General features: G+C 34.4%; 1 protein-coding gene and 1 long non-coding RNA gene across 2 annotated transcripts; both read right to left on the bottom strand.

Moving 5' to 3' along the window:
- Positions 1-24,021: 24,021 nt before the first annotated feature.
- LOC127253059 (uncharacterized) lies at positions 24,022-35,869 on the bottom strand. Its single transcript, XR_007839195.1, has 3 exons — positions 35,490-35,869; positions 35,266-35,366; positions 24,022-24,236 (listed from the first exon to the last, which is right to left on the bottom strand). It is a non-coding gene; the product is annotated as an uncharacterized LOC127253059 (long non-coding RNA).
- Positions 35,870-65,696: 29,827 nt separating this feature from the next.
- Positions 65,697-67,278, bottom strand: LOC127252785 (peroxygenase-like). The gene is made up of 6 exons (XM_051277100.1): positions 67,092-67,278; positions 66,847-66,996; positions 66,690-66,775; positions 66,455-66,549; positions 66,238-66,363; positions 65,697-66,087 (listed from the first exon to the last, which is right to left on the bottom strand). The coding sequence occupies exons 1-6, from the start codon at positions 67,216-67,218 to the stop codon at positions 65,934-65,936; spliced, it is 738 nt and encodes a 245-aa protein (XP_051133057.1). The 5' UTR covers positions 67,219-67,278; the 3' UTR covers positions 65,697-65,933.
- Between the last annotated feature and the right edge of the window lie 4,811 nt (positions 67,279-72,089).

Raw genomic sequence — 72,089 nt, 5'->3', positions numbered from 1 at the left:
ATGCAAGATAGCCAACAAGGTTTGTAGCATGATCATAGATGGAGGAAGTTGTGCCAATCTGGTAAGTGATCTTGTGGTTTGGAAATTAGAGCTGAAAACTAAAGCCCATCGAAAGCCATATAAACTTCGATGACTTAATAATTGTGGTGAGGTCAAGGTTACGAAATAGGTATGTGTTGATTTCAACATCAAGTACTACAAGAACCAAGTATTTTGTGATGTGGTCCCTATGCAAGCATGCCATATCTTGCTTGGGAGACTGTGGCAATTTGACAAAAGGACAATGTATGATGGGCACCTAAATCGGTATACATTTTTTCATGAAAACAAGAAGATTACACTTAAACCATTGAGTCCCAATGAAGTAAATGCCGACCAAGAGTACTTGTACCAAAAATTTGTTGAGGAAGTGAAAGAGAGAAGAGTGCGAGAGAAAAGTGAAGAGAGAGTTGTTGAAAATAGTGAAAATACTTTGAGTTCTCAAAATTTGAGTGAGAAAGATAACCCTGCGATTCCGAGAGGAAAGAGAAAGAGCGAAAAAGAAAAATGAGAGCATACACCTCCAAAATTGTTCTTGAGCTTGAGAGAAGTTGAGCATTTGAACGACGGTGAGACTAACTTCTTTCTTTTAATATGCAAACTAAACTATTTATTTGTGCAGGGTATAAGCAACCTTTCCCAAGCTTTGCTACCCTCCTTAAAGAATACCAAGATGTGTTCCCCGAAGATGTTCTCGGTGGTTTACCTTCAATTCGAGGCATTGAGCATCAAATTGATATCATTCCCGAAGCTTCAATTCCAAACTGTCTAGGTTATCGTGCTAATCTGGATGAGGTCAAGGAGATTAGGAAGCAAGTTGAAGAGTTGTTGAGCAAGGGGTGGGTTCCCGAAGCTTCAATTCCAAACCGTCATGGAGGATGTGTGTCGACTCCCGAGCTATCAACGCCATTATGGTAAAGTATCGACACCTTATACCTCACTTGGATGATATGTTAGACAAATTAAATGGTTCTACTATTTTTAGCAAGATTGATTTAAAGAGTGGATAACATCAAATTCGCATGAAAGAAGGAGATGAATGGAAAATGTCATTCGATACCACTTTCGATCTCTATGAATGGCTCGTTATGCCTTTTGGTTTAACAAATGCCCCAAGGACATTTATGCGGCTAATGAACCATGTGCTTCAAAATTTTATTGGCAAATTTGTGGTAGTTTATTTTGATAATATTATAATTTACAATAAATTATTTGATGAACATACCAAGCATGTGCAGGTTGTTTTGAGCGTGTGTTGCGTGATGAGAAATTGTATGCTTATCTGAAAAAATGCGACATTTGTGTCGACAAGTGCAATTTTATTGGTTTCATTGTAGGCAAAAAAGGAGTGAGTGTCGATGAAGCAAAGATCAAAGACATCCAAGAATGCCCGACTACTACTTCCATTCGAGATGTACGAAGCTTCCACAAGCTTGAAAGTTTTTATAGGCATTTCGTACGAGACTTCAGTACCATTGCAACACCTCTCACAGCAACCACCAAGAAGAATGACAAGTTTTATTGGGGAGTAGAGCAGCAACAAGCTTTTGATTCACTGAAGCATAAAGTTACATATGCACCCGTACTTGCACTTCCTGATTTTTCAAAGGCTTTTGAGATTGATTTTGATGCGTCTGGTGTAGGGATTGGAGTTGTGCTGACCAAGAACGATGTTCGGTGGCCTATTTCAGCGAAAAGCTACATAGGGCTGCATTGAACTACTCAACGTACGACAAGGAGTTGTATTCCTTGGTTCGAGCCTTTCAAAATTGGCATCACTATCTTTTGCCTCGAGAATTTGTGGTGCATACTGACCACGAATCACTAAAGCACATCAAATCCCAAGCGAAGTTGAGTGCACGGTATGTACGCTGGATTGCCTTCATTGAAACCTTCCCATACATTGTCAAGTACAAACAAGGTAAGTAAAATGTGGTCGTCGATGCTCTATTTCGAAGGTACGCACTTGTTACATTACTTGAGTCCAAGTTGATGGCTTTTTCTCATGTGAAAGAGATTTACGAATTCTGATTCTGATTTTGGTGACATCTATACTGCATGTGCGTGAGCTTTTCAAATTTGATTCTGATTTACATGATGGTTATTTGTTGTATGAGAATCGTTTATGCATTCCTAAATGCTCACTTAGGAATCTTCTTGTGCATGAAACACATTCTAGAGGTTTGATGGGTCATTTTAGTAGGTCTAAGACTTTGAACATGTTGCAAGAACATTTTTACTAGCCACACATGAAGTCTGATGTTGAAAAACTTATAAATAAATGCATTGTGTGTAAAACAGCCAAGTCCACCATCCAAGGCCATGGGTTGTATACTTTTCTACCCATACGCAAATCACCTTGGATTGACATTTCTATGGACTTTGTTTTTGGATTGCCTAGGAGTCGGGGAAGAAAGATTCAATATTTTTTGTTGTTCATAGGTTTTCAAAACTGACGCCCTTCATTCCATGTACAAAAACCACTGATGCCACACATGTTGCTAATTTATTTTTTAGAGATGTTATGAAATTGCATGGTGTGCCGAGGACAATTGTTTATGATCGGGACACAAATTTTTAAGGTATTTTTGGAAAACTTTGTGGGCAAAATTGGACACTAAATTGTAATTCTCTACTTCACACCACCCTCAAATGGATAGTCAAAGTGAATATGTGAATAGGACTTTAGGGAGTTTACTGCGTACGTTAGCCTGTGAGAATATGAAATCTTGGGAAGAATGTTTGCCTCACGCAGAATTTGATTATAATCGAACTATTCATAGGGCTACTAATTGTTTCCCTTTTGAAATTGTTTATAGCTTTAGTCCATTGATTCATTTGGATCTTTTTCCATTGCCATGCAATGAGCACAAAAGTCTCGATGGCAGGAAAAGAGATGAATTTGTGCAGCAATTACACAGCCGAGTGAAGGAAAATTTACAACGGGCTGCTCACATTTATGCGAAACATGCAAACAAAGGCCGGAAGAAGGTTTTGGTTACATTTGCGTAAGGAGAGATTTTCGGAACAAAAAATGTCCAAGCTAACACTACGAGGAGATGGTCCATTTAGAGTACTTGAGTGTATCAATGATAATGCTTACCGCATTGAGTTACCTGGTGAGTATCAAGTTCATGGAACATTTAATGTTGCTGATCTATCTCTTTTTGATAAATGAGACGGACATCTCATCACAGAGGAATCGAATCTTAAAAAATGAGGGAATGACGAGGTTGTCTCAAGCAAGGTAATGCAAATACCTCAATTACCCCCGACACCAATAACTCAGAACAAAGTATGGAAATTTCAAGATCAAGTTTCAGCCTTGGCAACTCAATTGGACGAAGGAACCGGATAATAGTCAATGCTTCTTCTTCTTGTGTTTGATTGAGTGTTTTGATTTATGACATTGTAGATTAGGACATGTTAATCTAAATCCTATAAAAAGATTAGTAAATCTTGATTTAGTAAATATTAAAGAAGTGAACACTCAAAATGAATGTGAAGTTCGCGTGGAGGCAAAAATGGCTAAACTACCATTTCCTTTAATTTAAAGAAATACAAAGCCATTGGAATTAATTCACACGGATATATGTGATTTGAAATATGTGCAAACTTGGGGTGAAAAAAATATTTTATCACTCTTATAGAGGGTTGCACAAGATATTGCTATCTTTACCTGTTTACGGAAAAATAAGAAGCAATAGAAGCCTTCAAAAACTTAAAAATCGAGGTGAAGTATCAAATAGTCTATAAGATTAAGGTTGTTCGTTGTGATTGAGGTGACGAGTATGTAGCTCCATTTGAAGAATTATGCAACGAAAGTGGCATAATTTATTAGACTACAACTCCATATTCACCTCAATTGAATAGCGTCACATAACGCAAAAATTGAATCCTAAAGAAATGATTAATGCTTTGTTGATTAGTTCAAGATTACCCCGAAACTTGTGGGGGAAGAAATTCTAACTGCAAACTATATTTTGAACAAAATTCCACTTAAAGGTAAAGGTGTAACTCCTTAAGAATTCTAGAAATACAGAAAATCTTCATATAAATATTTAAAAGTGTGGGGGTGCCTGATAAAAGTAGAAGTACCGCCTCCGAAGCAAGTCTCTATCAGCCCGAAGGCGGTAGATTGTGTATTCATTGGATATGCGCTAAATAGTAGCGCTTATCGATTCATAGTTAATAAACCCGACTGAAATGACCGAGGGAACTATGATAAAATCGAGGAATGTAGATTCTTCAAGAACATCTACCCAAAAAAAGAAAATATCCAGCTCAGTCCTGAACCCGTAGACAAAGAACTACATGGTGTGAAAAGGAAAAAGACAATTACTCCTAATCAAGAGGTTATTGAACCTCGTTATAGCAAAAGGACCAGAGTTGAAAAACCATTCGGTCCAGATTTTGTTACATATATGTTGGACAATGAACCGACATTGATCAAGGAAACCTTGCACCAATGAGTTTCATCATCGCCTTTTGTCTCTCACTGCATCCACGAACAAACCTTATGCAGACAAAATATATAAGACATAGAAATAAGTCCTGACATACACCTAGATGAAACATAGAAACCTAGCACGTAGTATATACAAATACTACAAAACAAGCACACAAAGAGATTTAACACAATGAACCTACAGATTCTAAGCCATCACACAAGCTACTACAGAATCGAGCAACATACATGCATATACACAAAGGAAACCAATCACATGCCGAATACAAAACTTAAAATCACATAAAAGGAGCTCCACCTTATTTGACGTCAACTAGAGAACATTCAACACTAGACACAAAATATCTTAGACACTAAACCTCTCGGCTCCCTTCTCCCCCTCTCCCTCCCGGTATATCTCTCTTGAAAACTCATTCCAAACTTCCCCAACTCCTTCATATTTATAACTACCCACATAGGCTTAGAAATTGGGCTTGGGCTAAAGAATATTGGTTTAGGAAATGGGTTAAAGGGTTTGGGCCAAGTCCGATGGGTCGGGCTAAGGAGTGAGCCAACTATCAATTATTGAGGGACCAGTTGGGTTAGGCCTCAAATGGCCAAAATTATGAAGACACTCCATCTATTTTAGCCATGACCTAAACAAATCCTAAATACATATTTGGTATAACAATATTTATGAGGTATTATTCAAATAAAGTCCTTCCATCCAAGAATAAATTCACAACAGTGGTATCAGAGTCTGACAACCAATTTTGAAATTGTAAAAAAAATTTGTTCAAGTTTGGTAGGATTCGATCCATGGTAAAAAGGCTAAACCCTCATCTTTTTATTTTCGGTATATTATTTTCTTGGTGAAATTGTGGATAAATAAATATTGTATTTTTTAATTGGCTATGCATTTCTGACGAGGTCGTCAAAAGCGACGATGAACCTGCACTACCACCAGGTCCCGATTACTCAAAACCGTGCCAAAAAGTTTTAAACTAATATTATGGCATTAGTTCTATACTTGGAAGATGAAAACATGCATAAAGTTGAAGCATGAAGGCCAATGAGGAGAGCGTTGTCAACATTAGAGTGCATCCACCCTTGAAGACCACAATTTATTACACCCATGGGAGTTTCTACTCACATAATTGTCCATGTGGGATAAGAGGTGTTTTATTTTATTTAATAAGGTGAGCCCCTTCAATATAATTAATTGGACCTCTCTTATTTACTTAATTAGGGGGATATAAATAATGAATATTTTTTTCCCACATGGTTGTAGTGTCTTTTGTCAAGCTAGCCTCCCCTATAAATAAGATACTTTGGCTTCACTTATTAGACACCTTGAAAATTATATCAATTAAAGTTTTTCTCTTTATTCCATTATATTAGAATTAGTGTGTGAGCGACGGTTACCCTTACATACGCGTATCATTGTCAAATCGGGTCCTTGGGTTGATTCCTTGGGTTCGTGGCTTCCGAAACCGACCGGAGTTTCTAGCCATATTGTTCGAGTCTCCATTGGTATAGAGGTATTGGGTCTAGGCAACGCTTGGGTTTACATCCGATCGATTGACGAATCGGACACCGGTAGTATCTTTTTTTTTACTTAGTTTTTTTATTTGAATTTAGTTTTAAGTTTCGGTTAGTATAGTTTAGTTACTTGGGCTGCGTCATTAATTTGGTATCAGAGCCCGTTTTTATCGGAATTCTTATTCCGGTAGTATTAGTAGTCTTTATTTCATATTGTTAAATTATGTTAAGATCTTTTAAATTTTTGTAGTAGCATTATCATTGTTGGGCAAAATAAATAAATAAATAAATATTGTAAAAAAATAAATAAATACAAAATTATTGCAAAAAAATTAAAAAAAAAACCGCAGAAATTTTTTTTTAGAAAAAAATACTGCAGAAAAAAAATTACAAAAAAAAAGAAGAAAGAAAGGCCCTCTTTGAAATATATTGTGATTTTGAGTATTGTATCCACTTGTTTATTTGTGGATATCGGTTTTCTTGCGGTTGTGCTTTCATTGTTGGTTCGTTGCTATTGTTGAGTTTGGCTTCTTGGGGTACACTCGTCAATTTATATTGGCTATATTCCGTGATGTTTAGTTGGCTATAACTCAAGGGGCTTACCAAGGACCGTGAAATTTGAGCGTGTGTGTAAGACGGAGAGGTACATTACGTGGTTTACACGAGAGGGTGAGGAAATCATTTATCTAACCATATATATATATATATTTCCACTATATTTTTCTATGGCAGGTGAGAAAAGTGACGAGGAACATGATATGGCATCCGCATCAAGCTTTGACCCAAAAATATTCGTGAAGGATATGATGGTGGAAGTACAAAGGGTACTTCGACATGAGGTTGAGGGACTCCATGCCCGAATAAATAAATTGGAAACATCGAGGGTAGAAGGGAATGCAGTCCTTCCACGCCCGCACAATGGTATTCCACCTTTAGGGCGACGACATCCCGGGAATGCTCCAAGGCATGAACGAGTTCATGATCTTCTCGAAGATGATCGTGGCATGACTGACTATGATGGAGAAGTAGAGAGCAATGTTCCCCTTCGAGCACGACGAGGGGCACATACGAGAGATGACAATGATCCAATTCGTTCTATGAAATTCCAAATCCCAGCTTTCTACGGGAAATATGATTCAGAAGCATATCTTGATTGGGAGCGGAAGATTGAGTTGATTTTCGATTGTCAAGATTTGGATGGTCCACAAAAAGTCCGAGCTGCAGTCTCCGAGTTCAAAGATTATGCCATTCATTGGTGGGACAATATTTGCCTCAATCGAAGGCGAGGTGGAGCACCGATGATTCAAACATGGGAGGAGTTGACACGTGTTATGCGAGCTAAATTTGTGACGAGTTCGTATACGCAAGAATTGCATGTCCGACTGCAATCGATGAAGCAAGGAAATAGAACAGTCGATGAGTTCTACAAGGATTTGGAGGTGACTTTAATGCGGGCTGATGTTCGAGAGAGTCAACAAGCCACGGTAGCGAGGATCTTGACTGGGCTGAATCGAGACATTGCTGACAAAGTGGGATTGTATCGTTTTGATGATATTGATGAATTGGTGGAACGTGCTATTACTATTGAGAAGCAATTGAAACGTAAGGGCAAATAGAAAACATTTGGTACGAAGCCCTTCACACCAAATTATACCAAAAAGGATGACAAAATCCAAGTGGCCCAAGGGTTCGGTAAAGGAAAAGGTGTTGTGAAGGATGACACGCCACGGAACAAACATGTTGGAGCTGATCCGGAGAAGCCGAGAAATCGAGATATCATTTGCTTCAAGTGTCAAGGTCGAGGCCACATTGCAAGTCAATGCCCAAACAAGAAAATGATGATCCTCAATAAGTTTGGGGAATACGAAACCGAATCTGAAAATGAGGAGGGGGTTGATCAAAGAGTACATGAGGAAACTAACACGGATGATGACTCTGATTCTGGTGTTGGTTTGAGTTTGGTTACCTTACAAGCCTTAAGTACTATGTCAAGGACCTTTGATGAGAAACAACGAGAAAATCTCTTTTAAACTCATTATTGATAGTGGGAGTTGCACAAATATTGTAAGTGAACTTGTTGTTCGAAAATTGAATTTGCTAACAACACCCCACCCCAAACCATTCAAATTGCAGTGGGTTAGAAATTGCGGAGAGTTTAATGTGAACAAGCAGGTGACGGTTCCTATCAAGATCAAAAATTATGAGGATGAAGTCGTTTGTGATGTGCTACCGATGCAAGCTTGTCACGTATTACTTGGGAGGCCATGGCAGTTTGATAGAAAGGCTCATCATGATGGATATTAGAATAGATACTCATTTGAGTTTGGGAGTAGAAAGATATGTTTTAAGTCGTTGTCTCCAATGGATGTCCATGAAGACCAACTCTACATGCATCGTCAAATTTTGGAAGAAGCCAAAGAAAAAAGAGAAAGGAAAAAGAGTGAAAAAAATAAGAGTGAAAAAAGTGAGCATGGGAGTGAGAAAAGTGAGAGCGAAAAAAATAAGAGTGACAAAAGAGAGCAAGTAAGTGAACAACGCAAGAGTGAGCTTGAAAGAAAAACGCTTGTGAGCTTGAGAGAGGCAAAAAATTTGAAAGTTTACGAGAGAAGTTCTTATTTACTTTTGATTAAACCTGTCTATTTGTCTAAGCAAGAGCTAATGGAACTCCCTTCCAATGTTGCTTCTCTTTTGCAGGAATATCAAGATGTGTTTCCTGATAAAGTAACTGGAGGATTACCACCTATTCGGGGCATTGAGCACCAGATGGATCTCATTCCGGGTGCATCGATTCCAAATAGTCCAGCTTACAAGGCCAGTCCAGAGGAAGTCAAGGAAATACGTAAGCAAGTGGATGAGTTGCTTGACAAAGGCTGGATTCACGAAAGTCTAAGTCCTTGTGCTGTACCGGTTCTTCTTGTCCCAAAGAAGGATGGTGGATGGAGGATGTGCATCAATTGTCAAGCCGTAAATGCCATAACGGTAAAGTATCGACACTCTATCGCCCGTTTAGATGATATGCTAGATGAACTACACAGGTCAAAATACTTTTCTAAAATTGATTTGAAAAGTGGATATCATCAGATTAGAATGAGGGAAGGTGACGAATGGAAAACTGCATTTAAAACTACATTCGGCTTATATGAGTGGTTAGTCATGCCTTTTGGTCTTACGAATGTTCCAAGTACGTTTATGCGGTTAATGAATAATGTATTACGTACTTTCATAGGGAAGTTTGTTGTGGTTTACTTTGATGATATTCTTATTTATAGTAAATCAATAGAAGAACATGTAGAGCATATTCGTAGTGTTTTGGAAGTGTTAAGAGCTTAAAAGCTTTATGCTAACCCGAAGAAGTGCGACTTTTGTGTTGACAAATGTATTTTTCTTGGTTTTGTTGTAGGTGCTGAAGGGATAAGTGTGGATAAAATTAAAACACAAGCTATTCGGGATTGGCCAACACCTAAAACAATAAAGGAAGTTCGTAGTTTCCTTGGACTTGCAAGTTTTTACCCGCGCTTTGTGCGAGATTTTAGCTCTATTGCAGCACCACTGACTGAGCTTACAAAGAAAGATAACACTTTGATTGGGGAGTTTCTGAACAAGCATCTTTCGATTTGCTTAAGAGAACTTATTAATGCTTCTGTTTTAGCTCTACCGGATTTTACTAAGCAATTTGTATTGGAATGTGATGCCTCAGGAATTGGGATTGGAGCTGTTTTGATGCAAGGAAAGAAGCCGATTGCGTACTTCAGTGGGAAGCTGAGTGGGGCTGCCCTTAACTATTCGACGTATGACCGAGAATTGTACTCGTTGGTTCGTGCACTTCAAACATGGCAGCACTATTTGCGATCACAAGAATTCATTGTTCACACTGACCATGAATCATTAAAGCATTTAAAGAGTCAACAAAAGCTTAGCAAGCGGCATGCAAGATGGGTAGCATTCGTGGACACATTTCCTTACTCGATTCAGTACAAGAAAGGAAAGGAAAATGTTGTAGCTGATGCGCTATCAAGGAGGAAACGGGCTGAATTTGTGAAGGAGATGCATTCAAAGGTTCGGGATAACATTGCAAAGTCAAACGCTCGGTATGCTAAAAGTGCTAATAAAGGTCGTAAGCATATAGTGTTCCAACCAGGAAATTGGATGTGGTTGCACTTGAGAAAAAGTAGATTTCCCGAGAAATGGAAGTCTAAGCTGAGCCCAAGAGGAGACGTGCCATTCTAAGTTGTGGAACACATCAATGACAATGCCTATCGTATTGAGCTACCGGGTGAGTATCAAGTTCATAGCACATTCAACGTTGCTGACTTAAGTCCTTTTGATGTAGGAGATGAACTGGCTATGAAAATGGGGGACTCAATTTTTCTAGAAGGGGGGGATGACGAGGTCGTCAAAAGCAACGATGAACCTGCACTACCACCAGGTCCGATTACTCGAAATTGTGCCAAAAAGTTTCAAACTAATATTATGGCATTACTTCTATACTTGGAAGAGGAGAACATACATAAAGTTGAAGCATGGAGGCCAATGGGGAGAGCATTGTCAACACTGGAGTGCATCAACCCTTGAAGACCACAATTTATAACACCCATGGAAGTTTCTACTCACATCATTGTCCATGTGGGATAAGAGGTGTTTTATTTTATTTAATAAGGTGGGCCCCTTCAATCTAATTAATTGGACCTCTCTTATTTACTTAATTAGTGGGATATAAAGAATGAATATTTTTGTCCCACATTGGTTATAGAGTCTTTTGTCAAGTTAGCCTCCCCTATAAATAAGACACTTGGCTTCACTTGTTATATACCTTGAAAATTATATCAATTAAAGTTTTTCTCTTTATTCCATTATATTAGAATTAGTGTGTGAGCGAGGGTTACCCTTGCATACGCGTATCATTCTCAAATCGGGTCTTTGGGTTGATTCCTTGGGTTCGTGGCTTCCGAAACCGACCGGAGTTTCTAGCCAAATCGTTCAAGTCTCCATTGGTTTAGAGATGTTGGGTCTAGACAACGCTTAGGTTCACATCCGATCGATTGACGAATTGGACACCGGTAATATCTTCTTTTTTTACTTAGTTTTTTTTATTTGAATTTAGTTTTAAGTTTCGGTTAGTATAGTTTAGTTACTTGGGCTGCGTCAATTTCTTAGTGATTACTTTCATAATCTTGGAATATGTTGTGGTTTTCTTGTATATTTTCTTCTTGGTGGAATTTTCTTGAAATTATATCTTGGTTTTTTGATTGGTTATTACTTGGTTTAAATATGTATTTGAGATATGGTTAAATCATGACCAAAATAAGTGAAGTATGTTGGAAATTTTGACTGTTCAAGGGCTAATCCAGCCGGTCTCTCGATAATTGATAGTTGGCCCACTCCTTAGCTTGACCCACCGGACTTAGGCCAAACCCTTTAACCCTTTTCCAAACCCATATGATTTAACCAAATCCCAAATATATACTTACTAGATATATACTTACCTCGCACCAATGGATTTCATCATCCCCTTTTGTCCCTCACTGCATCCACAAACAAATGTTATGCAGACAAAACATATAACACATAGAACACACAGTTTCTAACATGCACCTAGATTAAACACATAACAACATAGCACGTGATACATACAAATACTACAACACAAGCACACAAACAAGTTTAAAAATATTAAACAAAATGAACCTACAAATTCTAAACGGTCACACAAACTACTACATGATGTTACCATCACGAAGGATATTGACCCGATGATATTGCCAACCGGACCAATAACTTAGAGCCAAGCCCAAAAGTTTCAAATGGCTATCTCAATTTTAGTCCAACATGCCATGGACTCAATTTTTTAAAAGATCATTGAAGATAGACTTGCCGGATATTGCATCTCTTATGTGCAAGACTCAAAGATCACTTAACCGAGTCATACCGAGACCTCTATATCAAGAATTGGGACCACAGATCAATAGTACCAATAATATCAATAATTATGAAAGAATTCCAAAGTTTCCATATGACTTATCAATTAAGTTTCCTGTATATTTATTTCATTTTCACTAGCTTCCTTGTTTAGATATTTCCTTATTTTATGTTTCTTAATTTAGTTGTTGCCTTTTCATTTGTTTCGTTATTTTCTAATATTTTCTTCCCCCTACCCTCAAATACCTCTATATAAAGGCCTTGTTTATCATTGTAAAGACACTAATTTGATATTTCTTATAAAAATCTTTTGCTTTAAGTAGTGATTCTTGTTTACTTGATTTTTCGAGATTGTGCGATGCATTCCTCGGTAGTCTTTCAAAATTGGATTGTTTTTGAGTGATTTGAGACAGTTCGTCATCTCTCAATTGGTGCTGAAACGCTTGTTGCGTCAACTCCAATCCTTGATTGGTTTAGAGATTTTGTATTATGTGTTGCTTAGTTCTCACATGGTGCCTATCCGATCAACCTTGTGGATTGAGAAGCCAGATTATCCTCCTATCCATATTCTTCCACCTCTATTCTTCCACCAAATTCCGCATCTTTTGGTTACATTACTTCATGTGGTTTGCTAGTTTCTGAATCCTTTGGTTACGTTTGAATCATCTGGTATCAGAGCTACTTGATACAATCTCGTGGTTGATATCACGGTTCTGATTTGGTAAAAAAAGAAAGTCCAGAAATAAAAACAAAAAAAAACCCGAAAAAAAAAAGCAAAAATATCTAAAAAAAAAAGCGAAAAAAAAATCCAAAAAAAAGAGCAAAAAAAAGTAAAAACAAAATGGCTTGAGAATATTTTGTTTCCTATTCTATATAATATTTATATATTTATATATTTCTTATTACTTTTCCCTTCTTTCCATACCTTTTTTTTCTTAATTTTCCATATTTAATATTTTCATATTTATTCTTATCCTTTTCCACTTCTTTCCATATTTTTCTCCTAATTTCCTTTTCTACTATCTCCATATTCATTCTTTTCATATCTTGTGTTTGGAGTTAATGTGCATATGTTCTACGTATTGATTACTGGCATCGAATATAGAATCTTTCTTAAACTTTCTAAGATTGAGAGCATGCAAGAATATTGGCGAGAACACCTATGTTGAGTGATACAAAAACTGAGAGAAAAAAAAAAAAGAATGATTTTGTCAAGAGTGCATTACATCCCGGAGAGATTAGTATCTGAGAGGAGAAACCTAAGTGAGGTTGTCCTTAATATTTATTCGAACGTGCTACATATATATATATATTTATCCTAATGTCATGTGACGAAGAAAGACAACGAACTCCTTTGGAATCCAAACTCATCTATGATGCAATCAATGCAACACTGACAAAAAAGATCGATGAGCAATTTTGAGTTAGAGGTGACCGGACTCTCTCGTGAAAGATATATTCCTGAATCTGAAGATGAGTGGGAACCAGCCATAGTAGACCCCGTCCGCACAATCCAGTGCGCAACCTAAAGTTCAGCATCCCGGCCTTCAATGGTTGTTCCGAAAGATGGGAACGAAAGATGGAACTCTTATTGCTCCAAATATAGGAAAGAAAGATAGAGCTCTTCTTTGATTGCTCCAAATATGAGGAAGAACAAAAGGTACGAATTTCAGTACTTGAATCCACTGATTATGCTTTGAATTAGTGGGATCAGATTCGTATCAAAAGAAGAAGGAAAGGAAAAGCTCCAATTACTACTTGGCGGGTGCTGAAAAGAGCAATGAGAAAAAGGTTTGTACCATCTTGGTATAAACGAGTGCTTTACCAGCGACTGCAAGAACTTAAGCAAGTCTCCCGCACGGTTGAGGAATATTATAAAGAGTTGGAAATGACTATGATAAGGGCTGACATAGTGGAGGATGAGGAAACTACAATGGCGAAATTCATGGGAGGACTCTATAGAGATATTCAAGACTCCTTACAGTTACATCATTATGACATCGAGGCGTTGTTACAACGTGCCATAAAGATTGAGAAGCAATTGAGACGCAAAAGCCGGACAACAAGTCATGCAATCGGAGCACAAAATGTTTGCATCGGACAACACTTGCCCCGGGACCACACAAAGAACTCGATTCCGATAAGAAAAAGATTGAGCCAAAGCTTGATGCAACAAAATCACAATTGAAGGAAGTTGTCCCTACCAAACCTACACAAAATATGTTAGTTGTTTTAAATGCCAAGGCAAGGGGCATTATGCATCCGAATGTGCTAACAAGCGTATGATGGTTCTTACCGAATCTGATGAGGTAATAAATGATGATGAGGTTGACTTTGACCATGATACCATGCCCGTTTTAGAGGGTATTCCCATAGCTACTCTATCCAATGACGAGGGGCAGTACAATCAAGTTACAATGTTGACGTTGCGAGCCTTGAGTACACTACCCAAACCAGATGAGCAGAAAATACAAAGAGAAAATATCTTTCATTGTTGTTGCAAGATCAAAGGTAAAATTTGTAGTATGATTATTGATAATGGTAGTTGTATAAATGTGATTAGCGAAGCATTTTTGAAGAAGTATAGGTTTGAGATGAAGCCGCACCTGAAGTCGTATCGCCTACAATGGTTGAATAGTAGTGGCGAGTTAAAGGTGAACAAGAAAGTTGAAGTTGACATCCACATCCACAAGTACAACAAGAAGTGAGGTGCGATGTAGTCCCTATGCAAGCTTGCCACATATTACTTGGGTGTCCATGGCAATTTGATAATGAAGTTATTTGTGATGGTAAGATGAACACCTTCACCTTGACATACGAAAGCAAGAAAGTGGTGTTAAAACTACTAAGTCCTAAAGAAGCACATGAAGATCAAGAGCTTATCCAATGGAACCACATTCGTGAGCTTAAAGAAAAACAAACGAGGGAAGCAAATGAGAGAAAATAGAGTCAACACAAGAGAAACATGAGGCCACATGAAAATCGAAAAGTGAGTTGAGTGTTAGCGACATGAGTGCCAATATTGGGGAGAATTTACTCACTTTACAGGATTTTATATCCATTCGGGGGAGGAAACCGATAAGATTTATATTTTGATGTATAAGTGACGCAGCCCAGGTAACTAACCAATACTAGTCAAAACTTAAAACTAAATTCAAAAGAATACTAAGTAAATAAAGAGAGATATTAAGGTGTCTGATTCGTCGATTAATTGAATGTAAACTCAAGCGTTGCCTAGACCCAACACCTCTAAACCAATAGAGACTCGAACGATATGGCTAGAAACTCCGGTCGGTTTAGGAAGCCACGAATTCAAGGAATCAACTCAAGGACCCTATTTGAGAATAATACGCGTATGCAAGGAAAACCCTCACTCACACACTAATTCCAATATAATGGAATAAAGAAGAAACCTATAATTGATATAAGTTTCAAAATGTCGTACAAATGAGACCAAGTGCATTATTTATAGGGGAGGCTAGCTTGGAGAAAAGGCTCTACAACCAATGTGGGACAAACTACACATTATTTACAACCCACTAACTTAAAAAAAATAAAAAAAACCCAACTAATTAAATACTAAGAAATGTTCAATTAATTAGATTAAAAGGGTTCATCTTATTAAATAAAATAGAACATCTATTTTCCCACATGGGATAATGATGTGAGTAGCAACTCTCATGGGTGTTATAAATTGTGGTTTTCAAGGGAAAGAAGTGCATGGATCATGCATGCACTCCAATGTTGACAATGCTCTTTCCATTGGCCTCTGTGTTTTCACTTATGCATGTTCTCCTCTTTCACGTGTAGAACTAATGTCATGATATTAGTTTGAAATTTCTTGGCACGGTTTCGAGTAATCGGACCAGGTAGTAGTGCAGATTCATCATCGCTTTTGACGACCTCGTCATCCCTCCCTTCTTGAAAAATTAGTCCCCCATTTTCATAGCATGTTCTTCTCCTACATTAAAATGACTTAAGTCAACAACATTGAATATGCCATGACCTTGGTACTCACCCAGTAGCTCAATACGATAGACATGGTCATTGATGCGTTCCATAACTTGGGATGGCCCATCTCCTCTTAGGCTCAGCCTACACTTCCATTTCTCAGGAAATCTACTTTTTCTCAAGTTCAACCACACCCAATCGCCTGGTTGGAACACTACATGCTTACGACCATTGTTAGCACTTTTAGCATACCAAGCATTTGAATTTGCAATGTTATCCTGAACCTTTGAATGCATCTCCTTAAAAAATTCAGCCCGTTTCCTGCCATTAAAATACTCATTGCTAGGCAATGGTAACAAATCCAAAGGTGTTAAAGGATTAAAGCTATAAACAACCTCAAAAGGAAACATGTGTGTTGATGAGTGCAACGTATAATTATATGCAAATTCAGCATAAGGCAAACATTCCTCCCAACTTTTGCAATTCTTTTTTAGGAAGACACAAAGTAGGTTCCCTAAGGTTCTATTCACTATTTCAGTTTGACCATCCGTTTCGGGATGATGAGATGTAGAAAATAGCTTCCACCATCATATCCTTCACAAACATTTTGGGATCAAACCTTGATGCGGATGCCATATCATGTTACTCGTCACTTTTCTCACCTACGATAGAAAAATATAGTGGAAATATATATATATATATGGATGGTTAGATGAATGATTTCCTCATCCTCTCGTGTATACCCACGTAATGTACCTCTCCGTCTTACACATGCGCTCAAATTTCATGGTCTTTGGTAAGCCCCTTGAGTTATAGCCAACTAAGCCTCATAGAATATAGCCAATATAAATTGACGAGTGTACCCCAAGAAGTCAAACTCAACAATAGCAATGAAAAAATAATGAAAGCACAACCACAAGACAACCGATACCCACAAATAGACAAGTTGATACAATACTCAAAATCAAAATATATTTCAAAGAGGGATTTTTTTGTATTTATTTATTTATCTATTTTTCCGCAATAGTTATTTTTTTAAAAAAAAAAAAATATTTTACTGTAGTAATTTTTTATTTTATTTTTGTAGTATTTTTTTATTTTTTTTAACCCAACAATAATAATGCTATTACAAAAAAAATTAAAAGATCTTAATAGAGTATGAAATAAAAAATACTAATACTACCGGAATAGGAATTCCGATAAAACCAGGCTTGATACCAAATTGATGATGCAACCAAGGTAACTAAACAATACTAGTTGAAACTTAAAAGTAAATTCAAATGAATACCAAGTAATAAAGAGAGATATTACCGGTGTCCGATTCGTCGATTAATTGAATGTAAACTCAAGCGTTGCCTAGACCCAACACCTCTAAACCAATAGAGACTCGAACGATATGGCTAGAAACTCCGGTTGGTTTCGGAAGCCACGAACCCAAGGAATCAACGCAAGGACCCGATTTGAGAATGATACGCATATGCAAGGAAAACCATCACTCACACACTAATTCCAATATAATGGAATAAAGAAAAAATCTTAATTGATATAAGTTTCAAGATACAAATGAGACCAAGTGCCTTATTTATAGGAGAGACTAACTTAGAAAAAAGGCTCTACAACCAATGTTGGACAAAAAAGTACACATTATTTAAAGCTCACTAATTTTTAAAAAAATAAAATAAGGCCCAACTAATTAGATACTAAGAAAGGTCCAATTAATTAGATTAAAAGGGCCCACCTTATTAAATAAAATAGAACACCTCTTATCCCGGGATAATGAGATGAGTAGCAACTCTCATAGGTTTTATAAATTGTGGTCTTTAAGAAAATAAAATGCATGGATCATACATGCACTCCAATATTGACAATGCTCTTCCCATTGGCCTTCATGCTTCCACTTTATGCATGTTCTCATTTTCCAAGTATAGAACTAATGTCATAATATTAGTTTGAAACTTCTTGGCACGGTTTCGAGTAATCGGACCAGGTGGTAGTGCAAGTTCATCATCGTTTTTTACGACCTCGTCAGTAGGTCTTATTTTCTACCACTTCAAGATTTAAAGTCTAACCTATCACCCGAGTTTTATATTTTTTTGCAGGAATTTTTTGATGTGTTTCCCAAAGATCTACCCAGAGGATTGCCACCATCGAGAGAAATTGAACATCAAATTGATTTCATCACTGGAGCTCAACTTCCTAATCGGCCATCTTATAGGGCCAATCCAGAGGAAATAAAGGAGATCCAACGCCAAGTGCAAGAGTTGATGGATAAAGGTTAGGTAAAAGAAAGCTTGAGCCCTTATTATGTTCCTATTTTACTTGTGTCAAAGAAAAATGGTAAATGGTGAATGTGTATTGATTGTAGGGCAATTAATATGATTACTGTTAAGTAGAGGCATCCAATTCCTAGACTTGATGATTATGGTGCTACTATATTTTCTAAAATTTATTTAAAGAGTGGATATCATCAAATTAGAATAAGACAGGGTGAAAAATGGAAAATGGCTTTCAAAACCAAGTTAAGATTATATGAATGGGTCGTTATGCCTTTTGGACTCACAAATGTTCCTATATCTCGAGTTTAGTCCAACATGCCATGGACTCAATTTTTGAAAAGATCGTTGAAAATAGACCTGCCGGATATTGCATCTCTTATGTGTCAGACTCAAAGATCACTTAACCGAGTCATGTCGAGACCTTCATATCAAGAATCGGGACTGCAGATCAATAATACAAATAATATCAATAATTATGGAAGAATCCCAAAGTTTCCATATTACTTATATATTAAGTTTCCTTTATATTTATTTCCTTTTCACTAGCTTCCTTGTATAGATATTTCCTTATTTTATGTTTCCTAGTTTAGTCCTTGCCTTTTAATTTATTTCCTTATTTTCTAATGTTCCATTTTCTCTACCCTCAAGGACCTCTATATAAAGGTCTGGTTTATTAAAGACACTATGTTGACATTTCTTATAAAATTTCTTTGCTTTCAATAGTGATTCTTGTTTGCTTGATTATTCGAGATTGTGCGATGCAATCTTCGGTAGTCTTTCAAAATTGGGTTGTTGTGATTCGGGACAGTTCATCGCCTCTCAATCGGTGCTAGACCGCTTGTTACGTCAACTCCATTCCTTGATTGGTTTAAAGATTTTTTGTTACGTGCTTCTTAGTTCTCACGTGGTGCCTTTCTGATCAACCTCGTGGATCGAGAAGCCAAATTATCTATCTATACATATTCTTCCATCTCTATTCTTCCACCAAATTCCGCATCTTTCTATTACATTACTTCCTGTGGTTTTCGAGTTTACGAATCATTCGGTTGTGTTCGCATCACTATATAATCCACCAACATACATGCATATACACAAAAGAAACCAATCACATGCCGAATACAAAACTTAGAATCACATAAAAGGAGCTCCACCTTATTTGACGTCAACTCGAGAACACTCAGCACTAACACAAATAATATCTTAGGCACTAAATTCTAAGACTCTAGCTCACACCTCTACAGGCTAAGCACAAAGTCCTACGGCCTAAGCACATGGATCAATCGACCACTATCACTAAACGAAAAAATATTGAATCTTATCTTATGTTATTATTGAACAAGGTAATAGTATATGATTTCAAATAACAAGGCATATAAATCTTATTATTACAAACGAAAAAATATAAATTCTTTGGATTCCGTTAATATTATGGAGTAATGTAATAAAATATCAGATTTAATTATTATTTAATATGTTTATATAGAATATATAATTTTATTTAGTGTACACTTGAGGTTTATTTAATTTTTGTATTGTAAGTATCAACCATATATTGAAAAAATACATATATTTATAGAACTTATTATTAACATATATTGCATAGATTATCACATATAAATTATATGCTTACAAGTACTTCATAAAACTTTTATGATATTAGTGAATCAAACACTACACATATGATTAATCATGAGAATAAGTATATAGTTAAATATATAAAATACTACTTTCCTCCAGAAGGATATCATTTGCTTTTTGTGTTATTCTATTTAATATTAAAAATATTTTTATATTTGTATAATTTATTTTATAAATATGTATTATAAGATACTAATAGAGATATTTTTATTTTTTTCTCTTTATTTGTATTACGTATTAATATAATAATTAATTTTTAAAGATCTAGACGCAAAAAAAATAAACAGTACTCTTCTTTTTGGACGGGGAAATATTTTAATTACAAATTACTCATATTTTATTATTATGTTAACATATTTTAATAATTTACGGTGTTGTATATAATATAAATTAATTATACTTATGAATGAATATTTGCATCCTTATTATGATTATTAGATGAAGAGATTATGTCACATTCTATTGAAGAGCAACCATAGGGGAAAAATATAAACTCTTTGGCGGCAAATATTATCACTAGACAAGGTAATAATTTTGATTAAATATGACTACATAATATTTTATATTTATATTTAATTCATGTTAATCTATTTTTTAAATGTTAGTATCAACGGTGTATTATATATATATATATATATAAAATACCTATGACATTTATTATTAACATATATTGAGTAGATTATCACTAGTGAATTATATGCTTACATGTACTTCAATAAACTTTGATGGTATTGGTGAATTAAATTAGTGCACGATTCCCGATAAAAAGGTATAATTAAATATACATAAATATTTTAATTACAAAATGACTCATGTTTTATTATTATGTTAACATATTTTAATAATTTACAATACATATAACATAAATTAATTATACTTATGAATTAAATATTTGCATCATTATTATGATAGATGAAGGGATTATGCTACCTTCTATTAAACATCATCCTCAAGGGAAAAATATGATTTCTTTGATGGCAAATAATATCATTGAACAAGGTAATAGTATATTGAATCTTATCTTATATCTTATCTTATATATCTAAATATGATTTCTTTGATGGCAAATAATATCATTGAACAAGGTAATAGTATATTGAATCTTATCTTATATCTTATCTTATATATCTATGTATTTGAACTTATTACGGGTCCATCAAATAAAAAGCAAGAATTTTTAGCTATTTTTAATTTTTTTTTTTAATTTTTGATTGTTTGGAGATTTTGATTGGTTATAGGAAAAGTAGATAATACATAATTACTGTTATTTATATTTTTTAAAAATTGTTTATTTAATGCATATAAACTTTTTTTTTAACTATATATAAAATTTATATGTACCGCATTGTATTTTAACATTTTAAGTTTCTTATATATATTGTAAAAATACTTATAATAAAATTTTGATAAATACTAATTTTTATATACTTAATATATTAAATATAATTATAATAATTTGTTTATTTTTATTTATATATCAACCTTCATAAAAATTACACAATTTATTATTTAATAAATAATATTATTGTTGATATCGATTTTCAACAATAAAATGTAAAATTCGAAAATAGAAATTATTTTCGAATTTGATAAAATAAATGTCTGAGATTAAGAATCTCTAGACACCGTACGATACATAAATAAAACAAGAAAAATAAATACTACGCACTGTAAAAGTAAAATTGTGATCCCCAAAAGCAATTCACTGAATTTGATGTCGATTGAAGATGGTTTCTTTAGGTCATGAACAGACCTATTTAAAATATATGTCAACCGCCACAACCAGGTCGTGCCTTCATATTCGCTCGCCGGTTGCAACTTCTCTCAACCGTCTTAGAACTGCTTTTCGTCTGACCAGCACACCTGCTGCTACGTTTCTTTTAAATATTCCCTAAAGAAACGTTTTGAACCGTCGTCTGGTCGGTTACAGCAACCGCTATCAACCGCCCACCAATTCCTCCTCTATTGACACATGTCTTAACCGTCTCGCCAACCGCTTATGCCAATTACAAGACTTAATTGGCTCGACCGACCGCCTCTGGCACCTTACCTTCTTAAATGTATGGTTAGTCCCGAACGACTACTCAACCGCCCAGCATACTTTAGACAGACTGCAGGCCGACCGACTGAACCTACCGCATAACCCAACGATTGACCAACCGACCAATCCAGATACTAACTGGTCGCTAGACCAAATGACTCATTGGTCGTCCCATCAAGCCACTACCATCTGGTCCCTTCAATCGGCTAAACAACCATTTTTCTAGACGAATCATTGGTCGCCCAATCAAGCGACCACCATCTAATCCCTTCAATCGGTTGAACAACCATTCGTTCAGACGATTCATTCGTCGCCCAATCAGGCGACCACCATCCGGTCCCTTCAAACGGCCGAAAAACCATTCGTCCAAACGATTCATTGGTCGCCCAATCAAGCGACCACAATCTAGTCCCTTCACTCGGCTGAACAACCATTCATCCAGACGATTCATTGGTCGCCCAATCAAGTGACTGAACTACTGTTTGACCAAGTGACCGGTCAATCGATCAGTCGATTAACAGGTCGCTTAATTAAGCGACCAATTAACGGACCTTTCGTCGCCCGACCAATTAACAGACCTTTCCTCTTGTCCGACCTCCGTGTCTGCCATCTCATCTTTCTTCGCCTGACCTCCTTTTGACCGACCTCCGTATCGGCCGTCTCATCTTTCTTCGCCCGACTTCCTCTTTTGACCGACCTCCGTATCGGCCGTTTCATCCTAATCACATCTTTCTCGAAAAAACTCATTTCTTAATAATAATTGGGTCGTTTGGCTTATATTCAGACCTATTTAGGATTTCACTGCCATTACCAGGCCCATTGAACTATACACCAGTCCACAGCCCTAGGCCCATTCTCGAAAACCCTGCACATTGGTTTTTTCTTACTCAACAATTATTATTTTGAATTTAGTGTGGGTTTCATCGTAAATATAAAATAAGAATTTTTTATTTAATATATATTTTTAATAAATGATTATATATAATTATTTTTTATATGTATATTTATAATTTTTAATATTATACAATTTAAATATAAACGTTAAATATTATGTAATTTAAATACAAATAATAAGAAATTATACTTTATTTTATTAAATACAATCATAAAAATTGTTCAATTTAAATACATAATATATTAAGAAATTTATATTATTATGTAAATATAAGATATATACTCCATATATTATTTTACAGTTACAATTAGTATTATATTTATTTATTTATTTTTATTTGTATATATTAAATGATACTATAATTTTTGTACCATAATTAAACGGTAGTAATAACTACTCTTGAAGTATAAGTATATTTATTTATAAATATATAAAATTTGTAATTTATTATTTATACATATATTTTTATATTTAAAAGTAAAAATTAAAGTAATTGTGAATGTTGCAGTTTTCCAAACGTCTATTCGTGCTCCACCCAACTTTTTACTTCTACAATGCAATGTTTTATTTTTTCCTTCTTTTCTATATATATATATATATATATATATGTATTCAATTAAAAAAATTACATTGATTTTTTAACCTTCCATCTCTCTTTAGCTTTACTGTCTTTATTGTAGCTGTTAGAAGACGCTGTCCCTGCCGAATTTCTGCAGGCCGCCGCAGTTCGTCGTCGGCTGAATAGCCGGAGAAGCAAGCTGCCGGTGTTTTGGAGATGCGATTCATGTAAGTCGGATGATAATTGTTCGTTGCTGTTGTCGTTGTTGGTGCTGCCTGGAGCTGCTGACGACCGCCACCTTTGGCAGCGTTGCTTAGCCTTCAGTTGGAGCCCGTCCCTCATGTGGTATTTTAAATTTTAAATTTCAAATAATCTATTTTAAATTATTTGAATAACAACGCCATTTTAAATTTTTATATCAAAATAAAATAATTGATTGCATGTGTCACCATTGAGCAGAACGACCACTAAATAACATATATGTTCTTTAAATAAAAAAAGGTGGCCAATAAAAATTTTATAAATGAGAACAAACCCAGTAATTTAAATATTATTGCTAGCTAATAATTATAAAAGCTAAAAAGAAACCAACCAAATCAAATGAGGTAAAATTTAACTACAAGACCATTAAATACTAATTCCCATCTAAAATAATAAGCATTCACATCTTAAAAACAAATGAGAAAAATTACTAAAACAATGTAATGACATGGCAAAATTCTTAATCATTATATTTCCTACATACATAGCCGACTTATCATTTTTCTTCTCACATGCACAGAACACAAGCTATACTTGAAATATTTCCAAATTCAAACTGGTAAATAACAAAATCATCTTAAAATAAAATGTAAATTAATTAATAACCCATTATTTCTTTCCTTTGGGCTTTGTCCATTGTAAGCTTTCCATACAACAGCTCGGTATCCTTCCTGTGTGTCATAAATTCACATTTTCAGATTTTTTTTTTCGTATATTATATACTAATATATAAGACAACAGAAATTGTTAACCATATTATCTATAGTACACCTTCAACATATATTCTTACATACCATTGCCAACGTTAACTATATGAAATCCAAATGGTTTAGAGAAATCATGTAGAGCCAGTATATATAGTAGAAGTACACGCAGGTGGCGGCTATATTTTCTTCGCACAATTGTTAGACGAAATTCATATAGCACCCAATTCAATGCAATCGAAAGCCATAAAATAGCAAAGTGTTGTACGTAAATTCAAAGCTCAAAAGACCCATATCATAACCGTCGAAGAAACTAAGGCCGAAAGCAATTATTGGTTGAAAAATATAATTAGTTGTAAAAAGGGCAGGATGCAAAACTTTACAATACATCAGAAAGATGAATCAAATGAAACAGTTCCTTCAAATAGAGGATCCTTTGGTTGAAAGGAATTTCATAATCCACTTTTAATATGAATATAAGATGGAAGGCTACTTGGAAGAAATAGAAGTATTGCATGAGAATTTTATAAACTTACGAGACATCAAGATAGCTCCACAAAATATATTTGTACGTCCGCACCATTAAAAGAAGATACCTTGATCGGCTGACTTGATTCCAAGGTACCTTTAATACAGGGCAAGGAATGTAAATTCACATTGACCGTCCCACCAGATGTATTTCTACACCTTAAACTCCAATCCTGATCACTTTTGAATGATGCAGCGGAATGGAATGCAAATTCAAAAGGTTTGTTGTATTCAGAGTGTTGTTGTCTGCTTGAGATTCGAACAACAAACAAACAGCAAAAAGTGCAGTGCAGAGTGAATCGAAACAAACAGCACACCAGTGTTTGTTGACCCAGTTCGGCCCTCAACCGGCCTACGTCTGGGGAGTACCAACCCAAGGCAATTCCACTATGAGTAAGACAGGAACAAAATACAAAAGCTCCTCACACACACTCCACAAATCAACAGACAAAGCTAACTTAAATATATTGGTTTTCCTACCACATACAAGTGCATCTTCCTTCGTAAAGACAAGCATGCAAGGCCTCGACCTCCATTGGTTATACTCTGAAATGGGACGTTGTTGTTGGCATCTTGCCACCTTCTCCTCCTTCAACTCTCATTGGAATCCCCTTTGAACTAAACAAACACTCGGCAATTTGTCGACACAGGAGACTGCTGTAAATATATAAAAATCCTCCCAAATTTTTCTACTCAAAACATGGTCTAACCTCACAACGAAAATCCCTCAAAATAAAAGAGAACACTTCCCTCAACTAAAAGTGAAACTCAACTATTATGTCATGGGATTTGGGCTTTCCTTTAAGTGAAGATGAGTAGAACTCTTCAAGTTCTCACTCTCTACTTATAATACGAAAGATATTTCATTTTCTCTCTTAGAAAATTATAAAAGCCCCCTTCCACAACATCAGACCTTGAACCATGAACCCGAGCAGGTTGCAGTCATGTAGATAGCTGATTGGTTGTTTGGATCCAAAACGGACTGAGTCTCCATTCCTTTATCTTTATCACTTTTTGACTTTCCATTTTGATGCAAGCATGAGGGACAAGGCATTTTGTCTTTGATTACAGTCAAGCATTAAGATAAACAATTTATCCAATGTTGGGGATTTTCAAAGACCAATATATCAGGCCTTGAACCGAGCATCCTGAGCAAATTTGAAGACATGCAGGCATTAGCTTCGTTGTCTGATAAGTCGGCAGATCCAAAGAGGGTAGAGTATCCCTTCCTCTTTCTTCATCTCTCTTTTTTTTTTTTCCAAATCAATGCTTGCACATTTTTCCCTGTGCCTTTTGTCAATGAAACAAACAGAGTCCAATTGTCTTTTTATCTTTTAAAAAAGAATTTTCAACTCATAAAATATGTGGAAAAACATTCCACATCAGGAGCCAATGTGGCCAATTTAGGAGCCACACATTCACCAGTTGGTTATTTGAACATTTTGCGAATCTCCGATACATCAAACAAAATTTCATACCAACAATCTCTCCCTTTTTGGTTAATGTATCCCATATTTAGAGAAACAAGATGTTAGTGAATCCGCATGGACCAACAACAAACAAACCCGAAAAATTTTTCCATATGGTGGTTCTTTTCTCATTGTCTCTCCCTTGACATCAGCTTCTCGCCCTAGACAACATGTCATGAAGCTCATCTCCTTCCTCATTCTCCCCCTTGGGAGACATCTGCCAAAAAGGTTGAGTTTATGCACGATCAGTTCTGGAGGCTTTAATAGCCTTGACATCACTTTCAAAATCCTCAATGTCGTCCACATTAGGGGTCAAACGACGCAATTTTAGGAATTGGATCAATGCCTCATTTTTTGTTTTCAATCCTTCAAGACAGATAATATTACATTGTCATCCGGTTCATCACTGAACTGCACTGCAGGACAGGGTTCTCACATGTATTCTCTTGGTCATCAAATAAATTTTCTTCTACAAGCTCATCTTGGTTGTCCACTTCGGATATGGAAAGAAGAATATCAACATCATTAATACCATCATCAGTAATGGTGTTTCTTCCATCATCATCCATATTTTCTCCATGGGGATTAATCTTTTCTTGAACTCCTTATTGTTGGGTACTTTCAGGTACAATAGTATCAAGATAAGCAACAATAGGGGATGGTTCTGGATTAGTAGCAGAGGCAGCAATTTCTCATTCTCCATCAAAGGCATAGACATTGGAATCCTCAGACTCCATGGAAGCATATTCATCAACAATTTGGATAACCACTAGTATATCTCGGTTGCAGAGAATAGATACAAAACAACATTTTCTAGCACATCAATTCATTCCCGCACATCTCAATTTCTCCTTATATTTTTCTTTCCGTAATTTTCAAAAACTTTCTCATATCTCAAAAACATCAATGAACAAGTAAAGCTCATGCCTATATTATTCATCAAATTATTTCAGTGCATGATATGGAACATGGAAAGATTTTGGACCTTTACTGATGGGTACACATACCCAAACTCCTCCTTAGCATCTCAAATCTTTCTGAATCAAGTCCTTTGGTGAGGATATCAGCCTCTTGCATGGATATCTGAACATACTGCACATCACATGTTTCATCTTCCACCAATTCATGAATGAAGTGATATCGAATATCAATGTGCTTTGTGCGATTGTGTTGAACTGGATTTTTTGAAATGTTTATCGCATTTTTGTTGTCACAATGAAGAGTGAAGCTTTCTTGGCTAAACCCATAGTCGTTCAACATTTTATTCATCCAGATAAGTTGTGAACAGCCACTTGCTGTAGCAACATATTCCGTTTTTGCAGTTGACAGAGCGATGTTGTTTTGCTTTTTCGAGAACCAGCTGATGAGATTAAAAAATAGCCACTTGAGGTGTTTTTCCGATCATCATTACATCTAGCCCAATCGGAATTCATAAATCCAATCAAGTCCACCGATGATCCCTTTTCATACCATATGCCAAAATCAGCTATGCCCTTAACATATCGAATGATCCTTTTGACTGCCTTGAGATGTGCCTCCTTGGGATTTGCCTGAAATCGGGCACACACACATATGCTGAAGCAAATATCTGGTCTACTGGCCATGAGGTAGAGTAAGCTTCCAATCATACTCCTATATAATTTATGATCCACTGGATGTCCAGAGTAACTCTTTGACAATTTCTCATGTAGTCCCACAGGAGTCCAAATTGCCTTTGAATTCTCCATGTCGAACCTTTTGACAAGGTTTCGAGCGTATTTAATCTGACAAAGAAAAATCTCATCTTTGCACTGCTTGATTTGTAGTCCCCAAAAAAAGTTCAGCTCACTCATTATGAACATCTCAAATTCCGTTGACATAAGATCCACGAATTCATTCTTCAAGATATTTGAAGTGGATCCAAAGACGATGTCATCCACAAAGACTTGAGCAATTACGATATTCTTTCTAGCATGTTTAATGAACAATGTCTTGTCGATGGAGCCACGAACATAATCAAGAAGGAATGACGATAAACGATCATACCAAGCCCTTGGAGCTTGCTTGAGTCCATAGAGTGCCTTGTGAAGTTTGTAGACATACTCCGGATGAGTTGGACTCTCAAATCCCCTTGGTTGAGCAACAAAGACTTCCTCTTTGATCCATCTATTTAAAAATGTTGTTTTCATATCCATGTGGAATAACTTGAACTCAAGAGTGCATGAATTGGATAGAAGCAGTAGTACCACCTCAATTCGAGCAACGAGGGCAAACGTCTCATTGTAGTCGAGTCTTTCAAGCTGAGAATAACCCTGGATGACCAGCCTAGCCTTGTTTCTGATGACATTTCCTACCTCATCCGTTTTATTTCGAAAAATCCACTTGGTACCGATCACATTGACATTTGATGGTGGTTGAACCAGCTCCCACACTTTGTTTCTTTTAAACTGAAGTAATTCCTTCTGCATGGCCGTGATCCAGTATTCATCCTCGAGTGCCTCATTAATGTTTCTAGGCTCCACTTTGGACATGAAGTAGTTCATCCCAGCGAGATCTCGAAAGTTGATTGTTTTACCTCGAGTCATCATTTCTCCTTGAGGGTCTCCAATAATGGCATCAGAGGGGTGATACTTTCTGATTCTTGGTCTCCTTCTTACTTCAGTTTCTGGTTCATCCTCTTCACCAGATGATTGTTCATGGCTGGTATGATCAGCCTCTGGATCATACTCAATTTCATCTGCAACTTCTTTTGATCTCTGATTTTTTTTTTCAACAGATGCTTCAACATCAAAATCATTGTCTTCTTTGTCCTTCAAGCCATTATCAAATTTCACATTTGAGGATTCCATCACCTTCTTCCTTTTAAATTGAAGACACGATAAATCTTGCTATTCATGGAATACTCGAGAAAGATGCATTCCTCTGACCTTAATTCGAATTTGCTAACAGGTTGTGTGTCCTTCAAGATATGACATTTGCGTATGAAGGTGTGGAAGTAGTGAAAGGTAGGATTTCTTCCCTTTCATATCTCATAGGGGGTAGACTGAGTGTGCGGCCTTAAGTAGATTCGGTTGATGATGTAACAAGTTGTACTCATGGCTTCGGCCCATAGATTCCTTGAGATTGATTTTGCATGCATCATGATCCTAGCTGTTTCTGGGAGTGTTTGATTCTTTCTCTCCACCACACCTTTTTGTTGTGGTGTCTTTGGCATTGAATACTCATGGAGAATCTCATTCTTGTTGCAGTAGGCATCAAAATATTGGTTCTCAAACTCCCTGTCATGATCACTCCTTCTTCTTGCAACCATAGACTGCTTTTCATCTTAAATTTGGTTGCACAGCTCCTCAAATGCTTCGAGGGTATCATTTTTTTGTTTTTTTTTTGAGAAAGTTCACCTAAGCAAACTTGGAGAAGTCATCGACGACAATAGGAATATACTTCTTTCCAGCAACACTCTCGACTTTGGTTGGCCCTATTAAGTCCAGGTGTAGAAGTTCCAGTCACCTGTCTGTTGCAAACCATTCAGTCAATCTGTGGACTGCCCTGCTCTGCTTTCCTTTGCAACAATCTACGCAAAATAATCTTTCTACCTTAGACAACCTGGGGAGACCCCGAACATATTCCAACTTGCTCTACCGAATCAGATTGCATGTTCACATGCCCAAGTCTCGAATGACCTAAGGACAACTCATCTTTCTTGATCAGCAAAACAACTTGTGATCTTATTTTCATGATGTAGCAATTATTCTTAGACCGAAATCCAACCATCACTTGATAATTTCAATCATAAACTTCACATGAGTCTTTGGTAAACTTCACCTTTAGACCTTCATCAGAGAGCTGACTGATGCTTATGAGATTGGTTTTGAGATTTTCAACCAAGTACATCCGATAAGTTGGGTAATCCATCCACATTGAGATTGCCATACCCGGTGATTCTTGCTCTCACTCCATCACCATAGACAACTTGTCCACAGTCGGCTTCTTGGAAATTTGAGATAAAATCTCTTTGATTTGTCATATGCCTCGAGCATCCATTGTCGAAGTACCAAGTCTTTCCTTCATCCCAACAAGTCATGGATAGAGTAACATTGCACACATTTGTCAACTTCTTGGGCCTCCATTCAAGTCTGTTATTTATCCTCTTTTTCATCTTCTCCGAAGGCCAAGAAATCTTCTTTCCTCTTAATAAATCATGAATGACTCGTTCACACCGATCAACCTCATGTCCAATGATTCCACAGTATATGCAGTTCACAGGCTGCCTGAACATCTTCTCAACTACCTTTCTGCATTATGTTTCTTTGTCTTTGCCTGTTGGGAATCTGTTGCGGTGTTGTATTGATTGATTCTTCCAGTAAGTCACCTTTCACAAAAACGGTTTGGTTTCTTCCAGTACCATGTTTGTATCCAAGCCCATGACGATCACCGAATGGTTTTCCGATGGAAAGAACCTCATTGAGCTTCTCTTTTCCTTTTCTCATGCGGGCATTTTCTTCAAGAATTTTGAAATTTGTTGATTCCAGATCAACTATCTTTGCAAGAGCATTCTTGAGAAGTTGATTTAGCTTCGAATTTTCATCTGCAAATTCATCATTTTCTTTGTGCAAATTATGATTTTCTTCAGTGAATTGCACATATTCAGTTCATCAACACGATCCTTCAGCCTTTCATTAATAGAGATCAGTACTTTCTGCCCTTTCATCATTTCTTTGTATTTCTCAACAATTTCGTTTGCAGTCCATCTCTGTGAGAGCATCAAAATCAAAGTTGGATCCAATCTCTTCATTACCATCAAAAGTTTGTGACACGGATTGATCATCATAATCTTCTTCATCATTGAGAGTCACTTCCATAGCTTAATTTCTTTCCTCAAAACCATAGGGCATTCGGATTTCAGGTGTCCAAAGCCATTACATCCATAGCATGTCACACTGTTTGAGGCGTTCAGATTTTGACAGACTTGAAACTTTCTTTTCCGCTCAGGCTTGAAGGCAACAAGTTTTTCTCTTAATATTCTGCTTCTGCTCATTTTGAGGCGGTCATCTGTTGGTCGTTCAAATCTTCAGCTGATTACTAATCTGCCCGGTTTGCTGCTTCAGTTTCCTTGTCCTCTATTGTTGTAATATTTTTAAAATTTGATCTGAAAGAAATGAAATATCATCCTCATCCACTTCATCAGCATCAATATCCTCAGCAGTAAAAGCAACTCTTTTGTATGGCTTCAACTCCAAATGGTTAAGCTCATAGTTTTGGAGAATTCCAATCAAAGCATCAAGAGACATTGTTTTGATTTTCTCCATTTCCTCGAGAGTAGCTACCTTTGGTGCAAACCTCTTTGTGATTGTCCTTAACATCTTATTGACGAGCTTTCTTTCTTCATAAACAAAATCGAGCATGCGTGCTTGGTTGATGATGTCTTTGAATCGATTGCTGAAGTTAAAGATAGTCTCATCTTCCTTCATCTTCAGGCTATCGAACTGACTTTCCACCATTTGCGACTTTGTGGCTCGCAGGTTATCAGACCCTTCAAAAGTCATCAACAAAGCATCCCAAGCAACTTTCGCAGTTGAAAAGAAATTCATCCACTCCATTGAAAATGGCATTCAAAGCTTTGGATTTGACATTGCTCATCTCTTTTTCTTCAGCCGTGTATTGAGTTTTCAACTTTGGAACAAGCTGAGCCAGAGTGTCTCTACCAAAAATTTCAATAGCCTTGGAAAGCTTCAAGGGTGGTGTCCATCCATACTCGACTGAATCCCAAGCTTCATCATTGATGGAATAACTGAACACCTTCATTTTCACTTTCTAGTAGCGGTAGTTTGATCTGTCCAGCAGTGGCGGTCTCGACATCGAGCTTCCGTTCTTCGACATCTTTGAGTGGATCTCTCTTTGTTAATCTTTTGAAGAGTTGGCTCTGATACCAATTGACCGTCCCACTAGATGTAATTCTACACCTTAAACTCCAATTCTGATCACTCTTGAATGATGCAACGGAATGGAATGCAAACTCAAAAGTTTTGCTGTCTTCAGAGTGATATTGTCTGCTTGAGATTCGAACAACAAACAAGCAGCAAAAAGTGCAGTGCAGAGTGAATCGCAACAAAAAGCACACCAGCGTTTGTTGACCCAGTTCGGCCCTCAACCGGCCTACGTCTTGGGGTACCAACCGAGGGCAATTCCACTATGAGTAAGGCAAGAACAAGATACAAAAGCTCCTCACACACACTCCAAAAATCAACAGCCACAAAGCCAACTTAAATGTATTGGTTTCTGTACCACATACAAGTGCATCTTCCTTCGCAAAGGCAAGCATGCAAGGCCTCGACCTCCATTGGTTGTGCTCTGAAATGGGACGTTGTTGTAGGCAGCTTGTCACCTCCTCCTACTTCGACTCTCCTTGGAATCCCCTTTGAACTAACTAAACACTCGGCAGTTTGTCAACACAAGGGACTGCTGTGATTCCTTCAGGATGTGATTTTGGCTTCAAATCTCCGGCAACTTCGACAAGGTTCAGAGCCAACGTAGTAGATAAAAATCTTCCCAGATTTTTCTACTAAAAAATGGTATAACCTCACAACGAAAATCCCTCAAAATAAAAAAGAACACTCCCCTTTACTAGAAGTGAAACTCAACTATTATACCTTGGGATTTGGGCTTTCCTTTCGGTGAAGATGAGTAGAACTCTTCAAGTTCTCACTCTCTACTTAGAACACGAAATATATTACATTTTCTCTCTTAGAAAATTATGAAAGCCCCCTTCCACACAAACCCATTTCTTCCAATCAAAACTCGACAGCAGCAAGGACACCAAATGGTCAAATATGCCAAGACACATCTCATGACACATACCTATGCATATGGGACGAAATTGATGTGTGAAACTCCACATAAATGCCTAGAATAAGAGATAGTCAAATACTATATCTTTGGGTAATGGTTGTTGGAAAACTTTTTCTTCCTTTATTTTTGACCTTCCTTTTGCATGCAATTTCGTGGAACAAACCCTTTTGTCTTTATATGAAGTAGGATAGTGAGATATATATTTTGTCTCACTTTGAAGCTTTTTCAATGACCAGAACATCAGACCTTGAACCATGAACTCGAGCAGGTTGCAGTCTTGCAGATAGCTGATTGGTTGTCTGATCTTTCTACAGATCCAAAACGGACTGAGTCTTCATTCCTTTATCTTCATCTCTTTTTGACTTTCCATTTTGATGTAAGCACGAGGGACAAGGTATTTTGTCTTTAATTATAACCAAGTATTGAGATAAACAATTTATCTAATGTTGGAGCTTTTTAAAGACCAATATATCAGGCCTTGAACCGAGCATCCTGAGCAGATTTGAAGACATGCAGGCATCAACTTGGTTGTCTGATATACCTGCGGATCCAAAAGGGGTAGATTGTCCCTTCCTCTTTCTTCATCTTTTTTTTTCCAAATCAATGCTTGCACATTTTTCCGTGTGCCTTTTGTCAATGAAACAAACGTGGTCCAATTGTCTTTTTATCTCTTAATTTTTTTTCCAACTCAGAAAATATGTGAAAAAATATTCCACATCAGCAGCCAATGTGGACAATTTAGAAGCCATACATTCACCAGTTGGTTGTCTGAACAGTCGGCGGATCTCCGATACATCAAACAAAATTTTATATCAACACACCTTAAGATTGAAAAAGAGTGTCAATAAGGAAGCATAATGATGTATACCATAGAAGTACTCAAAATTGGTATATAAGCGACAACATCTAATATAAAGAGAAGAGTTGAAAAGTTGGTTAAATAAATAAATATTTAACTAAACCGGTGGTTTACAACAATGTTTTTAAGATGAATAGAGAATTCATCTTTCAATAATCCTACAACAATGTTCTTAAGATAAATAGAGAATTCATCTTTCAATAATCCTACAACAATGTTCTTCGAATGAATTCTCTATTCATCTTTAATATTCCTACAATAATTAATAGCATAAGATCATTTATACTTTGTGATTGTAGAAATATGATCAATTAATCAATGATTCAACTTTCAAGCAACTGCCTCATAAATTGAAGTAGAAAGTACCTTTATTACTTCCTAATTTCAATGTTGATTCTCCGATAATATCGAGTCTTTGCTTGAATTCTCCGATATTAAAGTTGTTTATGTGTCCATTAATCTCAACCTTTCATTTCTATCAATCCACTCAGTCAATCCACGAACATTATCCGATTGAAAACTTATTTCATTGCATGAATCAGATCTCCTCGTTTACATTGCTGCAGACTTAAATTCCATGTAGCTTACGCCTCTTTGATCTTTTTTAATTATATATATCATGTAGCAGACGAATCAGACATTTTCGTATAATATATAGTATTATACAATCAAATAAAATCATGAAGAGATTTGGCAGATAAGAAAAGGGGTCAAAAGGAAAAGCAAAGAAGAAACGAGCTTCCAGCCCAACACCATCAAACAAATCAATAACCATAATCTCCATCTGTCCAACAATTAAATATATGAATTGTCCCTTTTGCATCTTATCCTGCCAAACAAAAAAGAATTGGATACCTTCCTTTTTCTAAAAGTTGGCATTCACATATGTTCATGCAACCTCTATTATTAGTAATTGGCATATTTGGAGTAAATATTCTCTTCTGTTTAGCCTATAATTGATGATCAAACTAAACTCTCTGTCAATGACTACCTTGTCGATTTTCTCATTTGATCAGTAAGTTTGAAAAAGCTAAAAGAATTTGGATAAAGATCTGTCGGGTTGTGTTATTCAATCAATAAATAGATAAGAATGAACACAGATAAAATTATTAGACTGTACATTGCTGTGCAGAAAATCAAAATTTGAGTATACATAATTGAATCAAGGTTTTGATCTTACTTTCTTGTAAAAATAGTTTAGTTGGTTGTGAGAAACACTGGTTTGAGACGGTACTAAGTTAATCAATTCAAACAGCTTTGTAATAATATTAAGCTAAACAAATCAAGCTTGTAAAACGAATATACAAAAGCTTACCTAATGTAGAGGATCAGTCCTTAGTATTGACCCAAAACAGCATAGATAATTCCAGGTATATAACCAAGGATAGTCAACAGCAGGGAAATCCAGAATTCAATCTGCAGTTCGAAATGCTCAAAACTATGCATCCACCACACACATATTGATGCATATAAATGTATATATCTACTGAAAATATGCTAATCAACAAAAATATTTCCTTGGGTTATAAGAAAGACTACCTTCCAAAGAGAATTTTTCTCTCATAAACAGAACTCTGCCGAAATCATATAAAAAATTAACTTATGAACAACTAAAAAACAAATCTAAAATTGAAAATCACAGGAAACATAAAAAAATCTTTAATTAATAGAAAAAGAACTCAAGTCTCAACCCTATTGCGTATCCGTCAACTGCCTGGACAATGATCTACAAGGAAATTCTCCTCGCTGCAAATATCTCTGAACTTCGCGAACAGCAACAATCCCTTCCAAATTTCTGACCACCAGCACAATGGATTTCCGACATCAATGCACTCTCAACCCTAAACGACGCTGCAGCTGAGCATCGGAGAATGAACAGAGCGCCATGGGATTCGAAACGATGATGCAGACAAGGATTTAGGCAGAAAAGGAAATGAAATTAGTGCATCTGGAAAATTAGTTATAAAACTAATAATAGCGGCGCGGAAAACATAGCACCTCCTCTATTATTTTGAAAAAATACTTCCTCTCAGTTCAATTCACACATTTCATTAATACCACGTGTTTAACCAATCATATTTAATGAGTTAATAATAATTAATTATAAAATTATTTTATTATTTTTTATATAATTAATAATATTGATAATTTTAAAATAAATTTAATATATATAATTATAAAAATTTGAATTTGTATTTAAATATTATAAAAATTATGTCGCAATAAAAAATATATGCAATATGAATATCATTTTGTAGAAAATAAAAAATTAGTTTATTTATTTATAATTAACATAAACTAATTTTATAAAAAATATAAAGTTTTAAAGTTAGATAAAAATATTTGTTTTTTTTAAGAAAGAGACAGAAAAATAAAATAAAGAGATTTTGAATGGTCTTACTTATGTATGATATTATATATTATGCACTTAATTAAATTGATTTATATTTTTTAAATATATTTTGATTTAGTAATTTTTATATTTGTATTTATATTATATTTGTATTTATATTTATATTTGTTAAAATAACTAATTAGTATACTTAAAAATTTTAAAATTTGAAATCTGGATTTTTTAAATATAATTAAAAGTGTGTAATATTTTTCAAAAAAAAAAAAAAGAAAAGTGACACAAGATGTCGGACAGACGAAAATGAACAGTGTGACATTATACGTGGGACCAAGGGAGTATTATTTTACTACAATTTTTTTACTATAAATTATTTTTGTAGCAAAAACTTATCATTTAACTAAAAAATATGATTTTGTAACTAACAATAAGTTAATAATATTTTCTAATGTCAAAGCTATTTGTGATTTAATTACTACCAAAAAAAACCCAAAACTCACGAATTTTTTCTGTGAGTAATCATGAAAAATCTGTGAGTAAATCGATTACTCACGGAATTATTCACGAAATTTTGCCTATAAGTACAGTCAGTAAACATCTCATTAGTAGTTCCTCGAGGGAAATGTCCGTGAATAATTCCGTGAGTAAATTACTCACGGAATTTTGCCCGTGGGTAATTTGCTCACGTAATTACTCACAGAACTTGTCCGTAAGTAACGTCATAAAATAAATTTTGTGAGTAATTCCGTGAGTAAAAGTCAACAAAACAAGTTGACTCCCTTATTTGCGAGAGGAAAAATTCATGAGTAATTTCGTGAGTAATTTACTCACACAGTTACTATGGCATTTTCCCTCGCAATATGTCAGCATGATGTTTGAGACATAATAATTTCCATAAATAATTTTTCTAACCCCCCAAAAATTTATATTTAAGTTTATCATACGTATCCAAAACACTATAAGAAAAACTCATTTTTGTAACAAAATTTTTTTGTCTCTAAATCTATTTTTTCCGTTACTAATGACATCAGAGACGAAAATAGGAATGGAATTACGTTAGCTACGTGAACTTTAGGGACGGAATTCCGTTACAAATATATTATCTTTTTGTAGTGAAACCATATATTACGATAGCACAAATCCAAGCCATAAAGTAAATCACACCAAACCAAATATCAAATAAGCAAAAACGATCGAATCACAACATATATATACATAGTTCTGTAATCAATGGATACCACAAAAACCAGTAAACACAATCGTATATTTGAAATAGTAGAATCCATATGATATTAAAATTTAAATACTCAAGTACGAAATTCAACAAACAGGTTGTGCACCAGAATAGCCATCGGGGTCGTGGCGGCGCTATTGGGCATTCATCCTCTCGAGCTGCTACATGATCGTCAGGGCACAACTCTCAAAATGATCAAACTGCTGCCAAGTGTACTAGCCGGCTCCCGTCAGCCATTAGAGCACCAGACCTACAACCATCACTAGTGAATGAGCTGTGATCCGGTAGCACTATCGATGCCAGTGACCCAAGCCTAAATATCCTCTTCTTCTTATTCCGATGCACCAAGGGTAGTAAGGCGCCATCACAGCTATACTATATATTGCCAAATTGAGACATCACTTCATCGATGATGTTCATGCCTAAAAATGGACATGAGAATAAATTTAGTTGACAATCAAAAAAAGAAAGTAAAATAAATTTGGACGACGGAGGAAGTATATTTGAAAAATTAAAGTGAGTGTTAATTTTTTTGTTTGCTAACAAAAAGCTATATTACTTTTACTTTATTTATTAGTTATGCCAATTTAATAACTAGTACTCCACTTAAGAATCATCACGTGTGAGACATAATTGGCTCACAAATAACATCTATTTGTAGTTAAGTTAGTTCACACTCAACGAAAAACCAAGCTTGATCCATCATGAAATGGATATGATATGTTAATTGAAAAAAGCAATTGCAGAGTGAAGTTCTTTACATATAATATTGTAGTCCTACACAAAATATAAAGGCCTTTGTATCCATTTTCATATCTAATTGGCAATAATATATTTCTCTTCAATTGAAAACTTGTGTTCTTCATTGTGTTTACTTTCAAAGTGTGGGTGAGTGATTCCTCGCACAATTGATTTCAAATCGGGTCTTTGGAATTATCCATTGATTTGTGGCTTTTAAATTCTTAAAGAGAAATCAAACCTATTGATTTGTTCCTTTTCCATAGCTAGGATTTTGTGTCCAAGATTAAATTCTTGAGGTTTTAATCAACTAGGTTGAGTATCAAATTTCTACTGTATCTCATCTATTTTCTTTTTTGAATGCCTTACATTGATTAAGGTTATTTTTCTTTAATCTAGGAAAAATATATGAATCCACACGGCTAACGTCAGAACTGAAAGCAGATCCCGCTGACTAATAATTTAATTTATTTTTTTATCATCGTCAATTAACATCATAATCATTATAATACAATAGAGAGATTAAGCAGCTTACACCATATAAATATAGTCTCCATGTCATATTACAGAGAAAGACGAAGTGCAAGCAACTTTTGGTTCCGACGAATTTTATGAATGTATGCACTTATAATCTCGATGAACATTTTTCCACCATATATAGCAACCAAGAAAGAAAGCAAACATGCATGGTGTAAGAGCAAAAATCCTACATCAACCATTGTTTCATCAATTGTAATTGTTGTCATAGGCTGGCCTTGGCCACCCAATGATCCTTCTTCTCATACACCACTACTTCGACACCGTGTTTCACCAGCAAAGCAGCCGCCAGGCCACTTATGCCGCCGCTTTCCACCGTCATCTTCATTCCGTATCTATCTTCCTAGGTGTTGCAGTACATAAACATATAAGTAGTAATAAATAAATAAATAGTACATGTATCCATATATCCCGCAACATTAATCATAGGTGAATGCTGCTAGCTGCAATAACAAATCAAAAATATCTCTATATCTGTTCTTACACATGAATATAATTAATGAAATATATTATATAGTTTAGTTATGAGATAGAAAACCAACCGACTGATGGATGATGGATGATTCAGCAGTAGTCAGTTAGTCAGCCTGCAAATGATCATAATAAAGTACAACCAACAAATTTACAAATGACCAACAAACTTTATATCCCCACAAGATATAACCCAAGATAAACATGATGCAAAAACATTCAAAGTAATCAGGAATGCTAACGGGTAGAAAAAAAGCTTCAATAATTCATTTTCATGAGAAACTTAAATAAAACATAAAAGACACTAATAAAATAAATAGAAAAGTAAAAATAAAATAAACTTGGATGCAATAAATAATTCTCACATATGTATCTTAACTATGTCGACATGACAAAGAAAAGATGTTGATAATGCAGAGGCAAGCCTTCCACCCAATTCCTCAATCGGCCATTAGTCTGGCTATGAAAATCTCCTAGTATTATTATATATATTATTATACTTTTTGTGACAAATAAATGTCTTATTTTCCCTTCTCTTACAAAAAGTGTTACAAGTTAATTTACCTAACATATTTCAAACATAAAATCCTAACAAATCATATTATGCCAAAACAGTTAATCACATCCATAAATACATAATAAAAATTATAATATCAATGTCATCCACACTAGTAATAAAAAAAATAAAATAAAAAATTCTATAACCTTAATGTAAATTACTCTCAAATTCTTAAAACGGTTTTCAATCACCCTTTGTCTTTTCTATCGTATTCATAACCTATAAACTCTTACATAACACAAAATATATTTTCATGTCTCCACCTCCGATGCTTTATTTCTCATTTTAGATTATCAGCCAAACAATTGAATTGTGTCAAACACCAACTGGGCCAAACGATTACCAATTGATTCCTCTCCACCTCCTCATTTCGCCAATCCAACATTCCCTTTTAGATAACAAGATAAATTCTTACACATCATCGAGTCGGCGCATCATAGCGCGCAAGAGTCTAGTGTATATGTATAGATAATCATTTTGTGAAGATGTTGTTGATAGTAAAACAATATGAAGTTTTATTTTAACATATATACAATATACATTATTTATGTAATATATCTAAGAATTTTATTTCCTAATATACCAATATGTTAAAAAATATATATTCCAAATTATATATAATAATTGCAGCACATATCTTATATATTTTTATCATACTTTTTAATTACTATTTATTTTTTTATACTTTTAACACCTTAATAGTAGATTTATATGATGTACTGTCGAAGCCAGTGACCCCAATCCGAAAATGCGATTTTTCTTATCTTGTTGTATTTGCTTGAGAAACAATTCTTCTTGATCGTACTCCGTCCCTCTTGAGCCAAAATCCTGTCGTTGGCTTCAAGGTCCTCCTAATATGAGCTCAATTAAGACATCAAATATTAGTTTGGAAAAATACTACTAGAATAAAATATCAAATGTTAGTCTATTGATTTCATAATAACTTACAACAACTTCTCTTGATTGCGAGTTTGTGTAATTCTTCCGATTGTGTTCCTTGGTGTGAGTCCATGTATATGTTCCAACCTTATTGAACACACTTTTAGAAAGACAATAATATATCAATCATTAAGTTTCATGAATTTTAATCAAAATAAATAAGTAAATGATTACATACAACTTTTCTGATGTCTCCACAAAAGATCGAGATCCCCCCAGTATGTGTCAACTCAACGGTTGCAGACGCATTTCCTTTACGCCTATTCTTTTTTGGCAATTTCAGACTTTTCCTTTTCTTTATCATAACTCCATAATCTACGCCACACAACCAAGACCGTCTGATCGACCTACTCATCCCATTTCCTTCCTCGGTTCGCTCGAATATCATATATCCACTGAGTATATGCACCTGATGCCTTCTACTCATAGTAATTCCTAAGGGTTCCAAGTGATGTAATTTTGCATTGCAATGTATATGCACATTGGTTAATATTAAAAGTTCATCAAACAAGAACAATGTAATTTATTCAGAAATCTTATAGGTAAATTAAAGTACTACGTCAATTAACAAAATAGAGACTATAATTGCTCACAAGATTAATATTTAATGCGTAAATCTACTAACCTTTAACTCACGCCAATACCACTCTTTTATGTCTCTCGGGACCTTCTTCCATGTAGTCCCATCCGGATGAATATTCGAGCGAAAAAACTTTGCAAAATTTACTCGCAGCTTGTGAAGGCCAAAAAACACTGAAATATTACAAGAATTAGAATGATTTAACTTCTTATAAAAACTTTTGAAACAATTTAATACTTATTCAAATAATTAGAACACAAGCCAAACCCCCCTGTCTTGTTGAATCCTAATGGAACATCGTTGCACAACATTAGATGCAACTGTAGATGAAGTTGAAACTGCATTACACAAAAAAATTAATACTAGTCTACACCAATTTCGTTGATTACATTCCATACTTACCCGAAGCCCCTATATCCGTAGCCCAACATCAGCTATTGGCGAGTGTGACCCTACATGATGAAACTTGTATATGAGAGAAAGTTATATTAAGATCCATATATATATATATATATCTTTGTAATTTAAGTTTTTTTTTTTAAGTACCTGAATCATATGTTGGATGTGGTGGTACAAACTGACCACCCCGACCCTGTGTGCGGGTCCTCCGCTCAACAGCCTCATCAATCCATCTTTGTTTTTCATGTTTATCAAAATCCTGAGACTCTTCAATATGTAATAATTAGTCACATCATTAAATTAGTATCTACATATTACCTAAGTGTAGAAAAAAAAGTACAAACTACTTAAAGAACTATTACACATATAACATTATGTTCTAGCAAAAAGAATCGTCTTCATCACTGATTTCATCAATGCATTCTAGTACCTCATCATTCGTTTCAAAATACACTTCCTCAACATCATCCAATTCATCTGATAACACCAATGGTATACCTCCATCACTCTCAACTGCTGCTAGGTTCAAATCATCAGCAGTGTTAAGGATTTCAAAATACATTCAATACAAGCAGAAACTCTAGTAAATATCTCAATAAGCACTAAACAAATTTCAATACACGAACAAGGAGGTAGAGTTTCACTTACTATCATACTACCAAAATAAGGCTGTTTGTTTCCCAACTACCACGCGGCGGATCAAAACACGAACTCTTTCCTAATTTTCAACCTAAACGATGAGTCGAGAAGCCTAACCAGATTGTGCTTAAAATAACATAAGAATTTCAAATATCAATAGAAGAAAAGATTTACAATATTACACAGAGAAAGACCAATGGATATATAAAAGTCTACTGAAAAACATGAAAGAAACACCAACACCAATCCTCTTTGTTCGTAAACTTACCGAGCAAAATCCTCAGACTGTAGCAGGCACCGATCTCCACTGCACCACAATACTGAAAAATGAGAGAAAATGTTTGGTGCCGATTTGTGAAGAAGAGTTTTAGTTGCCCATGCGATTCGGATTCGAACTGGAAATTACAGTTTTAACACACAAACCACACCCGAACCGTTCTTTGCCAAACCGTGAACTGCCAGTTCAAACCGCCGATTTATGGTTTGAACCGGCAGTTCGGAAATTTATATATATATTTTTTGAATTTAGATCCGCCCTAGCCGGATTCAAGTGGGAGGATGGTTGAAGACGCCGGAGCTGAGTAGCAACGTGGGTGAACCGACTACAAGAAAACATTCATATAGCCATAGAAATTTGCTATAAGATAGTTATATAACAAAATTACTACATAATTTATCACATAATAATATAAAAAAAAAAGTTAAAAATATATTTATTCATAACTATTTCCATAGCAAAACTAGCAATAAACTTTTTTCATTGAAAATATTGAAACAATTTAGCTGCAAAATACTTTCATCGCAAATTTGTCTTACTTTTAGTCACATATATCTAAATAATCAATATATATATATATTCATGTCAAATATTGTGACAAAAAATTTTATTTGATAAAATTATTTTTAATGACCCAATAAAACCAACATTATTAATTTTTTAATATATGGTTCAAAATACATATGTGCCAAAATTTAAAATTATATATTATGAAAATACAATTAATTAATAGATTTATTAAAAAAATAAAATAGTTATAATTAAAGAATAATTTAAATTATGATAGTTATTTGTATGACATAACATTAATAGTCACTAATAATTATAGAAATCAATAAAACATATCAAATAAATATTTACCAAATTTTATAATATAGATGAAATAAATTTGACATGTATGATATTTTATGACATGTAATATATATTGTTCCTTCTAATGTAATACATGGGATTTAAATTGGATATTTATATATATCAATATTACAAAAATTCTAAATATTTGTGAAATTGACGGAAAAAATAATAAATTTTTAATATAAAAATAGTACAAAAAAAAAATACACAAATTACATGGTTCGGGATAAATTTCTACATCCACGGAGAACAACAATAATAATTCTACTAATCAAGAGAAGTTCTCAAAGACAACGTCTTCAACGATAAAAAATAGTCAAACCGCCTCAACGCAAATATCTTTAAACACGTCACTGTTAAACACATCATCATACTCATTTTCTTCATTACTATTCATTTCTACAACTCCATTATGAATAGTATCTTCATTTTCTTCACTGTTAATAATTTCATTTGAGTCTCGTCCTAGGTCACAAAATATAGAGTACGGTTAGCAACATGTAACTAATCGATTATGATAAATTAGATCAAGATATACATTTCTGAGTTATGAAGTAATGACATGTCTATCAATGCGGTGAACTCTAGCATAACAGTTTCATCCGGCTGAAATGGAATATTAATCAACTTCTTTTCTATCTTATGTTTGCCTTAATTTTGCACAAAGCGACCCAGTCATCTCTTTTTCTACTCATACTTGGATTAACAACTATAAAACACTTGAACGGCTTGTTGAGCCAAAATATATTTTTCCTCTGATCGCTACCATCATTTAAAATTCACATCCACAACATTATATTTAGCATGAACTCGTTGTCCACGAATAGGATCAGCCCATTTACATTCAAAAAAACAACGTGCATTTCAAGACCTTCTAAAAAGTTCACATGTATTATTTCTTCCAACTTACCATAGAAGTTGTCTTCAACATATGAATAATTGCATGATCTCACACATACCCCCATAGTTCATAGTCTGGTTACCATCAGCATATTTTACTGTATGAAAATTGAAACCATTCACATAATATGCTTCAAATGTTGTCACTTTATTCGATATACCTCATGCTAGTGTTTTCAACAAATGATCGTCTATACAATTCCGAGCATCTTGGATCTGAAATATAAAAATTATGTATAATGTTCATATTAAGACAAGATGCTAATAACTTATATATAACTTAAACCAATTTACGAAGTGCTTCCACACAAGTGTATTAGGATCCACTCTTTCATTATTATAAAGATCATTTATTTGATCTTTGAATAGACTGTATCAACAATGCCAAAATTTTAGATGAGAAATCTTAATATATATGAATAAATTTACTTTAAAAAACTCACTTTAAAAATTTAAATATAATATAAAATTACTTAAAGTATGGCTCTACTTCAGGGTAATTTAATAATATATATGTCTCAATAGCATGTTGTTCTTGTGAGTTAAGATATCGAAACAGTGTCTTACCATGTTTTGATTGAAAATTGAGAAACCTAAATCTGAGACTTTCTCAACACCCTCGTTGTTCCTACTATTGCGAACATATTTTGTGTTGATGCCATAATCAAAATAATAAGATGTAAATGTTGCGACTTCCTCTACTAAATATAGAGGCTTCACTATCTGCCTTATTCTTCGTTTTTTTTTTCAAATCACACAAAAATCTTCAAAATAAATATTAAAATATTAAAATAATTTACAAATAACATAATTATAAGTTTTTTATTTACAATATTAACATACATTTCAAAAGGATACATCCATCGATATTGCACCGGTCCTCCTACATGTGCCTCATATGGTAAATGAACCATAAGAGGCTCCATCAAATCAGAAAAGCTTGGTGAAAATATCTTCTCAAGATTGAAAATTATTATTGGAGTTTTTTCCATCCAGCTCTTTCATATATTTTTCTTTTAATATAGGACTGCACAATTGTTGGAAAAATACACTAACCTCTACAATGGCACACCATACATAATCTGGAAGTATCTTCTTGAATGCAATTAGAATCAACCTCTCCATAAATATATGACAGTCATGACTTTTCATACCGCTCAAGTTAAGCTCACTCACATCAACACATCTGTTGATATCAGAAGCATAGCCGTCAGGGAATTTCAATGTCTTAATCCATTGACATATCTTTTTCCTTTGTTCTTGACTTAATGTGTATATTTCTTTAGGCATAATACCCGTATCTAGGTTCACGGTAAGATCTGGTTGATTGCATAGAACTTTCATATCCTTTCGAGCACTTGGGTTATCCTTATTTTTTCTTTTGATTCCTAGGACGATATAGAAGATATTATCAAACACATCCTTTTCAATATGCATCACATGAAGGTTGTGTCGAATCAAATGAGTTTTCCAATACGGTAAATCCAAAAAAATACTTCTCTGGGTCTACTTATGATTAGTAGCATATCCATGGGGCTTTCTAAGAGGATCATCTATGACACTATTAAATTGACATACTTGGTCCCAAATTTCATCTGCATCTCGCCTATGAGGCGGAAATGTATTTTCAATTAAACCTCTTTTGAAAGATTTCTTATCGCGTCGATACTCATGATCAAAGGGTAAGAATCTTTGATGGCAATCAAAGTGACTAATCTTTCTTCCGTGTTCTAAGTAAAATGTTCAAGTCTCTTCCATACATATTGGACAACTCATAAGCCCAACTGTGCTCCAAGAAAAAATCATACCATATGCTGGAAAGTCATTAATTGTCCACATAAGTGAAGCTCTCATTTGAAATTATGCCTCTGTAGAAGCGTCGTATGTTATTTCTCCTATCTCCCACAAATTTTTCAACTCTTCAATTAAAGGTTGCAAATACACATCAATTTTACTTTTTGGATTTGTAGGGCCGGGAATTATCAACGACAGAAACATATATTCACTCTTCATACACATACCTGGAGGTAAGTTATAAAGTATGACAATAATATTCCAACAAGAATGTTGTTTTACATATGATCCATTCAAACAAAAGCCATCTGCACATAATCCTAGCTGAACATTTCTTGCCTCAAGTGAAAATTTCGTATGCACATGATCAAAATGTTTCCATGCTTCACCATGAAACGGATGACACATGTAACTATTTTCAGTATCATGTGTGAAATGCCACGTCATATGTTCTGTCATCTTTTTAGAAGCATATAACCTTTGCAATCTAGGGGTTAATGGTAAATATCCCAATCGTGCAAAAGGAACATTTTTCCGTTGAGGCTTACTTTCTTTGGGTGCTTTATAACGTGAATGCCCACAAACTTTGCATCCATTAACTCATATTTTTTCCAAAACAACATACAACCATTTTTTTAGCAATCAAATTTAATAATTGGTAACCGCAATTCACGTATCATTTTCTTTATTGCATAATAATTCGATAACAATTTATGGTCCGAGGGCAATATTTCACTTATAATTTGTAACAAATCATTGAAGCAATTTTGCGACATATTATAATCAGCCTTTATGCTCACTAAGCGAGCAACTGCAGATAATTGAATTGAGAATGTGTCTTACAACCATTCCACAGAGGATGATTAGCTGCACGTAGAACATCTATGAACTTGTTCAAATGTTCACCATTGTTAGATTCAAGTCTAACATCTCTAGAGGATTTATCTCCATTCAAACATGTATCTCTCTAACCATCTACTATATTAGTTTGATCTAAATTTATTGGCGCCCCAATAATGTCAAGCAACATTCTTTGTTCCCAATTTGAGTGATGATGGTGTCTTAATGGTGTCCTCGGTTGATCATTAAGGACAAAATTTCTTGGTGGACTATCATTGTTTTCTGGTTCTCCTTGATATATCCAATTATAATAATTTTTTATGAATCCCTTCCTATATAGGTGCACTTTAACTTCTTCTAGGGCAATATATTTTTGGTTTCTGCATTTGTGACAGGGACATCTAATACAATCTCGATCCATATATGCTATTTGTTTTTTTGCCCATTCTATAAATTATTCAACGCCCGAAATAAACTCAGGTATAAGACCTTTACACCCATGCAAAATTTTATTATACATCCATGCTCTTGTTCTTTGAGATATATTGAGTTCTGATATATATACATACATATACATGTTGGCACGAAAATAAAATAGAATATTAAAGACCTTGAAAATAAAAAATATTAATAATACGATAAAAAAAAATATAAAAAATAATTAACATGTATAAGTTTATATTTCTATAAATATGATTAATTTACTTTATTTTAACCTAATGTGAATAAACCAATTTAAATGCATTAAAATAAATCGAATAATAGAACATACTTAGCAATTAAATAAAATATGATACAACATAATAAAATAATAATAATAATAATAATAACCAATAATATATACACATTCTAAAAAATAATTTTTAAATTCATCTTTCTTTTATAGATGTAAACTACACTTCAAAAATTTTTTGTATGATATATAAATGCTTTACATAAATTTTAAATAAATAAATTACCATACACATAATTGGATCGGGTGCTGAATGTGCTTATGTGTAATTAATTGTTTAATTATATTACATAATTAATAATTAATTATTTAATAACATGATTAATTACAACATCAGCACCTAATCCATCTCCAATTTGATTTGATTAATTACTTATTAATATAGTAAGTTTATAAATATATTTAAAGTGTTTATAATGTGTAGATATACTCAATCTTTTATTTTTTAATATTTATTATTTATAACTATTGTATATTTAACAAATTTAAAAATTCTGTTGAGTTTGGTTGGTTTAGTTTGATTAATTTTAATTTAAATAATATTTTAATATAATAGTTTGTTGGATAAAAATAGAATATGTTCATTTTGTGTGTTTTAAATTATGATATAAAAGTATAATTTTCTATAAATTTGTTGTACATGACACAAAGTCTGCTATATTGTAATAATAATATATATGAGAATCAAAAATTTTTGTATAATATTACATAAATTAACTTTTACGATTTTATTAAAAAATACTTAAGATTGTTACAAAAATATCTAAAATTAGATATATGAATTATTTAAATAAATTTTACAATATTTTATATTTTACATTAAAAAAGAAATAGTTATATGTACGTGGACAATGTAATTCATATTTATTTGGTGGAAAAAAAAAAGAAAAAGAAAAAAAGAACTAGTCCATAAACATAATAATAATTAACATATATCATTACTAATGAGATATACATAAAAATAAAATAAAACAAATAATATATTACGTAGTCCAAATTCTAGATGAATACAAAGATAAGAAATTATTGTACCAGCATATATATCTATATATATATACAAACAAAAAAACACAATATTAAGAGAAAATTTTATTTTTCAATTTATAAAATATATATTACATATGGACACACAAAAATAATATTATATTTGCAAAAAATATAACAACAACAAAAAAAATGTTGTTTAAATAAATATTCGAGTCATATATTTTTTAATTATTTAAAAAATATAGAATATCAAGTTATAAATATATGTTAAATTTTTTAATACAATAACCGTCATATTTTTATTTATTAAAAATTTAAAATTATTAAAATTAAAATAACTAAACTATATTTACACTATAAAAAAAATAAATATTTAATTAGCTACAACATTTTAACTACAAAATATACAAAAATTAATTTCATCGCTAAAAATAAATTATTTATTACAAAATTAATTTCGTCGCTAAAATATTTTTGCTACAAAATTCTGTTTTTATAGTATAAAAATTTTAACTACAAATTATTTTTCATAGCTAAAATAATTTAGCTAAAAAAATCATACATATTTTGATACAAAACTCTTTTGTTATGAATTTTAATTATATAGCAAAAAGCTTTAGCTACGAAATCATATTTTCGTAGCTATATCTATTTTCTTAACTTTTATTGCAAAAAAAAACTTATTTTTTGTTACTAAAGTCATATTTTTCGCCAAAGACTTTTACTAACGCGGTATAGACATTTTGTCGCAAACGTTTTTGCTATGAATTCATACCTTTCGCTACGAAATTTTTTTTAGCTAAATTTCAACTTTTTTGTAATGTTATAAATTTATATTTTATATTTAAAAAGAAATTATTATTTATCTGGATAATTAATAAATATTTATTTGGTGAAAAAAAAGGACAAAAAATAGTCCATAAATAAAATAAAACAAAAAAATAATTAACATGTATCTTAATAAAAAAATATACATCAAAAGAAAATAAACTTAAGAATACATTACCTGCTTAGACTCTAAGGTTGTGTTTGGTGCAGAGAAATGGAAATGGTATCGTTTCTCTTGTTTGTTTGAGTCAAGAGAAATGGAACTTGAGAAATAAATTATTTCCATTTCTCTGTTTTCATTTCTCTCCCATATACAGAGAAATGGAGAGAAATGATGTTGCAGTATATATATTTTTTAATTTTTAAAATTTCTTGTACTATTTAATTTTTATAATTTTTTAAAAATTATATTATTTTAATTTTACAAAAAACAAACTTAATTTATTTTTAAAGTATTTAATGTTTACGACATTTTAAGAAATTGTACTAAAATATAATCTTAAAAAATATCGTATATAATTTATAATTTTTAAAAAAAAAATTACCAAAAATATTTTTCATGAATTCTCATTCGTTAAAACTCTCTTTTTATCGTGCTAATCATTTATTTTTGTTTGCTCATTCATATATCTGCATTTTTTTTTAGATTTCTCAAATCAATTATCTGTTTTATCAAACAAGAGAATTAATTCTCATTGTCTACTCAATTTCATTTCTCTCCAATTCTATTCCCTACTATCATTTCTCTGCAATTCCATTATCTGTACCAAACGCCCCCTAAGTAAATATAAAGATGAGAAATTATCTGTAACGTAGCATATATATATATATATAATACACAACGTTAACAAAAAAATTAAAATATCTTTCATTTTCAAATATATAAAATACATATAGACACACAAGAATAGCATTATATTTATAAATAATTATAAAAACAACAAATATTTTCGTTTAAATAAATAATCAAAAGATACTTTTTATATTGTTTAAAAATATATATAAAAATTAAGTTACAAAATATGTTAAATTATTTATTGCAATAATTGTCGTATTTTTATTTATTAAAATTAAAAAATATTAAAATCAAATAATTAAAGTATATTTATAAAATTATATAAAAATGTTGTTTTAAAAATATATATTACAATTAAATCATAAATGTATAAAAACTTAATTTTTTCAATCATTATAACCTTTTATTCATTACGAAACTAAATATTATTAGAATTAAATTATAAAAATACATTAAAATAAAATTAAATTATTTGGTTGTGATTTCAATAAGTACGTCTTTAGAATAAAATTATGTATTTGTAAAAAATGAAAAAAATTGATGTGAAAATAACACGAATTATTGAAAGATAATATAATAGATATATAATATAAACAGTATTATAGTAACATATATGATATAAGTATTTTAGATGTAAAAATATATATAGATTACTTGTGAAAAAAATATAGCGCAAGCTATGTGCAAAATAAAATGATGCGTGAAAATGAGATGATGCAAAATGAAAAGTATATACTCCCTTCATCTCATATCTATATATCCATTTGTTTTTACGCGAAATTTTAGAAATATTAGTATTATATTGGAATAAAGTAAAAATAAAGGTAAAAAAACTAAATTAATCCTATTAGTATTGTATGATATAAAGGTAATGATATTTGTGTAATATATTGTAAATTGGAAGGGTATTTGTAATGTTAGATAGATAGTACAATTATTTAAAAATGAAATGGATACTTTGTTATAGGACGGACCAAAATGAAAAAATAGATAGATTGTTAAGGGACTAAGGGAATATAATTTTTTAAATAGTTTGTTGAGTGTTTAACGTTAAATTCTAATATATATAAATTTTGAATTTTAAACGAAGTCATATCCAAAATACATTTAATATAATAATGTATAAAAATACACCTATATAATTATACATGTAACTTACAATATCAAATATTTATTAAATTTTATCTTATAATAATAAAAATACATAATATATTAATTAGTTAAATAAATTGTATAACTAGTTTATTAGTTAGATAGAACCGTTGAAAGTATCAAATTATTAATATGACACATCTAATACTATAAATAAAATTCACAATGTCAAATACATTATTAATTTTTATGTTATAATCAAATAATATTAAATAAATGTGTGGTAGATATATTAATTAAATAAGAAGTAATTGAAAAAAAAAAAAATCACCATATTATCTCCTTTGAATTTATCATTAAATATAGTGTCTATATATAGTATAAATATAAATTTGACAATGTCAAATATATTGTTAAATCTTATGTTATGATATAATAAAATTACAAAATTTTAGTAAAGTAAGTAATATGTTAATAAGATAAGGAACCAATTTAAAATATAAAAAATTATCAAAAAATATTTTATTCATATAATTATATTTAATGAATAAAAATTATAATATAAACGTTATAAAATATGTGAAATATATTAATTATACAAAATACATTACATTAACACATGAACATCATCCACAATTTCACTATTAATTGATTTTCTTTTTCTTTTTTCACATAAATTTTTTAAAATTCCCTCCTTCAATTTTTTCTGTTTTCAAGCGCGTTCTCAAAAAATCCCTCCACTCCCAAAATTTTAATTTATTCCAAGAGAAAAAGAGTTGCAGCTTAAAACGTCTTGAAGGACCAAGAACGAAGATCTTAGTTAAATCTTTTTACGTCAGATCTGAAATCACAAAAACTTATATAGCAAGTTTACATTTATATGATTTCAATCTATATACTATAAACATTATTTATTTTAACTTCTCATTTTCTTTTAGATATTAATAGCAATATGTTTCAAGATTTATACTCTGCAATTCCTAGTTTCAACGGTAAATCTAATCATTTTTGTTAATGATTTTTTTGTATTTAATTTTGTTGTCTACATAATTGATTATTACTTAATTTGATTGATTATAGACTTCATGTTGATCTCAGTAAAATAAAATCATTATTGTTGTGTGTGAGAAATTAAACTAAAAAAAGTAAAGTAATGGGGCGGCATAGTTTCTCCTTTATACTAAAGAACCATTGAAATTATTCTGCCAACTTACCCTTATTGATGTCTTGTTTCCGAAAAGTATTGTGTCTCGCTGATAGATTGTTTTGTGAGATGTGTTTAATGATGTTTTTGTTTGGAGTAGAAGAATGCAGTAGGAAATATGGTTCGCCGGATCGGCTGAATCTGGCCCGAACCGGAACCGATTTTTTTCAAAATCTTCCTGATATCATTCAATTTCTCATTTCTACCTTTATAAGGTGTGTTTATCGCTATTTCTCTTTCAATTTTTCAATTTAATACTCCCTCTGTCTCATAATAAGGTATCCATTTACCTTTTGCGTCATTGTATTTAACGTTAAAAATATCCTTATATTTGTATAATTTTTTATACAAATGTCATTATATTAGTATTATAAGACACTAATGGAAATATTTTTGCAATTTTTCCTTGATTTGTAATACGTTTTGATATAATAATTAATATCCAAATATCAACGTGCAAAAAGTAAATGGATACTTAGTTATGGGACAGAGGGAGTATATGGAACTTAGGAAGAAGAAGAAGAAGAAGTGAATTTAGGGAGAATAGTGTTCGATAAGATGAAGAAATAGTGGAAGGTGGTCGTGCGTGTGGATAAGGAAGGAGGGTTTGGAAGAAGAAAATGGTTGGGGATGAAAATTGTGTAGGTGTGGGGGAAGATTGTTTTGTTTGTATTTTTATGTCCTTTTGTTGCTGAAACTTTCAGAAACTTTTTATTGTTGTTGTATGACATGCATAGGGGTTTATTATTATTGTTGATCCATTAATTCAATACTTGCCCAATTTAAAACTTGGGAGGGAGGGATATTATGTTATACCTGTAAATATTCAAGACTATGATTGGGTATAATTATTCGATTTATAAATGGTATATTCCTTACAAGTTGTTGTAGGTCCTACGTGAGTTCTTTCAAGTAGAAGCTTTTGCAAAACTTAGCAATAGCATAGGAAAAGTAAATTTACTTTTTTTCTTCATAAATTTAGAGATGCTTGTGATATCTTAGTCTCCTAGATGATGCAAAGAGTTTAAGTTATAAATAATTCCTCCTTTAGTTTTGTTCGTTGCACACCAATGTAAATCAGTTGCAGTAACTATGACAAATATCATTAGTAACTTAAAAATTGTATAAATGTTAATATTATTGTAGTGATGATGATGATTGTTCTTTTGTGGAGTATAAAACGTTCTACATTATATTAGTTTTTTTTTTTATGGTTTTCATCCAATGCTATTGAATGGAACCAAAAGTCGCTTTGGTTAATTTAGCTAATAGATTATCAATGTTATTTTTGATTTTATATATAATAGATGGTTTAGAGAAGAATCTAATAGAAATTTCTTATTGTAGTTTGTAGTTTTATATGCTACAATATTTTTGGTTTGTTTCATGCGTTAAGCGGATCTTTTTTTTTTGGTGACATTTCTGAAATATATCCGACTTATGTTGTAATGTATGAGTCATTCTTGATGCTTAATCTCATAACTCTTATTTATTCATTAATTATTATATGACATTGCGAATTATTTCACTAAGTGGAATAGGTATTTATGATTTGTATTTATTAATTTTAAATTAAATTTTATATAAGTTCGCATTTCATTGCAGTTGCTTCGCCGTCCCTGAGTATATTCCCATAGATTGCAACAACAACAATCATGTGCTACCATTTGTCTGTTTGTATTTAGATTGAATTGGTTGTATTGAATAGATACTTTATCATATTTCTATATCTTTCGAATGCTGGATATTTTGGATATGGTATATAGCACTCATTTGGCATGATTGTCGGGAGAACAATATTGTATTTATATTTTTGGTGTGTCGGAGAATGTTGTTGGATCAACATCATTTTGTATGTTTCTATATTATTACGATGAAACAATAACTATATTTTAAAAATTTAAACAATATTGAATACAAATGAGTTGAAATATGTGCTTGCTCAAAATAAAAATTAAAAAAACTAATAACTAGATCATCAGCAACGACATAGAAATTGAAAATCCGTTATGTTTTTTTAAAAAAATTATTGTAATTTATGTGGACTATAGAAATTGAAAATCCTTTCTATTTTTTAAAACTTATAGCTATGTCATGTGCATCATTTAGATTTTTAAATTTTTTGTTTATTTGAATTATTTTTCTTCATTTATTTAGCTGACGTAATAAATCAAATTCCCTTCATAATTTATAGATAAATAAATCACTGGTTTTTATTGAAGGAGAAACGGGGTATACACGGCTATTTCGTAGGAAAAAAAAATAATACATTCAAATATTCCACTTCCAATTGTTCCAAAAAAATTTATGTAGCTATTATTTACCTTTTATTTTGTTTACATTTTGTTGCATGTATCCTTTTCCGCAATCTATTTTATTTCATGTTATGTTTTTGCTAGTGTTGAGTAAATAATAATAATAATAACAATAATAATAATAATAATAATAATAATAATAATAATAATAATAATAATGTATAGGGTTTATAAATTGGATTGATATATAGTCCAATGGGCCTGATAATGATAGCAGGGTCTTAAAGGAGGTCGGACAAGATAAGGTTGGACGAAGAAAGATGAGACGGCGGATATGGAGGTCGGTCAAAAGATGAAGTCGGGCGAAGAAGGATGAGATGGCCGAGACGGAGGTCGGTCAAAAGAGGAAGTCGGGCGAAGAAAGATGTGACGGCCGATACGGAGGTCGGTCAAAAGAGGAAGTCGGGCGAAGAAGGATGAGACGGCCGATATGGAAGTCGGTCAAAAGAGGAAGTCGAGCGAAGAAAAATGAGACGGCCGATACGGAGGTCGGTCAAAAGAGGAAGTCGGGCGAAGAAAGATGAGATGGCCGATACGGAGGTCGGTCAAAAGGAGGTCGGACAAAGTGAAAGGTCTATTAATTGATCGGTTAATTAGGTGGCTTGTTAATCGCCTAATCGGTTGGCCGGTCATTTGGTCAAACAGTAGTTCAGTCGCTTGAGAGGGCGGTCAGTTGGTCGCTTGATGGAGCGACCGATGAGCCATCCGGACGAATGGTTGTTCAGCCAATTGAAGGGACTGGATGTTGGTTGCTTGAATGGGCAACTGATTAGTCGTTTGGTCTAGCGACCAGTTAGTATCTGGATTGGTCGATTGGTTAAAGTCCGATGGTGGTGGGGCAAGTTGTTTCGTACGAAATATGTGGACCCGTCTCTGGATCCATCAGGTGGCTAAGGGGTTTCTCGAGGCAGTCGGTCGGTCTAAAGTCCGTCTAAAGTTTGCTGGGCGGTTGAGTGGTCGTTCGGGACCAGCCGTCCATTTAAAGAGGTAAGGTGCCAGGAGGCGGTCGGTCGAGCCAATTGGGTTCGGTAATTGATGGGAGTGGTTGGTGAAATAGTTAAAACATGTGTCAATGGATGAGGAATTAGCGGGCGGTTGACAGCAGTTGCTATAACCGACTAGGCGGCGTTTTGAAACGTTTCCTTAGGGAATATTTAAACATTCAGGTCCCTCTTGGGAAAGGGGTCTTCAATCTTCAATCGATATCAAATTCAATGAATTGCTTTTGGGGATCACTATTTACTTTTTCAGTTTGTAGTATTTATTTTCCTAGTTTACTTATGTATCGTACGGTGTCTAGAGATTCTTAATCTCAGGCATTTATTTTATCAAATTGGAAGATAATCTCTATTTTCGGATTTTACTTTTTATTGTTGAAAAAATCGATCAATAAATTGGCGACCACAGCAGGGGAGAAAGCAAGATAGCTAATCCTACTTCCAAGAACGACTTCATACGTTTACGTTCTGGGCGGATTATCAGTAGAAGTACAATGACAGGCACTCAATCTCAAAACAACACCACCGGTGCCGGAGTTTCTGCAACAACATGAAATCCAACCACAGTTGTTCCCACTACAGGAGGAACATCTCAAGTGCAACCTGAATGGTTAACTTATGTTCAGCAATTGAACAATCAACAAATAGCTACTATACAAACAATGTTGCACGATCAACAGAATTTGATGCAGAACATGGTAGATCAGGCGTTGTCCAAAGTCACATTGCATTCAAATACGCCTCCAGCCTTGTCACCTTCTCGCTTTCAAGCGAATTTTCCAAGATCAACGTTTGCAGGGCCATCATACGTTGATAGTACATTTTCAAGTGCGACAACTTTCAACCGAATAGATAGGGGGAAGACTCCTATAACTTTCCCATATAATGTTCCTTTGGGACCAAGAGTTGACAACATTCAACCGAACATTCTAAGGGAAGAAAGGCAATGACGTCATGTGCAAGATCCTATCCATATCCCTGATCATCAACACCCTCGTTTGGATCCCGAAGAAATTGCGCATGTATTGAGGGTTCATTTTGGTCTGAATCCTCAGGCGGCCAACCGCCCCGTGTATCAAAGACCTTTTCCAGAAAGGATCATTAACGATTATCCTCTCCCAATGAATTATTGACCGCTAGACTTTCATGTTTTCTAAGGAGAAGATGGATCCTCCACCATAGAACATGTGGGTCGTTTCACGGCACAATTAGGAGAGGTCGGTAATAACCCTTTTTATAAACTGCAACTATTTGGTTTTTCTCTTACCAGGACAGTTTTTTCATGGTTTGTAAATCTGCTACCTGGGCAAATACAAACTTGGGAAGGTTTAGAGATGGCGTTTCATGCTAGATTCTTCAATTCTTTACCAACCGTTTCTCTTACCAATTTATTGGAGATGAAACAATATCCAGAAGAGTCAGCCTCGCAGTTTGTCAAAAGGGTACGATTGATGAAAGGACGATGTCCTACGATAATCAATGAAAAAGAGATGACCAATTTAGTGGTTTGAAATATGCATGGTCGCCTAAGAGAGGCACTAACTGCACATGACGTAGAAGATTTGGCGAGTCTCGCATCCAAGGCTGGATGTTTAAAATCTCTTTTCAGAGAAAAAGATCAGAATTTCAGGCGTAATAAATTTCAACATATGGCTAGTATAGAAACAGAAATATACGGCCCTGATTTTGATCAAACAGAAGAAATGGCAGCCGAAATCATCTCTGGAAAGCCTTATGTGTGCTCCAAATTAAAGCCATTGCCAGGAACTGAAGGAAGAGACCAACCCACATTCGACAATTCAAAGACTGATGAAATCTTTGATATTCTGCTGACAGATGGCCAGATCCGAATTCCAAAAGGGCAAAGATTGGCTACTAAAGAAGAATCAAATGAAGACCATATTGTAAGTGGCATAATTCTTTCACATACAATACAAGCCAATGCACCCATTTCCGAGAGGAGATTCAAAAGCCCATCAAGGCAGGACGGCTCAAGTATATTACTCTGGGTGTAGAACAACAACTTTTTCCAAAAGTGACCACAACAACGGTTGACATACGAGCAAATCCCAGACCTAGAAGAGCAAATAAGTCAAATAGTGGCCGACAAGAAGAAAGACTCAAGGTTTATGAAAAACCAGTGGCAGAAAAATGGGATAATCAAGACGGTTCTTTTAATGTGGAGTTGAAGGAACAAGTATTGGTCCGGGACCACCCGACTAGAAGGATAGGTTTGGTCGGGAGCAACTGGGTCCGAAATAAAAAACCTCTACCAGTTGATATCGATCCTCGATTTCCAGGCATGAATCGTACCCAAATTCGTAATGCCAAACACAGGTATGCTGTGAGGTACAAGAATGGAGTCCCTTCAAAAAGACAAACAAGCGACTTCCAAATCGTTTATGATGAACAGACGAGAAGTCGGTCCCTACAGAAGAGGGGTAAAGAAGCATCGGACGAGAGAGTTGAAGGTTTCAGATGTCAGTAGTGTGAATGAATCAACATCAATCCCTCTTTTGAGGAATTTCGTTTAGAATCACTAACAGCTCAACCTGGAAACGAGGCGGGAAAAGAAATTTTTACAACAGAAGCAGATTCAAGATCTGTCAAATCTTGGTTAGGTCCACGAGTCCCCTGCCGAATGACAGGAATTCATTGGATTGAAGAAGAACCTCTATGGGCAAGTTTGGTGGATGATATTATATAAGAACCAGAGTGGACAAATATTTCAGATCCTGATTTTCAGTCAGAGGTTCCTCCGATAGTCTTCCCTCCCATTCCAGAAGACACGACATTCCATTTAAATCCTCTGTATGTTAATGCGCACATTTGCGGGAAACCAATCACAAAGGTTTGTATAGACAACGGAGCCGTCTTCAATGTTATGCCATTAAAGACTCTCAAGAAGTTAGGGAAAGGAATTCACGATTTATCTCTAGTGGATTTCGAGATGACTAGTTTTACAAGGCAGCCGATCAAACCAGAATTATGATGGTCGCTCCAATTGAAGTCGGTCCAAAAATAATTTCTTCCGTATTTTTTGTAGTGGATGTAGACACTACATATTCGGTCCTACTTGGACGAGACTGGATTCATGCATCTCAATGTGTACCATCAACACTACATAAGCAATTAATGTTCTGGGAGGGCAATCAGGTTTTCAAAATGGAAGTAAATGACAATCCATTTGGTGTATCAGAGAAAGTTGAAGAATCAGTATTTTATTCCGGTCACTTACCCCCAATATCTCAGGCTTTTATGGCTAGTGAATACCCAAGGAAGGGTTATAGATTCACTAGCCAGAATTCAATGTTCTTCTAAAAAAGAACAACCTTATTGTATGGCTCATAAGGAAGCTAAACCTATTTTATAATATATATCTTTTATAGATAGTACAAATTTAGAAGATTGTAGTTTGCTTATTAATCAGTTTTACTTAAATAAGCTTTTGGAAAAAGCAGAAAAAATTAAAAAGATTTATGATGTTCATTTTCAAGAGGATGAACAATTTCGTTGGCCCGACTTATTAGAAAAGACAAGTCTTTTTAGCACAAGACCCACTGTTGGAATTTAATTTAGGAACCGACTTGGTTCCAAAAATAATAAGGATAAGTGGTTATTTGACTGAGGAGCAACAGGTAAAGATGCTTGTACTTATCAAAAACAATATTGATTCTTTAGCTTGGGATTATTTAGAAATGTCTGGTCTAGAGCGAAGTCTGATAGAGCATTGGTTGCCTCTTAGAGAAGGTTTTAAACCTTACAAACAACCTCCAAGGGGTATGAGTCCTGATTTGATGCCTCAAATCAAAGAGGAAATCCAGAAACTTCTCAAAGTGGGTTTCATTCGGCCTTGCCGATATGCAGAATGGTTGGCAAATATTGTGCCAGTGGTTAAAAAGAATGGTAAGATCAGGATATGTATTGATTTCAGGGATCTTAATATAGCCACTCCTAAAGACGAATATGTTATGCCTATGGCTGATATGCTGATTGATTCAGCAGCAGGACATAAAATCCTCAGTCTGATAGATGGTTATGCAAGTTATAATCAAATCTTTTTGGCAAAAGAAGATATTCATAAGACAACATTTAGGTGTCCAGGGGCTTTAGGTATTTACGAATGGACGGTTATGCCATTCGATTTAAAGAATGCTGGGGCAACTTATCAAAGGGCCATGAATTCAATCTTTCACGATCTTATTGGCAAATCTATGGAAATATATATTGATGATGTTATCATCAAGTTTTCTAGTTTCGAGGAACATTTAAGAAACCTGAAAGATGCCTTCGAACGAATAAAGAGGTACAAGTTGAAGATGAATCCAACTAAATGTGCTTTCGGTATATCAGCCGCCGGGAGTTTCTTGGGATTTTTGGTACATGAGAGGGGAATTGAGATCGATGCTAATAAAGCCAAAGCAATTCTTGCCAGCCGACCACCCAAAACGGTTAAGGAAATACAGAGTCTTTTGGGCAAGGTAAATTATCTAAGGCGGTTCATTTCTAATGTTTCTGGAGAGGTTAGGCCAATTACTAAGTTGTTAAAAGCTGGGGCGGACGCTTTTGAGTGGGGACCAGATCAACAGACAATATTAGATACCATAAAGCAAGCCTTGGTTCAACCTCTAGTTTTAATGCCTCCTAAAGAAGGTCGGCCCTTCAAGCTTTATTTGGCCAATACACACAAAGTGGTCAACTGCTTATTAGCGCAAGATGGTGATGATGGGAAAGAAAGGGCGATTTATTATTTGAGCAAGACTCTCGCGGGACCTGAACTAAATTATACTATGCTAGAAAAGATGTGTTACTCATTAGTATTTGCATGCACCAAGCTTGAGCATTATATGCTGCCTAGAAAAATAGAAGTCGTTTCAAAGGTAGATCTTATCAAATTAATTTTGCAACGACCTACCATGCAGGGCAGACTTATGAAATGGGCTATCAAGTTGGCCCCTTTTGATTTGCAACATTCTCCGTTAAAGGCAGTTAAGGGACAAGCAATAGCAGATTTTTTGGCAGAATTCTCATAGGTCGGGTGCACATCTTATGTGAGTACCCGAACTTGGTCAATATTTTTTTATGGTTCTACTTTTGGAAATGGATCGGGTGCAGGAGTCTTGTTAAAAGGACCAGATGGCCAAAATATCAAATTACAACTGCAATTAGAAGCTATGACCCATAATTCGGCAGAATATGAGGCTTTAATCTTGGGATTGGAAGCTTTAATAGCCAAGAATGTTCAGTCGGTAATCATAAGAGGAGATTCTCAGTTGGTAATCAATCAGGTAATGAAACAATATGTTTGCAATTATCCTCATATAAGCAGATATAGGGATATTGTATATCGTTTGTTATCAAGAATATCAGAGGTGATAATCGAGTTCATCCCTAGGATGGAAAACCAACTTGCAGATGAGTTAGCTCAGAAAGCTTGTAAAGGAATCCCAAATGAGATTTGTGCAGAAGATGAGTCGGAAACAAAAGATGGGACCGATTAGAGGGCTGAAATTATCATGTATCTGCAAAATTCATGAGCGAATGTGCTGATAGGGATACGGTTAAAGGCACTACGATTCCAATTGATAGGAGGAGTCTTATACAAAAGGACGTTCGACGGATTACTTTTGAGATGTTTAGGGTCTAAACAGGCTTTGGAAATCATGACAGAAGCACACAGTGGGATCTGTGGAGCTCATCGAGTAGGTTTGAATATGAGATGGCCTATTCATCGTTTGGGTTTCTTTTGGCCAAAGATCTTCGAAGATTGTATACAATTTGAAAAAGGTTGCCAAGAATGTCAAAAACATGGCCAACTGAATCACTTGTCAGTTACTGAGTTGCAAGCTATGGTAAAACCATGGCATTTCAAGTCCTGGGCCATGGACATTATTGGAAAAATTCATCCCCCTTCATCCAAACATCATTGTTTTATTTTGGTTGCAACAGACTATTTCACAAAATGGGTCGAGGCATTTGCTTTGAAAAATGTGGATCAAAAGGAGGTGATTGATTTTGTGTTGAATCAAATTATTTATAGGTATGGTATTCCTCATTCCATAACCACCGACTAAGGTTTGGTTTTCACTGGGGAGAAATTTCTAAGCTTCTTGGCAGAATTTGGTATTCGGATAAACCATTCTTCGTCTTATTATCCCCAAGCTAATGGACAAGCAGAGGCGGCCAATAAGATTATTATTGGAATTATAAAGAAGACGGTTGAAGGGAATCCAAGAAAGTGGCATTTACTGTTACCTCAGGCCTTATGGGCACACATGAATAGTAGAAGTTCGGCCATAGGATTTTCACCATATCAACTTACTTTTGGGCAAGATGTTGTGCTACCAGCCGAAATTCAGGTATCATCTGGACGTACAAGTTTTACTACTAGAGAGCTTACTGAGGAATATCAGCAAGTTATATTTGTAGCAATTGGAAAGTCAGGATGTCAACCGACTTCATGCGATCGATCAGATTGTAAAACATAATGGAATCAGGGCAAAGTCTTTTATGGATAGAAGGTCTTTTATAAGACTTTTAAAGAAGGAGATTTTGTTTGGAAGACCATTCTTCCTACATACAAGAAGATTGATCAATTAGGAAACTGCTCTCCAAATTGGGATGGGCCATTTATTATTCAAAAGGAGATTGGAAATGGTGCCTTTATTATAATAAATCAAGAAAGGAAAACAGTACATGATTGTATTAATGCTAGATATCTGAAGAGGTATTTTCCTGCCTTTTCAAGAATGCATGAAACAAGAATTTTTATTCAGAACCCAAAACAGAGGGGGTTCGGACCCAAAGTGGGGTTCATTCATTATCAGACATTGATATATGCGGGGGACTTCCTTTGTCTGAGTCAGAATCTTCATCCCAGTGACTAGAAATTAATTCTGGTTCCTCATCAAGAAGGTCTTCTAAACCAGGTCGGTATTTTTCCCATTGATTATGCATTTCTTCTAAGTCGTGATTAGTACGAGCTTGCATGTCTGTTATGGCCTTTCGTTCACGATCAACAAGAGTGCGTAGTCTTGAAAAGACTGTACGCTGATTGGAAAATATATGATCCCAACCAAGGTCTGGAAGTATGGCTGTCACGTGATGTTCAATTAGGTCCATATGGTGATTGATATCAGGAAGGCGGCTTAGGATGTCACGAAGAGTTTCATATCCTCCCATAATGTTTTCCATCACGCGAATAACACGATGAATGGTCTTTCTTCCTCGTTGGGAAAATCTGAATTTGAAATCCAGTTGTTTGAGTATGTGTAACAAGTCTTCAGCATGGCCACCGACGGGATGGTTACCCACGAAGAAAGGTTGAAGGACACCTTCCCAATTTTTTGAAGGAACATGGGGTCGGTTGTGTGAAATTTTTAATAAATACTTCAGGTATGCTCAAAGTTCAAATCGTTTCTTAAAGATTGTGTATTTTATTACAAGGGGGCAATGATTTTTATAAAGAAAATAAGTTTGATTTGGTCATTGGAGATTCGGAGTACAGAAAGCGATCCTTATCGATGGGGAAACAAAAAATGTTTACCAAGTCAGAAGGGGAGATCTCTTCTATTCCATGCAAGGGACCTCTTGGTTGGGCGGCCGCAGATGGTTCCACTGCCCGTCTTACCACCTCTGGATTAGGGACGGCTGCCCTCGGGAAGGCTGCGCGTGGGGCGGCCGTAGCCGGTTCATCGGGCGCGACTTGGACGGCCGCAGCTGGGACACTTCCAGCAGTTGGGCCGACCGCACCTGAGACATCTCTGGCAATTGGAACGGCCGCAAAAGGTGCGATTGGTTCTTCACCAATAAAGGACGAGCCCAAAGCCGCAACTGACAGTCTGCCCATATGCGAAGCAGTTGCTTCGCTATGATAGAGACCCAGGGTTGGCTTATACAAAGGAGAATTTCAAGATTTTAAGTATGTAAATAGGACGGGTGAGAGAAGGGTTTTTACTAAGCCCCACGATATGACATGAAATAGTGTCAGGATGGCACTGTACTACAAACTCCTAAACGTCACAAGAAGTAACGCTTAGGAGTCGGGCAGGAGGAGGCTAGTTGTTGAGTAAAAAATAATAATAATAATAATAATAATAACGTATAGGGTTTATAAATTGGATTGATCTATAGTCCAATGGGCCTGATAATGGTAGCAGGGTCTTAAAGGAGGTCGGACAAGATAAGGTCGGGCGAAGAACGATGAGACAGCCGATACGGAGGTCGGTCAAAAGAGGAAGTCGGGGGAAGAAGGATGAGACGCCCGATATGGAGGTTGGTCAAAAGAGGAAGCCGGGCAAAGAAAGATGAGACGGACGATACGGAGGTCGGTCAAAAGAGGAAGTCGGGCGAAGAAGGATGATACGGCCGATACGGAGGTCGATAAAAAGAGGAAGTTGGGCGAAGAAGGATAAGATGGCCGATACGGAGGTCGGTCAAAAAAAGAAGTCGGGTGAAGAAAGATGAGACGGCCGATACAGATGGCCGATACGGAGGTCGGTTAAAAGAGGAAGTCGGGCGAAGAAAGATGAGACGGCCGATATGGAGGTCGGTCAAAAGAGGAAGTCGGACGAAGAAGGATGAGACGGCCGATACGGAGGTCGGTCAAAAGGAGGTCGGACAAAGGGAAAGGTCTATTACTTGGTTGTTTAATTAGGTGGCTTGTTAATCGTTTGATCGGTTGGCCGGTCATTTGGTCAAACAGTAGTTCAGTCGCTTGAGATGGCGGTCAGTTGGTCGCTTGATGGAGCGACCGATGAGCCGTCCGGACGAATGGTTGTTCAGCCAATTGAAGGGACTGGATGGAAGTTGCTTGAATGGGCAACTGATTAGTCGTTTGGTCTAGCGACCAGTTAGTATCTAGATTGGTCGATTGGTCAAAATCCGATGGCAGCGGGGCAAGTTGTTACGTACGAAATATGTGGGCCCGTCTCTGGGTTCATCGGGTGGCTAAGGGATTTCTCGAGACAGTCGGTCAGTCTGCAGTCCGTGTAAAGTTTGCTGGGCGGTTGAGTGATCGTTCGGGACCAGCTGTCATTTAAGGAGGTAAAGTGCCAGGAGATGGTCGGTCGAATCAATTGGGTTCGGTAATTGATGGGAGCGGTTGGTGAAACAGTTAAAACACGTGTCAATGGAGGAGAAATTAGAGGGCGATTAACAGCAGTTGCTATAACCAACCAGACGGCGTTTTGAAACGTTTCCTAAGGAATATTTAAACATTCAGGTCCCTCTTGGGAAAGGGATCTTCAATCTTCAATCGATTTCAAATTCAGTGAATTATTTTTGAGGATCACCATTTACTTTTTCAGTCTGTAGTATTTATTTTACTAGTTTACTTATGTATTGTACGGTGTCTAAAAATTTTTAATCTCAGACATTTATTTTATCAAATTCGAAAATAATCTCTATTTTCGAATTTTACTTTCTATTGTTGTTATTGTTGAAAAAATCTATCAACTCCTACTCTTCTTTTGCATCTTCCATCATTTCCATAATTCCATCCATTTTAAAATTCACACACGAGAACTCGTCCACTCGCCCCGAAAGTTTTCTTGAGATAGTATGAAAATATAATCCTGTTTTTCCTTCATCCTGGCAGCAAAAGGATCGAAAATTTGAGGGACAACAACATTCTAATGCTACTTTACCATAGGTGTTGGCTTATAAATGATAATGCAAGAATTGAAAGCAATTTAAGCTAAGGGTGAGAAGCAATTATATTAATTATTCGGTCCTGAACAACGTAACCAACCATCTTTGCATATAATATCATAGCATATATATATAGCATAGTATAGCATTCCTCGTTACAGAAGAAGCTAGTGGTAAATGCTATATATTCTCATTCTCTACAGAAGCAACGTATATACCTCCAAATGCAAAACTAACTAAAGCAACAAACCAATTAGTTTAGTTTAATTAATACATCTTCCCCTGGGGCATTCTTTGCATCTTGGCACAGTACTCGAACAGACTACCATCGTAGCAGCGCCGGATGGCCTCTTTCGGGAGACAGCCGCCTTCATCCCGAGCAAGGACATACAGAATAGCCCATTCCCCCTTGTTTGCAATCCTGCATGCAGCAGGTAATTCCATCAACAGATTAATTAGGATCGATTGCATATATGATGATACAAATTACCATATATAAATTAATAGTATAAATTAAAGAATGATTTGACTATATTATATATTCAATTCACTTCACTTGAGATATATATACCAGCCAAAGATATCAAATGCATCTCTATTGCCTTCCGTCATCTGCCACAGCTCCCGCAAAGTAAGCTTGTCGGGGAATGTCCGTGCATACTTGCTGAACATGTTCTCGAAATTCACCGGAGAATACCTGAGCGCAGCGCAGATCCAGTTAATTAATTAATATAATATGGCCAGATTCAGAGGACTGCTTCACATGATCAATTCGACATGATACGCACCTTCCTTCGTTGTCATAAGTTCCAGAATCGCTTCCATGCTTCGCCCTATGGACATTGTACAGGTATATAGGGAACAAAGGAGAAGGAATCCAACCCTGTTACGAGTTACAGACCAATTAAAATTTGATTTGTATTTGAGGTATGATCGATAGTCATCGGACAATGTCGAAAAAATGCTAAAACTATAAAAAACCTAAGTAAATAAATAAATCGAAAACTGTAACGGGTTGCTCACCGGGAGGGTGGGATAGCTCAAACCCACATTAATAAAAATGGCCAATAAAAGAGACGCAAACATATTGAACCCAACTTGGCGTAGGCCTGTACGTACATGGAATCAAATCGCATGTATATATTTTCAATGATACTAAGCTAGGTAGGGTAGGACGAACCAGCATAAGTCTCCCATGGATAGATTATTCCGTCATCGTTCTGATCAAAGAAAGCACAGTGTTGCTGCAGCACGCTCAAATTATGATGCATGTGCCCGGGAGTTCCGTACGGATGATCCATGTCGGCTGCAACCAGCCCTCTCGCCATATCTTAATTAATTAATTAATTGGTGATTTAGTCAAGTGTATCCATATAGATATATTCTAGGAGGAGTAGCATGCAACAAGCTAGGAATATAACTCACAGGGCTTGGGAATTGAATTTTCCAAATCAGTCCGCACTGGGCGGTCCATGGTCACCGGAGCAAGCGGTGCCACCGGCGAGAGCTCAGGGCTTCTTCCCACCGTAGCACCATCCACAATCATCGCCATCTCTCTACCCGCTCGCTCGCTTTTGTCACCGGAAGCTTCTCGATCCGTCACCGACTAGGACAAGGCGATATACATATATATCTATACAAACGCACGTGGAGGTTATATGAATCCGCACGTGGCAGACATGCAGAGGAGCAGTTGCACGGCTCCATTGCTAACACTTTGACACGTACACACCATTTTGTTTTCTATTCCTGTATCCAACAACATGTTTTATAATCCACACGGGCGGCATGCATGTACTGCGTCGTTGCGGTGGGGATGTATTTGTTTTCGCATATGCTTTGAGGACATTTTACTCCTTAAACCAAAGATTTTCAAAAGTTTGGAAATTTTGAAAATTTAAAAATATAAAAAATTTATTTTAATACCATATTTTACAAAAATATTAATAATATTAAAATTTTAAAAATTATTATTTAAACAAATATTTGAAAAATTTGTATTTGTTTAGTGAAATTACTTGAAAAGATATTTATATGTGAGGTATAAAAAATTATATAAATAATATATATAAAAATAATAAATATGTGGAATATATTAGTTTTTGGAAAAATATATTTTTGAAAAATTGTGGTAAAATTGATAGCTGATAATAATAATAAAATAGAAGGAAACCAATTAGAGTTTTTACTGACATTTATTGGTCCACTCAAAAATAAATAATAGTATTCAATTATTTTATGTAAATATTAGAGTGAGAATAAGTCTTGGATTAATAAATTCTTGTACACTTATTTAAAAAGGCTAACTTCCGAAGCGTAGTAAGATCACAGTTATAACGACAACTTGTTAATGAAATAAATGCAGAGACCAAAGCAATAAATGACAAGTTATTTGTTTACCCGGTTCGGATATAAACCATCCTACATCCGGGGATACCAATCCAGGAGAGGTTCATTAATCAATGCTGATTAAGAACAAAAATACCCAAATCTCCTTCAACTCAAACTACAAGTTGATTACCTAGGAAATTCCCTCCACAGACATACGTTGTCACAAACGCATACTGACAACTAACACATAGCTGGCAACTCAAATTCTGAATGTTCTCCTGATCGCAACTCCGATCTCCCTTCGACCAACGAACTTCTCCGGCAAAATAATAGTGTATAACACTCACTCAAAGCATTGAGATGGGAAGGGGAGAGGTTGAGAGGATTGATACAATATTTCTCTCACTATACACTCTCTCAAAACCACTTCTCTGCTCACCTTTCTATCAACCGAGCTGTAAGTCCACCGCAGCATGGAGTTGACATGCAATTAATCTCTTGATACAAATAAGGTATGTGTGTATCTAATCACTTCTGATCACAAGAGGACAAATTCAAAATGTTCATTTAAAAAGACAACTTGATTGGACTTCACAAGCTGAGTCAAATGTTGTTGTTTTTGGTAACTAACGACCACAGCAGCAAAAAAAGAATTTTGTCAATATGCCAAAAATAGATAAAAGAGATTTTAATCAACTTAACAATGATAAAATTACATATTTATAATTTAAATTTTATCACATAAATATATAATATATTTTAAATAATATTAATCAAGTTACTTCAAAAGTTTTAAGTTTATTTCATAGCAGTGTTTTGGACTTCAAAATTCTGAATTTATGTTATATTTAACATTCTTAATATTTGTGAAGTACTAAAATTTTAATTTATTCTAAAGCCAGTTTTGTGGGTCTTACAATTTTCAAAACTCAATCAAATATAATATTTTTGATATTTAATAAAATATACGAGAGTAAAATTTTATCTCATTCAATATCATAATTATTAATTTTAATTTCATTAAAACTTTTGTTTTAATCAATTTTAGTTTCGTTAGGAACCCAAAATTAATAATTATGATAATAATTATCAATTTTTCCCTTTAGCTTAAAAATATAACAATTTTTTATTAAAAGAATATATTACAAAATTTTAAAAATAAAAAAATTTCAAATATATTCCAAATTAGTATTATGACTTTCAAATGAAACTATAATACTACAATTATTTTTTATTAATTTTAGTATCCCAAATTTCCGAATCCGTTCAAATATCTGAACTGTATTCTATTTCTTTTAATTAATATTATTATTCTTTGATTAGTGTTTAATAATTTAAATTAAAATTATTTTTAAGAAAATAAAAGGTAATTATAATACTATAGAAACACACAACTACTAACATTACTTATTGCTTTCCATATTCTTCTTTGTTTCCTTATTCCTTTCTTTTTCTTCTCTCACCCTTCTCCATTCTCCTTCTTCTTCCTATTTCTCTTCTTTCATCTTCTTCTTTTCTAGACGAATACGTCGTCACTGCCGCTCATTCATCTTCGCTTCCTTCTTCCTTTTTCCTCTCTTCTTCTTCTTTCTGTTCTTTCTCTTCCTTTTTTTCTTTTTTTTTTTTCATTTCCTTCCTCCTCAGTTTTGTCATTTTTCTCCATTTTCTTCTTCCTCCTCCTTTTCCTTCTTCTTCTTTGTCTCCTATTCTTTTGCGCATTCATTTCATTCTTCTTCTTTCTCATTTTCTCTGTATCTTTCTCATTCAAGGCAGTCGGGCATTAACATTTGAATTTGTAATTTTTATTTTGAATTTGAATACATTAACTGTGATTTTTGGTTAGGAATTTGAAATTTCTCAATGGTGGAAGCGGAGGGTGCCAGGCAGGGCCGTCTCGAACTTATTTTGAGCCCTAAGCAAAAATAAAATATAGGACCTATAAATACATAATTAAAATATATTTTAAAAATAATACCACTGACATTGGTGTCGACTGAACAAAAGTTTGAAGACGGTCTGACATTGTCGATTTGAGAAAAGAATATCAAATGTGGATTGTCTGGATGTTCGAAAAGTGAGAAGGACTGAGGGAGAGTGAAAGAAAGAGAATGTGAGGCGGGTTTGGTTTGAGTGAGTGAGTGGATGCATTGGGGGAGAGTGTGAAGGAGAGAAGTGCAAGCGACCATTCAATTTGGAAAGAAAGAGTAAGATATGGTTAGGAAGTAGAGATAGAAAATAATATATGATTAAAGTTTAAAATTTTATTTTAAAATTAAATTGGATACTTATAAAGAAGAAGAAAATATAAACTAAAAGTGAAAATGTAATTTTAAAATTTAAAATTTAATAATAATAATAATGAGTAACATTTTAAAATTTGGACCCTTTTTTAATTAGAGTTCCTGAGTAGTTGCTCACCCTACTCCTGCTAAGAGCCGCCTCTGATGCCAGGTACTTCACCGGGAGGATGCTTCATGAGCTGTTTGAGAAGGGGCTGGCTGGAGGACGTTCCATAGCTAGGAAATCATAATATTTCCGAAGCCATAATCGCCGAAAAATTTCTCTAGCAACCCTATTAAGGATTGATTTTTTAAAACTATTTTGAGAATTGATTCAGAAAGTAAAAACTAAAAATAAAAATATATCCTTTTGGATTCTAGACCCACACGCTTCGTCCTTGGACCTATTTGGAGATGGCATCGGAAATTCCAAGCCTTCTTTCGTTTCCTTCGGAAGATCCGGGACTCTTTAAAATAGCTTCAAAAATTCTGAATCCAATTGAATGGAAACAAGTTCCTCTTGTTGGTTACCTTTCTGATGCTAATCTTAAGTTTTTTAATTGTCTCAAAACCTCTTTAACATCAAAACCAAATTTCTGAACCAAATAAATTTTTTTTTTGAAAGTGATAATTTTAGTAAAATATTACACTACAAAAAAAAATTCTGTCACAACTGACAAAATTTTCATCACAATTCCTGTCATGGACCGAAATTGATCAACTACACAATACACGGAATAAACTAACTAAACGGAACTAACTAATAAACAACGAGAAAGAACAAACAACTAAACAAAACTAATTAAGCAAGAAGAACGAATTAACTAAACATAATGAATAAAGTAAGGAAAAAAGATAATCGAAAGAGAAGCAAACCTAAGTAAGTACTAACGTAAGTACAACCTGATAACCTTCTAGCATTGAACCATCCTCTACGAAGGCACCACCTCGGTCGACACTTTGGGGAGCTCTTCCCCCTTCCCCAAATGCCACGAACTTGAGGCTTTATACTCAAACCCGAATTTTGGAACTAAACCCCATGGAGGATGCAATATAATTGTATTCCATGAAATATTAGACTAAAAGAGAAAATATTGCTATCAAGCATAACTTTCCATAAAGGAAATTATCATAAATGATCAAATATTCATTAAAATATATTTAGTTGGTGTGTTTTATAAAGAACCCAAAGGGACTTATTTATAGGAGTGGGAAAGGGGGATAGTGAATATGTTTTCCAAGGTGGGATAAATATAATATCCCAATGAGTGAGAACAAAGCCTAATGGTCCCCCCCCATGCATGTCAGAAGCAAGTGACATTCTCTATTATATATATGTATGTCCTAAGAGATGGTCCCCCCACTTATGCATATGCAATGCAACTTTAATGTAAATTACATATTAAACCCTCTATTTTAGCATACTTCTAGGTTTGTACAACTTGTCCGTTATTTTTTCCATTGAGGTGTTGCAAGCTCCAACATCGGCATCCATCGACAAGTCTTCGGCTATTGCAACATGGCTTTAATTGCTTCTCAACTTTCAAACTTCATCATCAAACCTTGTAATTTGTCAACACATACTTTCTCTCAGGTTCTCGAAGCTCGCTTGATAGGAGGTTTTGGATTTGCGAATCTTGATGTTCGGACATCCATGTCATTCCCTCCCCCTCCAGAAGGTTGAGCCATCAACCATTGTGCGTCCTCATCCGTTCGAACATTGGATGGTAAATCATAAAGAAATTCTAGTAAAGAATTGCATAAAAATAAAAAGCAGCTCCCTTGTTGATCAAAGTCACCTTTTTTTTGCTGA

Source organism: Andrographis paniculata, unplaced genomic scaffold (assembly GCF_009805555.1).
Source record: "Andrographis paniculata isolate CXL003 unplaced genomic scaffold, ASM980555v1 Contig49END, whole genome shotgun sequence".
In the NCBI taxonomy this organism is placed as follows: Eukaryota; Viridiplantae; Streptophyta; class Magnoliopsida; order Lamiales; family Acanthaceae; genus Andrographis; species Andrographis paniculata.
The sequence above is the reverse complement of the archived record's forward strand: the minus strand, read 5'-3'. Positions and strand labels throughout refer to the sequence as shown.

Bases quoted from the DNA above. Each gene is read 5' to 3' on its own strand.
- LOC127252785 (XM_051277100.1), bottom strand. From the start codon at position 67,218: ATGGCGATGATTGTGGATGGTGCTACGGTGGGAAGAAGCCCTGAGCTC. The intron at 66,776-66,846 runs GTTCGTCCTACC...ATGTACGTACAG, and splicing joins TCCATGGGAGACTTATGCTG to GCCTACGCCAAGTTGGGTTC. The intron at 66,550-66,689 runs GTGAGCAACCCG...AACTCGTAACAG, and splicing joins TGAGCTATCCCACCCTCCCG to GGTTGGATTCCTTCTCCTTT.